This window comes from Micropterus salmoides, unplaced genomic scaffold, assembly GCF_014851395.1.
Source record: "Micropterus salmoides isolate LMB-PRFRI ecotype aquatic unplaced genomic scaffold, ASM1485139v1 Ms_hic_scaffold_16, whole genome shotgun sequence".
Lineage (NCBI taxonomy): Eukaryota > Metazoa > Chordata > Actinopteri > Centrarchiformes > Centrarchidae > Micropterus > Micropterus salmoides.
Window position 1 is genome coordinate 4205846 of NW_024040707.1, and position 60948 is coordinate 4266793.

The 60948-nt window shown below is 38.4% G+C and overlaps 2 protein-coding genes and 1 long non-coding RNA gene across 5 annotated transcripts; 1 reads left to right on the forward strand and 2 right to left on the reverse strand.

The window, feature by feature from the left end:
* The first annotated feature begins 4478 nt into the window (after nt 1-4478).
* On the forward strand, nt 4479-7311 carry LOC119905206. Its single transcript, XR_005444788.1, has 3 exons — nt 4479-4609; nt 6216-6324; nt 6508-7311. It is a non-coding gene; the product is annotated as an uncharacterized LOC119905206 (long non-coding RNA).
* A 2728-nt stretch (nt 7312-10039) lies between these two features.
* acss2 (acyl-CoA synthetase short chain family member 2) lies at nt 10040-53976 on the reverse strand. Of its 3 annotated transcripts, none has more exons than XM_038721983.1 (19): nt 53230-53976; nt 49359-49554; nt 33514-33605; nt 33302-33405; nt 33135-33207; nt 30831-30906; nt 29886-29997; nt 28238-28282; nt 24986-25123; nt 23067-23237; nt 21731-21864; nt 21388-21520; nt 19007-19063; nt 16928-17008; nt 16717-16825; nt 16187-16255; nt 14289-14465; nt 13937-14011; nt 10040-13380 (listed from the first exon to the last, which is right to left on the reverse strand). In XM_038721983.1, exons 1-19 carry the CDS (start codon nt 53354-53356, stop codon nt 13253-13255), a joined length of 2097 nt encoding a protein of 698 aa, XP_038577911.1. In that variant the 5' UTR covers nt 53357-53976; the 3' UTR covers nt 10040-13252. The 3 variants fall into 3 exon arrangements, with proteins under 3 accessions (XP_038577911.1, XP_038577910.1, XP_038577912.1); XM_038721982.1 differs by having other exon boundaries at nt 28238-28285; XM_038721984.1 differs by lacking the exon at nt 28238-28282.
* Nucleotides 53977-55263: 1287 nt separating this feature from the next.
* On the reverse strand, nt 55264-59171 carry gstt2 (glutathione S-transferase theta 2). The gene is made up of 5 exons (XM_038723659.1): nt 58950-59171; nt 58301-58388; nt 56478-56628; nt 56094-56270; nt 55264-55816 (listed from the first exon to the last, which is right to left on the reverse strand). The coding sequence occupies exons 1-5, from the start codon at nt 59071-59073 to the stop codon at nt 55670-55672; spliced, it is 687 nt and encodes a 228-aa protein (XP_038579587.1). The 5' UTR covers nt 59074-59171; the 3' UTR covers nt 55264-55669.
* Between the last annotated feature and the right edge of the window lie 1777 nt (nt 59172-60948).

Here is a 60948-nt window from a genome sequence, read left to right on the forward strand (position 1 = left end):
CCAAGCTTATTTAAAGAAGAACAAAGAAACAATCGTAGACTCAGTGGTCGGCTAAAGAAACAGCATGCTTACTTACCTTTGCAATAGGAAGATGTCAAGCAGAGTGGTACTCAGGTACACTCATCTACTGAGAAGTCTGGTCAGAAGTTGTCGTCGTGGAAGACTTCGCACAAGAACACAGGACTTTGGTGCAGAAAATGGCAGCATGTGCTCTTGAATGATGAGTCAAGATCTGATTATTATGTAAGGCTGGAGAGCAGTACAAGAATGTGTCTGCAGGCAACAGTGAAACATGGTGGAGGTTACTTGCAAGTTTAAAACTGCATTTATGCAAACAGAGTTGGGGATTTGATCAGGTCTCCTCTGAGCCAAGAAGCACAGACAGATACTTGGCATCTGATTGGCCCCAAAATTTATTCTACAGCATGAGAACAACCCCAGAACAGTCATTAAAAACTATCTTCAGACTGAAGAACAACAACGACTCCTGGAAGTGATGGTATGGCCCCCACAGAGCGCTGATCTCAACATCATCGAGTCTGTCTACGATTACAAGAAGAGAGAGAAGCAACTGAGGCTGCTTAAATCCACAGAAGGACTGTGGGGAGTTTTCCAAGATGTTTGGGCCAACATAGCTGAGTTCCTTCAAAAACTATCTGCACCCATACCTAGAAGAATTGATGCTGTTTTGAAGGCAAAGTGTGGTCACACCAAAGCAAGTTTAACATATTGATATGATATGAATGAAAACTGAACTGAGATTATCTCCTGAAATTGGTGCGATAGCATCAGATAGATAACTTCTCTAGACAAGTCTTTTGGTCTTGTATGATTAGAAATCAGTGTTAGAAAGTTAGCGTACTGGCAATGAGCTACAGCTGATTTATTGTGCCATCTCTGACTTGGCCTGTCATTTTAACCAAACAGGCTGAAGCAAAAGGCCAGTGCTAAAAATGTTTGTTACGTCTTAAAAATGATTCAATAAGAAATTTGATAGCTGAGATAAACAGGCAATTCTGCCAACCAGGAGAGCAAAAACATGTTCTTTCCTTGTTTCCTGTTTCCTTGTTGTCGCAGGTGGAAAACCCCATTTCTGTGATTTGACATTGACATATTTAACATTCCAGGCCAAAGAACACTGATTATGTAGACAGTATATATAGATGTGCAACGACTGGTCTTCCTTTTCCAAGACAAACTGCTGTTTGTTCATCCTCTCTGCATCAGAGCATCACTACAGCAAAGGTGATATTTCCTAGACGAACTACTTTCAAAGACAATTGCAGCTGAAATGTTTTAGTCAAATCAGTTAATCAACAGAAAATTAATCTGCAACTATTCTGGTAATCAATTAATCATTTGAGTCGTTTATCAATCATTCTCTTTGTTATATCATTGTAAATTTAATATCTATGTTTTGGACTGTTGTTTTTTTATTTTGTTTAAACAATTTAAAGACATCATATTGGTCTCTCAGAAATTGATAAATATTTTCTGATTATTTTCCATTAATCAGTTAATCAAAAATATATTAATTGAGAAGGAAACATTTGTTGCAGCCTTAATGGCAATGTCAAAAGTTTATATGTTAATCCTCTATATCCGTATGATATCTTCTATAGCTTAATAAAAATTCAGGTTTAATGTTGACATTTAAATGTTGACAACATTTCTATCCAAGTCCAACTCTTTCATAAATACCAGGAATGGAGTGCATCTGTAAAAAAATGTACCACACTTCTAACCAAAGTGACATAGCCTCTAATACCTGCTCACATAACAGTGTCTATTTTGCAATTACAACAAAGTCTAAAGTGCTGAAATGCGAGTTCTCTTTAACTTATTCAAAATTACATACAGTCAGTTACTGATGTTCAAGATAAATGTGTTCCTTTTCCACAGATGGCATCAGGTTTTCACTTGGCTTTTTTCATCTGTTTGACCAGCGGACTGATGATTTCAGGAACTGTGAGTAAAATGTTTTTTTCAAGTATCAACAGTGCTGTAAAACTAACTAAAACTATCTTATTTTGTACTGCATGTCATTCTATTAGCCTCTTGATCTGTTGACATTAGGAAAGAAAATAATTTATGAATGTGTTAAACATCACATTGTGGTCACAGTCAGGCATGTCAAAGTGTCAAATACTGCGCTTGTTGTTATCCGCTTCCATTACAAGTATGTTGTTATTCCACTAAACTAGAATTTCATCACTGTATTTTTCTTCTAATAGTGGGGTAGAAAAAGGTGAAGCTTCCTGTAACATTAAATCAATTAATTAATAAGTTGATCCATAATTATTTTGATTGATTAATCATTAAAGTAATTTATCAAACCAAAATACCAAACATTGTTGCTCAAATATGAATATTTGAAGAAATTCGGTTAAACTGATAAAAACATTAAGGCTAAATATCACTTTGTAATTTTCACACTATTTTCTCTCATTCATTGGGGTAAACAAATATTAGATTAGAGATAAATCAGATATAATCAAATGATTATAGTGATTCGTAAAAATAAGGGTTACTCGAAGCCCTAATGATGAACAAAACATCCCTGTTTAACACCATACCTAAAAAAAAATAAGTGCCAAAATCAGGATGTTATGTGAGTTATATGCAAATTATAATCAGAGCAACCAGGTAAATAATGCAAATGCACATGGTTATGTAATGGCAACAGACAGGTGGAGGTAGAGGGATAGAAGCCATCTACTGTACTGACAAGAAGCTTTTGAAAGCTACAGCTGAATATTAATTCAGCGGTTACTGAGCTTCACAAAGACTCAACAATGGAGCGGTCACACTAACACTAAAAAACTGTTTAGGATAATGGATGCAAAATTTAAAACATAACACTAAAAATTACAAACTGATATAATGTGTGTGTTCATGTTCACAGTGGTCCGGCAGGATTAAGCGAAACACGGGAGGTGGGTAGCTGTAATTTATTTATGCTTGGATGTTGTATCAGAATCAGAATCAGAAATACTTTATTGATCCCCGAGGGGAAATTCTTTATATGTTTTTTTGTATGTTCAATTATGTCCAATGACAGAAGTTTATACAGACAGCACAACATCGTCAGATGGTTAATGATTAATGAATGATCAATGACGTGTCTACATTGGTATTTACTGACAGACGCACTGAGCTGCAGTGGGTCACCGGGTCTGGCTTAATTAACTCTGGTATTAACAAACTGTCTATATAAACCCCTGACATAAATTATTGAAAGTAAGCATAATCAATAGCTAACTTTGGTTGATACTGGACAGTATTTATGTGAGTAAGTGCGTTAATCAAACACAGTTTTGATAATAACTAAAATTTAATTTGCAGCCTGTCCTCCTGGTTGGAGTATTTATGGCAGCCGTTGTTTCATCGTTCAGACCAGTCACAAGGACATGGCCAATGCAGAGGTACTTAGTTAATCACTCTTTAGTAGGGGTGTGATGAGATCTTTCGCGCCGCAAGATTAAATTGTGACGACATTTCTCGTCAGGTAAAAAGCTGTCCTGTGAGACAGACACAAATGTTTAACGCTGAAAAGCCACACATTCATTTTCTCAGGCAGTGAAATCCGCCCAGCTGATTAACTACCAACTGACATTTGCAACATAAAACATCTAAAAACTGACGCCAGCTTTGCTCTGTTTGGAAATGTGAGCCACGCTTTATCTGAGCTGCTGAAGTTAACGTGTGTGGATTTGTGGTGCGATTTCTGCCCGATCAAAAGTGTTTCAGTTACTTTCAGTTTCACATGCAACATGCTTTCCCAAACTGCAGAAACTGGCATAACGTTACTACCATCGGATCAAAAACGTAATGCACAGCAGAGGGCAGGTAGACTTCTCTTTAAATGATGACGTTAGTCTGGTTATATTCTGCCTTTTCTCTGGACATGTCAGAGAACACATGATATGTGCGAGAGATCTTAAATGTGCAGAAAGTTTTGAACAGAAAAGCTGCTGAAACACAGGAGCTATTAAAGTCCAGGAGTTTATAACTTCATAATTTATGGTGACTAAATCATGACTCAGCAGGGATGATATTACATGAGAAAAGTTGATCTACGGGAGAAACAGGTCTGAAAGCAGCACAGAATGACTGAGAGCTGCACTGACTTATATTCTGTTTTTTAGATAACCAAATAGATTTTGAATTGTCACCAGCCACTTGAATTTTGTGTTTTTCTTTATATAAATTTTAAAAAATCACCTTAAACTGGTGCAGGAAAATTCATCGTAATGCAGGCAATAAAGTCTTTAATGCTCAAAATGTTAATTTAATTCAGCATCAAAGATTTCAATATCTTGTCTCGTGAACCCGATCTCGAATCTCGTTTCGTGGGTTAAAGGTCTCGTCACACCCCTACTCTTTAGATCATTTCTCGCCTCTTCTTCATCTCAGTCTTATCTGCGTACATGCTTTTTAGATGTTCCATGTTGACCTCTGTCTCCCCCATCAGCTTACCTGCATCGCTCTTGGTGGAAACCTGGCCTCAATCAACAGTCTCGGGGAATCATTTTTCATTAGCAATCTGATTTTCCAAACGTCTGGCTCATTTGTAACTGCCTGGATTGGGATCTTTGATGCAATACAGGTGAGCTATACTAGTAGACTTGTGCTAGTACAGCCAATGATGAGAATGAATATGTGTGCTAACCAAATTATAGCTCCTGAGCAACCTCGTCAAGATAGATCATTTAGACAAAAATGTGCAAATGTAAAGATTACCTAACTGAAAACCACCTGAGACACCTGGCAGGCAAGTTTTTTCTTTCTCTGACATGAATGACTAAGGCCACATTCATACCAGGAAAGACTGTTGGTTTACTTGTTTTGGTCCAGATCAAGTAGATTCACAAAAAAAACTTTATACTATAAGCTCTGGTGGACGGAGCATGCTCTTATGTTGCATGCTGAGAGTAGTTCTGCTCAGAAGACAGTGATCAGATATAAAGTTTGAATTCATAGAGAGAGGCTATGTACATACAACCAGATCAACAGCTTATTACATCAGACATTTTTACTGCTAATATTATTGCATACTGCTATGCGTACTATGAGTCATGTTGAGCCTTTTCATCATCTCTAATTACATAATAAAAATCTGACTGACACACAGTGCACATAAAAATATTTGCAACAACGGAAAAACAAACTCTAGTGTGATTCAGTCTAACCAAACAAGGCAGGTGTGAATACACACTATGAATCAGCTAATATAATGTAAATAATGTTGTGATTCAATGCTCAATATTTAGACAAAAAGCACAAAACACCCATGTCTTTCAGTACTTCTCACTAACAAGCAGGTATTGACGACAGGAAAAACAAAGCACACAGGAACTTGAAGTTTACCACAGTGTATTATGAAGTCATTGCACAGTACAAAACCTACAGTTCAGCCACCAATGAATGGGTCCTCATCTCAAATCCCCACGAGAATCCACATCTCAACAAATAAACTCCTCTGCTGGATCCCAGCAAGCAAATAAAAAATACTCAGTTTGAGTTTCAAGCAAAAGTTTGCCATCAAAAATAAAACCAAGTGAAGAGGACTTACCTCTTGTAGTCTTGTGGTGCAGCTGCTGCTGCTGACAAGCCAACCGGCCGGATGGACTGGGCCTCTTCCACTGGTGAGTTTGGTTTGAAACATTGCCACAGATAACCCCTGAGCTGACTGCTGGGTGTTTGTATTTTGTGTGAGACACAGGTGCGTGCAGCGATCACCACAACACGCAAACCTACTACATGTTTTATGTTCTTCCCAGTCTGCCAAAGAGTTGGATGGCCCGACGTTTTCACCTGCTGCTGCCAACAATTTACCCTCATTTGGCAGGTGGCAGGTGCCAATTTCAGACTCTGCTTACTAGTGTTGTTTTATAATAATGGGCTATTTTTGTACTGGAGGTGATTATTAGGTGCATATGAATAATGTAAATTGGAACAGTGCTAGTTTGATATAAGGCCACTTTGTGAAAAGACAGCAAAGCCTATATCATCTCTGACCACACCCAGCATCACTGATGGGACAGGTGAGATGTTAGTTGACTGGAGGTCAGCAAAAACAGGATTTTCAGGGGGTGTTAAGTTGCTCTGTCATGTTATATTTCATGGTCAGGTCTAATCACTTACTTCCACATCAACAGAGTCTTACAAGCAAGGTTACACGTCCCTGCTATAAAGTCATCTTTCTCTTCCAGGAGGGAACGTGGATGTGGACAGATGGCTCGAAGGTTGCCTTCACATACTGGGGTTATGGGGAGCCGAACAATGCAGGAGGACAACACTGTACAGAGATCAACTTTGCAGGTACAAATAGTATTTCTTTATTTCCTGAGTATTTTTAATTGTATTTCTGTTTCTTTTCATACACTCGTCTTGATTTGTCTAAAGAATGAGCACTACATTAGAGACATTTAAAAGCACTCTGATCAGTTCAAGATATAAACTGGAGACTTTCATGCTGTTGTACTTTTTTTCTTCTTACATCAGGACGTTTTTGGAACGATGTCCCCTGTCACTTCAGTAAACCTTTTGTTTGTGCCAAGAAACTGTGATGCCTCCCTCCGTCTGCTGTCGTATTTGCGATTACGATGCCACTTCCACCATGATTGATGATGACGATATTTGATAATAGCAAACTTGCTCTAATGATTTCCTTCCAGTGAAATTCTTTCTAAATGAAATTCCTCCAAATCAGTAAATTGTAATATCATTCCCCTGTTTTCTTACTATCGAAAATTTCCTCACTAAACTATGATGACATTTTAGGGCCATTGTAGATTATTTTTGATTACAGAGCCAGATGAGGGGAGGGGATATTTTAAGAATAAATTACTTGTTTTCAGTTAAGTCAGTGCAGACATAAGAGAAGAGGTGGGCAGATATGAGTGACTGCAACAAAGCCACTTGAAAGCATGTCACATCTTAGTCATTTATAAATGCCTGCAGTTCTTCCCCTTTTCTATGCTTTTGGACTTTGAACAGAAAGTAGTATCTCTCTGTGGGTGAAAGTAACTTATATATGATGGCTGTTATTAACACGTGCATTCCTTGCTTTTACTAGAGTACAGAGCCTTTGATAACACAAACACATTCGAAAAAATCTATGTCTTTGTATTCCCATAGATTGTTAATTTTTTTTTCTCTTGAAAATTTGTTTTTTTCTTGTAACTGTACCCCTGCCCCCCATAATTAGGCTATTGTTTTACCTACAATAGCCCTAATCTGCCATCATACTAAGCTGATTGAACTGTGATTTTTTTTAAATGCTTTCCTATTATGGGAAAATATTGTTTTTAAATTTTCTGTCGAATGTTCACACAATTTAATTTTAATTAAAAATAATCTGAAAGCACAAAGTGTTCCTGTTATGAAATCTTCCTCCATTTTAGCTGTATGAGTGTGTGTGTGTGTGTTTGTGTGAGCATTATCATGAATAGTGCAGGTACATGGAGGAGGTTGCTGCACAACAGGAGGGAGTTTACTGAAAAACGATTGCATCTGTGGGAATGATGCATTTTACCTCAGCCTTCATCAGGTTGGCTTTGTGGACTCGGATCATTTATTAAACAATGTTTAGGATTTATACTATTGGTTACTGTACTGGCCTCAAACAGAACATTTTATGGAAGATAGGTTAATGTTTGGGAAATAATGTGGCTTCGTTGTTAATGCACAATTTTATTTCCCACACTTTATTCGGGGGGACCACCCCAAAAAAATCAATGAATAAGAAAAAGCACTAACCAGAAGCACATGACTCTCAAATACAGAAGTCGAGAAGAACACCTCGGGAACCCTGAAACATCGAATAGCCTACGTGAATGCTGATTGGGATGAAGCCCCACTAATTATACGATTCTAATCATCAGAAGTTTTTTCTGCAACAAATACGCACATGCATTCAAGATAATATCTTGAATCAGAGATCCCCCCACTGACAGCCCTGAAAACAACAAGAAGCTGAAGTCTGCTGGTTTCAAAGTTTCCGTGAGAACGAAGTTAACATGAGTCACTTTCCTATAAAGACTCACGGAAAGAGTCTCAGATTGCTTCCTTGTTTTCTTCTCGACTGCTTGAACAAAAGATTTCGTTGATTAAATGGCAGGTTACATTGTTTCACTTCCGCATTTTCTGATGGGTATCCTTTTACAAGCTATTACTTTGCATTCATTTAAAACTATCCGATGCCCATTACTGCTTTTTAACATGTGACAAACTGGCTTGTAGCCTGCTCACTTAGAGATGACACAGCAAAGCACAGAAAATGAATTCATCAAAGAAAACCCAAACAGGAACATGTGTGACCCTGGTGGAAATGTAGCACAGCACAGTATACCCTCAGTCTTTTTGTACTCACATAAACCATAACACAAGTAACGCTGGTAACAGTTCAGTAGGTCACTATTTTTACCGCAGTGCCAGCGCAGGTCATACTTGTGCTGAATATCTAGTTGATCAGAAACAACTGACTTCTGTGTACATTTATGAATAAATAAATTACTAAATCAAATGTGTATGAAAACTTTCAAATAACCACAAAAGACAGGCTTTGATTTGTGTCAGCATATGTCGTATAATAATATTGTCATAAGTGTAAATAAAACCATAGAATAAGGTCAAGGTTTTTTACCTTTACCATGTGTGTTCTGTCAAAACTGTGCTGTATGTAATAAAAAAACAAATCTGTTTAATGGGTAACAATTATGTTTCTGACTTTCCAGAACAGACCAAATTTAGCATTTTCCTTAAAAATCCTGAGGGGGATAGATACCATTTAGGATAGCAATAAGAAACCCTGAACATGATGAATAATGTCCAATGACCTACGGAAAGGAGCTACAGAGACTGATGTGAAAGGCAATTTACACACATTTACATTTCATTTCCAAGGTGCTATATCAATTGTCAGAGTGGCAAACACATCTAAAATTACCATTTACCAGCCAGACAAACAAATAATAAAACAAAAATGCAAGAACTGTAAAACCTAGTCATCTTTGTTGGCAGTTTTTCCCGTCCACAAAAAGAAAACTTGTGTCATCACTACAGTACATCCTAATTTTTCATAAAAACTTTTTTAAATCCCTCACTTAAAAGGAAAACTTACTATTTTCCCATGTTTCTGTGTTTAAGTGACTAAAGGGAACAACAATATTTTGTTATTGGTCCAGTATTGGGCGAGAGCTAAACCTCGGAAATAGCTTTCCGTCAAAGTACGTCCACTAAAAGTGCTTGGTTTTCCCACTGACAGGCTCAGATTTTTATTTTTAAGTGTCTGAAAACATTATGGAAAGGATCCATACGGCAGTGGTTCTTAAAGTGGGTTCCGGGGACCCCAGGGGTCCTTGAGGGGACTCCAGAGGGTCCCCAGCAAAAAGGGGAATAATTTATTTTTACTTTACATTTTATCCATAAGTAACACAATAAAAGAACGTATGACTATTTTGGTCATGGGTTGAATAAACATTCTGTAATAAAACATATAAAAGAAAAAAATCCTTTCAGATGGGGGAAAAAAATTGTATCAAATGGGAGTCCGTGGTCTAATTTCTATCAGTTTAGGGGTGACAAGAACAAGTTTGAGAACCATTGCCCTACAGAGATAAAGTGTTAAAGTGTATGATCCTTTTTGTTTAACCAGAAACAGCCGTTACTTGCTCTGGTCAAAGCCACAAGACGCCATAAACAATTACTACAGTAACCTCGCAGATCATTGCTCTTTATTCAAACTCAGCAGAAACAAAATGTAACTCACCAAAACCATCTTGGTTGGTCTTTCTACTGTTCCAGTTTGCACACCTAAATGAATGCAGCTTTGATGAACATTATTTACATGTGTGCTTTTCCTTCTATTATAAGTTAAAAAGTCTAAACATAAGCATAATAAACACAGGGTGTGCACTGCTGTTAAAGCTCTTCTCTGAGATGCACCTGTATATCCGAAAGAAATATTAAATCATCCATAAACAATCAGGAAACTATCCAAAAAATATTAGTAATAAGAAGAATGATACTGAAATGTCTTAAAAGCAGCTTTAATTGCATGAACAATTTCCAGCAAAGCGAGTTCTGCAGTTAATCATTTCATGAGTTGTGCTAATGACAAATTCCCATTTTAATTGTGACATTAAATGCCATATATTCAGACTATCTTTTTGTCACAGTATCTCTAACTTTATTTAGGTTCTTTTTTTTTTTTTAAGTGTACAAACTTTAATTTTGTGGGATACTTTTTCAGTTATAAAAAGTTTGGTAGCTCTTCATTCTCAAAGTTAGATTGCGACATTAACACCACCTCTCTCACTAACCTACATGTTCTAATCTAAAAAGCATCATTAAAAACATTTTCATTTTACCTTCTTTCATTCCTGAGTGTGTCGACGGCTTTTAAACTCTTATTCTATCGCTGCAGCTCAGCACAACATGGAGTGACTTTGTAAAAACAATGAGAAATAAAAATTAACGTCTTTTATTAGAAAAATAACCCAAGCACTGTTAATTAGCTCCCATGAACTACTTTCCTCCTCCTCCCTGCTTTGGCTGCAGAAACAGTCTGTTCATCGTCGGACAAAAGAGCAAAAAAAATACTCACTATAATCTAAAGACATAATAATTATTGCTCTTAGCCTTACTTTTAGTAACTAGGAAATGATTTCTAGTGTTTCTACAGTTTCTTATTCTAGCTATGTGATTATACTGAATACATTTTCATAAAAATCTTTGAATTATACACTCACTGGCAGTGAAAACATTTGACACACCAAAAGACAACGTGAGGTGTTCGGAGTGGATTTTGATCGCCATGAACCTTCAGGGAAAAAGCATATTTCTCGGTTTTAAAAGGAAAAGCCATTGACAGAGGGCGAGAGGCAGTAGTCATGTACATTTACTGTCATTGAATATACGTCGATACAAACAGGGAAATCAAAACAACACAAAACTGGAGATGGACAGAGAAGAAAAAAACCCCAGCAAAATTCTCTTTCCTTCACCAGTTATTATACAGACAAAAACCCTTCTGAATCAAATATGCAGCTGCATTTTTCTTTTAGAACATTAGATACAAATATTAGCTTTATAGACCCAGCTCCGCTGTTACTTATGTTGGCACATAGAGACACAAACAACACATTAAAAAAAAGATAAACAATGAAAAGCTGATGAGATCTGTACGAGGTCCTGCTTCACGTCGCTCGAATGAATCAAATCATTCTCAAAAAAAAAAAAATCGCACAAGTTGGAAACTAAAGAGTAGAATCTCCTCAAGCTCCAAATGAGCTCCTGGTTCGGTTGTTTAGTTGTTTTTGACAAAATTTTATGCTGTGAATGCTGCTTCAACCTTGACTTCAGTCTCTTAGCACAGAAAGATAAAATAAAAAAAGTTGTAGACCGTTTTTTACCCACATTCTTCTTCAATATCTAAAGGATAAAGGAAGTCTGGTGATATTCTAGATGTTCTTATTGTCAAGAAATCCCATAAAGAGACCAAAACATCTCCTAACAAGTACTGTGTATCACAGCCTGATGAATCTCACAGACACCGTCCTGCTGCCCAAAATACTCACTAGAGCGCCACATGTGGATTCATCCGCTGCTGAAAATAGTCCCCAACAAATGCAACATTATCTCCTGTGAGAGTTACATTGTCCTAAAAACAACAGTGTCAAAATTAATCTGTATATTTGTGAGGTGTTTTTTAAGATTTAAGTCTTCAGTAGGAACCAATGGGCTGAGAGACGGACTGACATGTTGGTTTTGGTCTTTTCTCGTCTTTTTGTGGATTATGTTGACAGCAAATAATTAAAATAATAGAATAACAACAGCCTTATGCTTTCTGAATGACTTACATACTGATGTTCTTTTGCCAACGGGAACTGAAGCCGTGAATAAAGTCAAGAAGTTCTTAACAGAGCCTTTGCTTTGATTTAATGGACTTTGCTGTGTATTAATATTTTTATAGCAGCCACACTTTCCTGGTTATTAGTCGAGAAAAAGTTTGTAGCTGTCACACAAAAAAAATGTTTATTATTTTCCCAAATTCAAATCATACTCTAACATAATTACAGCCATTTGGGATTGACTTTGGTACCTTATTTTAATCACAGACACTGTAAACTCTGATTTAGTAATCAAATGTGGAGTCTAGACACAACACAGTACTTAAACACGAGAAGACTAAATGAGTTATTAATACGCTTTTTTTCCCCCTTCAACCGACCGTTTGTTGTCCTGAGCTACACGGCGCTGAACACTTTCCCAGTCTCCACCAGACTGATAGGAGAGCCTGATCACTTCCCTGCGACTTAAAAGAGAATAGAAGAAATAAAATCATAGAAGCGTGCAGACACACAAACAGAAATACCCACCAAAAGTCCGTAAAAATGAAAAAATGACACAAGTCTAAATGTTTAAAAATAAAAAGCATAACAGAAATTAGAACTAGTAGAAATACTGAGCTTTTTCAGATTTAGCTAATTATCAGTGTACATAACAGTACTATGGCAGCGAGCGAGGGGAGGAGACAACTTGTTACATTAACGACAGGGTAGTTACAGGTAGCACGTCACATTAGCCTTATTCCAGAGTGGAAACTCGTCTTTTAACCACAGGAAATCTATTGTAGTGACACGGGACTCACTGTGGTGCAACAGTACTGTACAAGTACTGAATGTGTACACCATTACCGAGCAGTTTAGTAGCAGATATTGCAGTGTGTTATTGGCTAAAACCAGGATAGGATAGGATAAAACCAAATGACGTGTAAACCTGTTCTACCTCTTCGACACAGCTCCACTGCAGTACGGTCTTGTACTGAAACAACCTCTGGCTTCTCGCTGTCTCACACACCACTGCCTTGTTTTTAACAGCAGCAACTCTGTCAGCTTCTGGAAAACATTTAAACTAACAGACTGACATACTTAATAATTATTAATTCCTAGACTGTGTTTGTTGTTGTTGTAAAATCAGTAATTAACACAGTTACAGAAGTGGGAAATATCGCCCAGTAACCAGCCAGCCGTTATGTCTCTACCTGCTGCTGTTCTTACATATAAGGACAGTGGCGTCATTTTAAATTCAGGCTCCGCTGCACCATGGTGATACTCATCAGGAGCTAAAGGTTGTTTGTTGTAAAGACCACGGAATTTCTCCTCCTCCTCTTCCCTGGTTGGGTTTGTGGCCGCTAGCGTGCGGCTGCAGTTGGCGCCTCCCCCCGGGAGGATCCTGGAGGCCGTCACACGGCGGTGCAGCATCTGTTCTGGAAGAGCTGCTCGACGACCGAGGAGTCGGCCAGCGTGGAGATGTCGCCTAGGTCTCGTTCGTCGCAGGCGATTTTTCGGAGCACCCGTCGCATGATTTTACCTGCAGAGGGTGGAAGGCATAAGTGATGATGGTGCGTTTGTGTTTGTTTAAAAATCAAGGGAGAAACTGAAAGCTAATTTTTAAGTTCACAAAAATAAAGGATGTACACTTTTAAGTAGCAAACACCGTGTTTAAGCTTGAACTCGCACCCCTTCAAAGATTCAAGCCCAAGGAAGACAAAGAAAAGTCGGCTGGATGATGGGATCGATCACACAACTCTCCCAAACAGGAGTCTTGCACACTACTAGTATCAGCTGAGCTAAACGTGCACATGAGTTTGCATGGGTTGACTATGTTCTGGTTCCCTTCACCTCCTTTGTGTTTAGGTGTAGGGAGACATTTTAGAGAAAGATATCTCATATAAAACCAAAACCCTTGGGGCAAGTTAAAGAAGAGGTTTATTTGTAATTTGGATGAAGCGATGGTTTAAACAAATCTATCTAAATACGTTAGTGCTGTACATCAGTCAGGTTTGGCTCTTTGAAAAGTGTCAGTGAGTACAGCTAAAATGAAAACCTGCATCTATTTAAATGTTCTGTAAACTTGGCAAATTTACCAGATCGGGTCTTGGGGAGTCCTGGAGCATCTTGGATGTAGTCTGGTGTTGCAATGGCACCGATCTTCTCCCGTACTGTGAACACCAACAATAAATGAGTGACAATTATAGATAGTCATGATAGAAATAAAACATATCAAACACAGGTACAGAAACACTTACAGAAACTGTTCAATGAATTTATATTTGTGCAGTACTATCAAATTTAGGATTGTTTGTTTAAGTCTACTCTTTTTTCAATACCCCCCAACATTTTGGGGTTTCAGTGGAGACCTTTTGTGTCCTATGATGATCTAAATGCTGTTTCAGAACGCTGGAAAAAAACACCTCTCCAAAAGCTGCGTTTCCCAACCTTGTTTTCTGAGTTGTGCCTCCAGCGTGCGGTTGAACGTCACTCCATCATTGAGAGTTACGAAGCAGTAGAGGCTCTCTCCTTTGACAGGATGAGGTCTGCCCACCACAGCAGCCTCGGCAACGGCCTCGTGCTCGACCAGAGCCGACTCCACCTCCGCCGTACTCAATAAGTGACCTGCGGGGAAAAGAGAGAATGAATGTATGAATGGTTTATTCCAGTTTACTAAATAGAAAGAATGACAATTTGTGTGAAAATGCAATTTACAAAAATCTTTTATATGCTTCCACTAATCCATTCACACGAAATAGGCTGAAGCCCACGTTTATATTTGCCTATCCTATACACTAAAATGCAGAATACCAGCAATACGAAAAAAACAAAAGGAGAAAAAAAAAATTAAATTGAATAAATTTCTAAATCTAATCTAAATTGTAATCCTTAATTGTTTTTCCTTTTTAAGGCTTTCTTGAATCTCCACAGAGCGCTACGCCATTTCAACTCATCATTAAGTCTATTCCATAATTTAACTCCCAAAACTGAAACACATCTGTATTTTTTATATTAGTTCTCACTTTACATGTTTCAAATATACACAATCCTCTAAAGTTATGCTTTCCTTTTCTTAATTTAAAAAGCTTTTGAATCCAAACAGGAAGGCTTCTATTAGTATTTCCAATGTTTTTGAATACAAACTTCAATGTGCATGAGTCTATAAATAATTGTTTAGTAGATTCACAGACACTCGCCTTAGTTATTATTCTAATAGCTTTTTTGTAGTGCAATTACAGGGTCTATATATATTTGTTTTATATGCATTTCCCCACACCTCAACACAATATGATGATTATATAAGTGAACAGTACAATATATGCTAAATATTTTTCATTTAACAGATCCCTTGTTTTGTAAATAGCAACAAATACTCTTTCAATTTCCACTCCATTTAAATTCAGTTTTATTTCAGTTGGGCCTAACCCAACACCATAAATTTTGTTTTATTTTCATCAAGTGACAACTTTTTCATATAAAATCATCTCCCTTTTAATAATTCTTTCATGTCATCTCTTGAACAAAATTCGTGTCCTCTGCAAACATAACACATTTCATCTATCATCACAAATATCATTTATATAGAGTATATATGGAGTAGAGAATTATTTTATCAGCAACAGAAGAGGAGAGAGATTATTATTATAGCTCGTCATGAAGCTGAGACAATGTTCTTTTACTCTTCTGTTCATGTTTTCTAGGAAGCTATGCGATACATTCCTGGTTGACAAGTTTCTGTGCTTGTGGAAAGTGGATATTGCATACTCTTTAAATTCATCATGAAGGAACACAAGGTGGCACATTCACGGGGATCTCAGCGACACACAGAGTTGTAATACCAGAACATAGGTCACTTGAGATTATTATTAAAAAGATAACTTTTGTTCTATGTATTGTTATTGGTCAATTATGTGTTTTCTGTGTGTGTTTACATGCGTTGGTTTAACGAACGGTCCACTGTTTTCAGTGGAAGGTGGCTAAAGCTCGAGAAGTTGTTGGATGTAGCTAGATTACATCTGCAAGTACAAGTGCAATTAGTGACATCGTAACATAATGATTTACAAATACAAGATTGAAAAAATTCAAGTAAATGAAGTCAGGATAAACATAATATGACTAACTAGCTTTATCATTAGTTATAATTATTCTTCAAGGTTCTTTCAATATGCATCTAATTTTAACTTTCGAAAAGTTTTTATGAAGCCTGGTGTATAGACTGCTTTTTTTTTTTTTAAATAGTATTTAAAAAAAATGAGTTGAGGGCTTAGTGACATACATGCAAAGGTTTGATCTTAACTTAAGTTGTAATAAGTAAGTAATCAGATAAGCTCATCGGTCAGTCTTACCTGAAACATTCAGCATGTCGTCTATCCTTCCTGTTATCCAATAGTAGCCATCCTTATCTCTACGGCAACCTGTAAATCAAAAAATAAATGAAGTTAAAAATAAAACTTTAATAAACAAAATGTGTACACAAATAAGTGAGAACATAGTGCTTTCGGCAGTAGTTTAGCAGAAGTGCATAGAGAAGGTCGCCTCTTAATCTGCGGCTGTGCCCAAAGCTTCTTTCTCACTTTAAAATTGCACTTCAAGGTTTCTTTAACATCCCTAAACCATCAGGGCCTCTCAGCCTCCAGCGGTTTGTTACAAAGAGCTGATGACAGATAAAACAATGAAAGGTAATTTAGTAAAAAGATAACAGTTTGTAGATTATTTCTTCTACTGCTGTAACAGGTCTAAAGAGGTAGGAGACAGATAAATACGATTTAAAACAATAAATACAACAAAACAGGAAAGACAACACTACAATTAAAATCTTGTTCTCATATCTCACCGAGGCCACCAGTGTTTTATCAAAACAGATCTCGTCTCTCACCGTCTCCTGTGACGTAATATCCGGGGAACTTCTTGAAGTAGGTGGTTTCGAACCTCTGATGGTTTCCGTACACCGTCCTCATCACACCAGGCCACGGCTGTTTGAACACCTGAAGGCAGAAGCAGAACGCCATCAACACACGTGACCAGCCAAAGGGTGAAACAACATAATGATTCTGATCATTTCAAGACGTGGTAATAATAATCCTAACCAGGTATCCTTCACTTGGCCCCTCCAGCTCCTCTCCGGACTCATTCAAGATGGCCGGCACCACTCCGAAGAACGGGAACGTCTGGAGGACAGAAGAGGGCACACGGCAGATGTTATTCATTGAATGCACTTTATTTATCTGTCATGACATTAAAACTAGATTTTCAATAGAGGTTTGTGTGAAATGACAGTAACAGAAGCGTGATTTTACCAAGATCAGTGTGACAATGTTTCACCTCAACAAGGAAGACAAACTAGTAAGAAAATCTCTGGTCAGTATCTTCCTTGCTTCAAACTATGCACATTTGTATATAAATAATTAATAATAAAGAACTCATCTGGCTCTTTGGGTGGAGCATAAACTTATTAATTAAATTCTCTCAGGCTGCAAATAATGAATCATTTTTTTTAAAAAAAAGATGATCAAAATCGATTAATCTTGCAGTTCTACATAGCAGGCAGGTTTTATACATATGGAATACCAGCCAACATATTAACAAAGAAAACTGTCATAGTTAATTCATGATGTCCAACAAATCTTGATTATCTTGAGATATATATCTCAATATTATATCTGCCTCAGCTTGTCCTTATTCTTTATTTAAATGTATTTATTCACCGCCATTGCTTTGTTGATTTTGTGTTTCTTTCTTTTTTGTATTTAAATCTAAATATTCTTTAATTAATGTCTGTTCTTATGGGGTTTTTTTATTTATTTTTTAAATAAACTCTCCGAATATTTACTTTCAACACAAAAACAGTTACTGTCATCAAAAGCAAAAATAGGACATCTATGTACATTACTTTTACTGATTGCGTTGTAAAAACGTATTTGTTTTTGATATCATCCTAAACTTTGGTATACTTGCGGACAAGAAGTGTGGGAATTACAAAATGTAAAACTGGAAGAGTTACATAAATTATATTTTAGTAGGTTCGCTGTAAACAAACAAACAAACAACTTTTTTAAAATGTGTAGTAACTGTCCTATATTTTCATGGAGATGATTACAATTCATATTTTATGTTAATACACTTAATGTTACAGGTGTTTTCTTTAATTTCAGCCATTAACTACAGTTCCTTGAATATTTACTTGAAAATGTATTAAATATTAAATAGAGATGTGTAAAATCAGGCAGAAAAAGGGCCAACATTGCAACTGTAGAAAGAGGCTAAATATGATATGATAATTTGATGTTGATGGGTTTTTTTTTGTTGTTGTTGTTTTTACACAGTTTGCAATTAACTGGTACCAAACACACTTTAACTGCCCTTTTTTTTTTTTTTACCACTGCCATTAACTAGTAGATTGATAACTTACACTGCACTGTAACTTTTACTGTCCTGTTTTCTTTTTCTTTGTTTTTAGCTTTTTTCCATTGCTTTTAATTAAATATTTACACGGTGAGAAATGAGTAGGTAACTGAGTGAAAAGATAATGAGAGTGACAGACATGTCCTGGTTTCTCTGTAGTGTCCGAGGGTTTTTGGAGTTTCAGTGGACCCAAAGATTGCTATGGACCAGAGTACAGACTAGCTAGAGAGTAGATTAAGTGTACTGTACTCTGTTTATTCTCTTTTCAAAATAATTGTAACTCAATTATTTGCTCAACCTCTCAGCCTGTTTTTATTTTCCATTTAACTCTTTTAACCCTGATTGTACACTGCACAGTAACTTTTATTATATTTTAAAGTATTTTTTCAATTTCCCTATGCTGCTTTTAAACTCTTTTTTTTTTAATATATATATTTGCCTGTTGCTTTTATGTTTTATGTAAAACACTTTGAATTACCTTGTTGTTGAAATGTGCTATACATATAAACTTGCCTTGCCCTCACTTTAAGGTGTGCCCCAACTCTTGCCGCCTTTAAAAGCTTGTTATTCTTTAAAGCAGCATTAGCGCCAATTGTTCACACTATATATTATTAATTTCTTTTAAAGGTTTGTTTTAATTTCTTGTAAAGTCAACATGTCTGTTAAGCACTTTGAAACTGCCTTGTGTCTGAAGTATGCTATATAAATAAATTTGCCTTGCCTGACGATGTAGCACTAATATAGAGTGTGTTTTATTTACTCACAGCGGATCCAGGTTTCATGGGCGTGGCTGCAGGTAGAGCAGTCAACACATGTCCACCCTGAAAGGTCAGAAAACATCCAGTTATTAGTCTTGAAGAACTAAAACTGAACAATATGGTGTGAGTACACTGTCTGTCCAGCATGGGGCGGCACAGTCAACTATCAGGTGCCCCTAGGGACATTATTCAGAATTACCATGCATATACATGTACTTTTCCTCTCACATACACATATGAAACCAAACTCATTCACACACACACAAACACAACTGAAAAACACACACACACACACACACGAAATTCTATGGTTTGTCCCAGCTGATCCCAGCTTGTACTTCAGGTAAGTTAACATTAAAGCTACACACCAAAACTTTAAATAATACTACCACAACATACTGAAATGCTTTTATACAACATACATTTTACTTGAGTGTGTGAGAGCGTTTCATTTGTGTGTGTGTGAGAGCGTTTCAGTTGTGTGTGTGTGTGAGAGCGTTTCAGTTGTGTGTGTGTGTGTGAGAGCGTTTCAGTTGTGTGTGTGTGAGAGCGTTTCAGTTGTGTGTGTGTGAGAGCGTTTCAGTTGTGTGTGTGTGAGAGCGTTTCAGTTGTGTGTGTGTGAGAGCGTTTCAGTTGTGTGTGTGTGTGTGTGTGAGAGCGTTTCAGTTGTGTGTGTGTGTGTGTGAGAGCGTTTCAGTTGTGTGTGTGTGTGTGTGAGAGCGTTTCAGTTGTGTGTGTGTGTGTGTGAGAGCGTTTCAGTTGTGTGAGAGCGTTTCATTTGTGTGAGAGCGTTTCATTTGTGTGTGTGTGAGAGCGTTTCATTTGTGTGTGTGAGAGCGTTTCAGTTGTGTGTGTGTGTGAGAGCGTTTCAGTTGTGTGTGTGTGTGTGTGAGAGCGTTTCAGTTGTGTGTGTGTGAGAGCGTTTCAGTTGTGTGTGTGTGAGAGCGTTTCAGTTGTGTGTGTGAGAGCGTTTCAGTTGTGTGTGTGTGAGAGCGTTTCAGTTGTGTGTGTGTGTGTGTGAGAGCGTTTCAGTTGTGTGTGTGTGTGTGTGAGAGCGTTTCAGTTGTGTGTGTGTGTGTGTGTGAGAGCGTTTCAGTTGTGTGTGTGTGTGTGTGTGAGAGCGTTTCAGTTGTGTGAGAGCGTTTCATTTGTGTGAGAGCGTTTCATTTGTGTGTGTGTGAGAGCGTTTCATTGTGTGTGTGTGTGTGTGAGAGCGTTTCATTTGTGTGTGTGTGTGTGTGTGAGAGCGTTTCATTTGTGTGTGTGAGAGCGCGTTTCAGTTGTGTGTGTGTGTGAGAGCGTTTCAGTTGTGTGTGTGTGTGTGAGAGCGTTTCAGTTGTGTGTGTGTGTGAGAGCGTTTCAGTTGTGTGTGTGTGAGCGTTTCACATGTATGTGTGTGTGTGTTTCAGTTGTGTGTGTGAGAACATTTCACATGTGTGTGTGTGTGTTTCAGTTGTGTGTGAGAGCGTTTCAGTTGTGTGTGTGTGTGAGAGCGTTTCATTTGTGTGTGTGTGAGAGCATTTCAGTTGTGTGTGTGTGAGAGCATTTCAGTTGTGTGTGTGTGAGAGCATTTCAGTTGTGTGTGTGTGAGAGCATTTCAGTTGTGTGTGTGTGTGTGTGAGAGCATTTCAGTTGTGTGTGTGTGAGAGCGTTTCAGTTGTGTGTGTGTGTGAGAGCGTTTCAGTTGTGTGTGTGTGAGAGCATTTCAGTTGTGTGTGTGAGCGTTTCACATGTATGTGTGTGTGTGTTTCAGATGTGTGTGTGAGAACATTTCACATGTATGTGTGTGTGTTTCAGTTGTGTGTGTGAGCGTTTCACATGTATGTGTGTGTGTGTTTCAGTTGTGTGTGTGAGAACATTTCACATGTATGTGTGTGTGTGTTTCAGTTGTGTGTGTGAGAACATTTCACATGTATGTGTGTGTGTTTCAGTTGTGTGTATGTGAGCGTAATATTGTCAGTTGTGTGTGTAAAAGTATTTTACTTGTATGTGTGTGAGCTTTTCAGTATAGTATGTGAATGAGTTTGGTTTCATATGTGTATGTGAGAAGAAAAGTAAATGTATATGCATGGTAATTCTGAATAATGTCCCTAGGGGCACCCCATAGTCAACAGTTTGCAATCACAGCTTCAGAGTGAGGAAATTAAAAACAAGTAATGGTCAACAAATACAAAATGATATAAATACGTTTTAATTTGCCCAAAACAAGTAGAAAATATTTACGTGTTTCCATGAGGAAATTAGTTACAAATTAAAAAATTATGTTTTTTAAGACCCCCGCGACCATGTACGTAGGATAAGTGGTTGACGATGGATGGATGGATGTCTTAAGACAACTGGAAGCCCCTCAGTGGATTTTTGAGTGTGTAATAATAACTATAACATACAGTTTCTGTCTGCCAGAAGGTGTCAACAACAGGGCATCTCTTCTCTCCCACCACAGTGTAGTACCACTGCCAGGCCTCAGGGTTGATGGGCTCTCCCACCGTCCCCAAAATCTTCAGAGACTCTCGCTTATACCTGCAGAGGCAGAGACAGAGAGAGAGAGAGACAGAGACAGAGACAGAGAGAGGGGACAAGATTAAGTGATTTACCACAGAAACCATTAAACGGTCTGTTTGTACCAGTGAGATGTAGAACAGCAGTTTCCTGTTGGTTTTTTTAGGTCTAACTACGAGTGTTTAATATAAATGTGGATTTTCAGAAAAATGATGGTAGGAGACGACTTACTTCTGCACCGGCTCACTGCCGTACTTCATCAGCAATCTGATGGCGGTCGGAGCCGTGTAGAACTTGGTCACAAGATATTTATCCACTATCTCCCACATCCGGCTAACATCTGGGTAAGTGGGCAGGCCCTCAAACTGAAACACACACAAACGGTGAATATAAAAAACTAAATCAACGTCACATTTCAGGCTTGGTTACGGTGTGGGGAACTGGGATTGTGTCTTCAGCGTTCAGCCTGTTTAACAATTATAATAACATTTAGGAATTTACTAAGGCTGCAACTGACAATCATTTGGTTTATCAAATGTGAGGAAAAATGATGAAGAAAAGTCCATCACAACTTCCTTAAAGCCCAACGTGACATTTATTAGTGTATAGTCCAACCAAACAGTCCAACCATTTTCAACTTACAATGATATAAAACTGCAGAAGCAGATCTGCCATTTTTTCTTTTTAAAAAGTGAAAAAAAGGATCATCCAACATTCACATAGCTGCTGAATCATTTTTCGACTTAACAATAAATTGACCATTTGGTGATTAGGATGATCAGAAATCTGTTTAATTTTACCTGATTTTTAGATATAAATACATAAAATACAGTGTTTATGCTGCAAATTGTGTTTATGTTCCAATTCTGACCTGAATTTGAGCATGAAAATGCTCCCTACATACTGTATATTGTCCATATTTATGTTTTTATGGTATAATTAAAACTATTCCAACTTACTACATGTTGCTGATGAGTTAAATTCATAAATCACTGGAGTATTAGTTTAAATATGACTTGTATAGATACTTCTGCTCTTAACAGTAACTAATGTTGTGTTTTCTCTCACGTCTTTTAGTTAAATTAGATCTCTTGCGTGACTAAATATGGGTTTGTCTCGCAGCTGTTGGCCGATGCAAGTTCATCACAACTGACTCAAGCTAATAATGACGCAACTCTGGCGTTATGAAGAAACCACGGTGTTATCTCATGTTTAGGTAACTCCCTGTAATGGTGACTCACAATGAGCGCAAGTCTACTGAAGCTGTAAAAAATGTTTATGATGTGAGAATAAGCCCAAAGGGCAGCAGCTCATCTGCTGTTTCAACAGTGTTTCAAAGCAAAGTTAACTCACCTTCACATCTCACCGTTGCTAATGGCTACTACAGACCAAAACATTTAAAAAAGAAAAGTATTTCTTTGTTTATCTATTCACTTTTTAAGTAAAGAAAGCACATTTAACTATTGGTCAACATCTTCAGTTGCAAATCATTATGCATAAGTCACCACAGGCCGGCAATCAGCCAAGCTGGTTGTAAAAACAGGAAGTTGAGTAAGCCTGCACTCACTAGCACACTGGTGGCCCCATTGGCCAGCGGGCCGTAGGTGATGTAGGAGTGTCCGGTGATCCAACCAATGTCTGCCGTGCACCAGTAGACATCATTGGGTTGGTAGTCAAACACCAGTTTGAAGGTGGCGGCAGTGTAGAGCATGTAGCCGCCGACGGTGTGAAGAACTCCCTGCAGACGAGAGGAGGGTTAACAGAGGTGGAGAAGGAAAAAAAAAAAAAAACAGTTTCATCAGTGAGCAAAGGTGTGATTTACAGAGCAGAAGACAAAGAGCTTATTTTAAAGTTCAAACGGACAGGAGTTAAAAAGACAGACATCCTAACTTTACAGGTGGAGGTAAAAATACATGGACTATGGTGTAAATAGTTTTAACAATGTAATTGGGGCCAAACTGTGCTAAGATTCATCTTTGCTTATATTCTAAGAAATGACCTTATTACACGGACATGACTATTATTATAAAGTCGCAGTTACTAACATTTTCTGCCAGTTTACTTCAAAATTTAACTTTCTTTTGATGTGCACCAGGAAGACAAGTAAATCGAAGTGCAACAGAAAGCCTCTGGCTGAAAAGCATCTGAAAAGAACATTATGGCAAAGTCGACTTCCACGTCTCAGATGTTGGAGTTTGCAAAAGATCCCACAAATTCACTACAAATTTCAAAATGAGCAGCCCTAAACATATGGATGTACAAGTCTGAATAGTTGTTACACTGAACCACATCTGCAGACTTTTCCATTCTGTAGTAAATATTCTACAATGTACAACAAACACCGATACTGTCCTTGAAAATCATCATAAATGATAAAACAGAAGAGCGGAACAAGAAATGCAGTTGTTGTTGTTGTTTAATCTCTAAAACAAAATGTTTGGTAACACAGGCCCAGTGTTACCAATGTTTTACCTTTAGTTGAGGCACTAGTCTGAAATCTTTGACCCTTATCACCAAACATTAAGCCAACTGCAAGAAACGTGGGCATTTTATTCAATTCTGGCGTTTGTCTTGATGAAGTAAAAAAGTTGAGTCCAGTTTCTTACAACAAAACAAACTACACAAAAATCGCAGGTTGTCGGTGATTTAATTTTTTCCAGTCTAGATTTCTGTAATGCCCTCTTACTCCGGCTTCCATCTATCTCTTTTGGTTGGTTCAAAATGCTGATGCTAGGATTATTACCGGTTCAAGAAAACCGGATCATATTACTTCACTTCTGGCCTCCCTGTGTGTGCTACCTGTTCATTTCTACACTGATTTTAAAAGGTTACTGTTGACATTCAAGGCTTTACACGACCTAATTATATAAAAAAATATATATATACAAACCCGTTGATGGTGGCTTTCTGGTCTTTCCCAGATCTCAACTTATCTGCTGACATCAGGTTTGCTAAATCTCTTGCTGCTTTTAAATCTCTTCTTTTTATCTGTGTGACTTTATTGTTATTTAATTTATTTATATTTTCTTTTCTTTTTTTTAAACACTGTTAAAAAAATTATATTTATTTATAAAAGTTTATTATATGGAATCAGTGCATCCCTTATTAAAAACCTCAGATTAGGGCTGCATTTAAGAATTATTCTTATTATGAATAATTTGATAACGTGGTTTTACTGTTTTACATAAATTGTTAAAAAAAAAAACGTACTAATTTAGGCAATACAATGCCAGACAATATCAAAAAACATAAGTCGCTGTTTCCCAGAGCCTAAAATGACATGACCAACAGCCTAAAACTCAAATAGACTTAATTTTTCTTTTATATTTAATGATATAAAGAAAGCAGTAAGTCTTCATATTTAAGAAGCTAGAACCAGAAAAGTTTTGGTTGATTCGTATGGCTTAATGGCTTGTTTGTATTCATGTGTACAGAACATCACAGCTATACTGTTTAATTCTGTGAAAAGGTGTGTGTTTCCTCTACCTTTGGTTTGCCGGTTGAGCCACTGGTGTAGAGGATGAAGAGAGGATCTTCTGAATCGCACCACTCTGGTTCACACTCATCTGAAGCTCCACGTACGAGTGTGTGCCAACACAAGTCCACCTCTGGGTTCCACGGGACCTGGTATCGAAAAACACACACATACAAACGTGCGTAGACACAAACAGAAAGAACAAATGAGCACACACATTCCCCCAAGTTGTCAATAAAATCCCCGTCAATCAAGCCACTCAACATTCAAAACAACAATCGTCTCTATAATCTAAAACACGAAGCAAATGTGAAAGAGAGTTAGTTTGACAAACCAGCTGGGAGAGAGTTCAAAGAAGAGAAAGACATCTGTAGATCTGAGTCACGGTGAATAAAGCAATAAAAGAGTTGTTAGAAAAGTTACAAAAAACGCAAGTTCTGTTGTAACGTATTCCCTGTGTGTCAATCAGAGCTGGGTCATGTACTGTTTGATATAAAATTAAATTAAAACAAAAATATTAAGTGAAATATATATATATATATATATAGTAGTTTAAGGAACAATAGGGGAAAGGGAATCTTCGTTTATAAAAAGCATGAAAGCCTTTGGACTAACAGAAAGAAAAAAGGGAGAAAAGATAGAGAAAGATATGTAGGAAGATAAGACAAGCAGAGAAATATATAAAATAAAATAATAAGTCATGTCCCCACAAAATCCACAACTACTTCGGTATTTTTCAGCCTGGACCTTATTTTCCCATGTAATTGTGTCTGTGACTAATTGGGAAAACATTTTTTGAAACTTGTATTGAGCGAGCAATACAGCAATGTAATCCTTTTGTTGTGCAGTAAGATGCCTTTTCTCTTTATCAAGAAAGAGTCGCTATATCGCGCTCGTCAAAGCCACCAGACTCCATTGCCAAAAACAGTGATTTTACCTCGCAGAGCACAGGAGTTGCTTTTCCTACCGCTGCCTCGGTCGGTTAGTTTGTTGGTGTTATTGTGTGACTTTGGTGTGTTTTGGCAATTGACACAGTGTTATTTTTGTCAAGGGAGTCTGGCAGCTTTGATGAGAGTGATTTAGTGACTGTGTGTGGTTCAACAAAAAAGGATTTTACTCTTTAAAAAAGCTCCGTCTCTGCAGAGGTCCCAGAAAAATCAAGTGAGCTCCTTTCATTAACAAACAGTAAACCGACCCAGATCTGATGTCCACTCTACATTGTTCACAGAGCGATCCATCCCATAATGCTGTTTTCATGGTGACATTTGTACAGAGCTGATCCACATCATGTTAAAGGTGATATCATGTTGGCAGGGCCATGTGTTTTTAATTATGACCCAAGTGTTTACTGCGTGTTTTTTTTTTATTATTATTATTATACAGGTTTGCTTGCAGATGCACCATCTTTAAATCTTTATGTGCACAAGCAGAGAAAACAATATTAACGTCGACAGATGTGAGGCAACGTGGCTGTCGAAAAGAGAAAACACAGGGCTCTGCCTCTTTATTTATATACAACTAAGTTTCTGAGAAAGAATCAGGGGTCTGTTTGTTTCTGCATCTGGGTAAAATACAAGGAGGAAAGCTTTGTAAATAAATAGTTTGTGCATTTAGACATAAATCTGATTCTATACCACATGACATGAGGTGAGGGCTGAGCGGTAAGACTGGAATCAATATAAGGAAATTAAAAGAATATTTTGTGATATGTATCATAATATGGCAAATATATGAACAAAATACAATAAAATATACAATTATACTGAATGTTTATAACCAATAATACTAAAGTGTTGCTCATGGATTTTAATTAGTTCATTGGAGTGTGTTGTGTGGATTATGCTCATTATGACCTCTTGCAAGTAGGCAAAATATTAGTGCTGTTTTTCAATATTTCTGAGCAATTCACTCTTTAAAGCGACTATAATCTATATTTTTATATTAACGTATCACTTAATGTGACAATGTGTTTAGTAGTGATGAACAAACAGAGCTAAACGAGAGTGAATGCTGATTTCTTAATTCAAGGCCGCTTACTAGCTTTTCTCTGGGCTCACAAATCGTAAGCTATTAAGTGGACCTTGAGTATTGACTTTTTTTCAATATCACGAGCCCTTCACAGCTAACTGGTGTGATTGATTTACACATAAAAGAAGAAGATGCTCACAATAGAACAGAAAATGGGAAAATTGTAAACGTTAACCCTTAAGAACCTTTTTCATAACGGCGAAGGCCTTTTTCTAGCTGAATTAACACCACTGATTCAAAGCCTTCCGGCTTAGAAATGTGGCCTTCAGAGAAGTTTTAAAATTGTAGAAGGCAAAGTATCTGTATTCAAACCAAAAATCCAATCCTGAACAACAGACCGCTGATTCTTCCTGGCATGTGGCGGGTGAGTAAAGGAGAGAAGTGTTATACAGAAGTTCAGAAAAACACAATACCTTTCAGTCACAGACAGCAGGTCAGTTTGGGCTGTGTACAAAATCTAAAAAAGGTGCTCAACTCCAACAAGAGAATAGTCGGAGGCGAAAGTGTACAACCGCAATTTAAAGAGCGTGTTCACAACATATACAAAAAAAAAAGAAGAAGAACAGTGTTAATCCAAATGCCACGCTTTCAGAGATTTTATTCCAATGAATAAACAGCACAGCAAGCATTTGATAACACAAGCAACCCTTTCCCATCTTTTATGGTGTAATATCGTCTCTGTAAACTTCACGTATAATTCTTTTTATTTCCATTCATGTCCCATTTCTGGTCTTAATTTAGATTCTGCTGCAAATCAGTCAATCTGAAATGTAATTTTTAAAGCTGACAAGTAATTAACTGCAACAAAAAAAATCGAGTTTTACGTCTTGATTTAACTTATTGTGTCCGTTTCACATTTTAAGCAGATATCAGAGATAAAATGTTCTTCTCAGAATTTAAGTTCAATCTTTACTAAATCAGGGGAAATCATTTTGTCATGTTCACAAATGTAAGCTGAACTGTCAAACATCACAGGAATAAACAAACTGCGTTGCTGGGTAAAAACAATAAACAAGCAGTTTCTTAAATTTTATCAGGATGTTTTAAAAGACTTGACATGCCAAGTCATGAAAGACAACTAAACTGCCTCTAAAATTTTATTGAAAAACCTTTTACTTTGTTTTTTGTTTTTACCCTACAGCAGACATCTGCTTGTGGGTGAAATTCTCCTTTCAAAAGCAAAAGTAAAAACAGTGTTATGGGGGTTTAGTGGAGAGATGAGGGAATGAAAATACCTGCGGAACAGGACGTGTTTTCTTTACTCTCCCTGTCTGTTTCTCCTGCTGGATGGGAGGGAAGAAAGGAAGAGGAGGTGGAGGAAGGAGAAGTCAATGAGGGAGAGTGGTTATTTTAAAAACTCACATTAAAAGAACACAAGATACAGAAACCTGAGTCCGCAATGTCACCTCAAGTTAACACATTGGGAGACGTTTTAGGAGCTTTTCAAGACTACAGAACAACAGAAAAAGAAGTGCCTTAGAACATAAAGACAGTCCTTGATGCCCAAATAACCCAAATTCAGCGGCATCTCCAACTTTATGAACATGTAGATTAGAAATACAAAACATTAAATTATATTTAACAGATAAGGCTTCATTCTATATTTGTGTTCTCTGCAATGAATCCCATGAAAAGACCCAAACCAGCAGCATGTTGCAACACAGTCTGACCTCTGGGCTGAGGCTCTCCGCTCCGAGCCCATTGGCCCATAATGAAGATGCAAATCTTTTTAAAAACACCTCACAAATACATAGTTATATTTCTTAAAAAGAGGCTCAGTAATTTCCTAAGAAACAGCTGCTCACTGTAGTTTTTAAATCGAACTAACAGGAGGAAACAGTGCATTTGTTGGGGACTATTTTTAGTGGCGGACGAATCCACATTTTTGGATCAGCGGGACGGTGCGTGTGGGACTGAGTTAGAATAAACTACAGTATGTGTGTTTGTGGTGATGAAGGAACATGTGACCCAGTGCAGCAGTGAGGCTCACTGATGGCTTTTTAATAGTTTTTGGACAACAATGGAGCTCTGTGGCTCAGAGGAAGGAGCGACATCAGGCCGTGATACGCACAAACTGGAATTATGCTTCTGAGGAGAGCCAACTTAACATTATTGCAAACCTATGCAGAGAAGGGTGTTATGGGTAACCATAGATCACAAAGCAGGTGACACCTACCAAATCCTCAACAGTGACTAGATCCAACATCTAGCTGAGAGGTTTTTCTTTCAGAGTTTGGATGTAACAAGTGATCTCCTAGCAGAGCAGTGAAAACTAAATCTCCTCCTCCTCCTCCTCATCAAGGCACTTAAAATCATTGCCCATCTCGTCAAAGTCCCATCCATTAAATGTTGTTGTTTTGTTTTTTCTGTTTGAGGGTGAAACAGATTAAATTTCCTGCTTTCTTATATGAGTTCTTTGAATAAAAGAAACGCACACACCAAACATGTCTGAACGTCACCCAGGTACATTTTATTATGCACGGCCCAGAGAAGGATAATTTCCGTTTTAGATCAGTTAAATTGTTGGTTTTTTGTCTTATCATGGGATGCGCGTTGACAATAAAAATACAGAATGTCGCCACCCTTCTCCTTTAAAAGACACACAGGAATCGGATGAGAATTAGTATTATTCACATGTTAGTAAGCCTGACCCCTCTGTGATTTGTGTGAGTAAAGTGGGAGAAGCAAAGCAGTGATGTTTTCTTGTGGAGAATGTGAACTTAAATTAACTTAACATATAAAAGAATACAACATGCTGGGACAGCATGATATGATGATTCAGTATAACCGCAGAAGATCAGACTAATGTTTCAAACACAGGCTGCAGTGACTCTTTGGCCTGGTCTGGAACGGGCAAGTTTGGGGCTCTAGTTTATGGTTTACCTGCAGATCAGGGCAGGATCGTTTGGCGGGAGGAGACTGAGAGCCCAGGGGAGTGTCTTCTGCTTCTTTAGACAAGTGCTTCAGCATTATACACCTGTGTACTGGGAAACCCCTGCACAGAGAGAGAAGAGACATCCAGACGGGGTATTTATTACCGTCTTACACCCAGTGAGCATATCGTTTCTCTCAATCCTCAGTGTGCATTAAGTAATTTTTCATCTATTCAACTATTTAATTTCAAAGAGTATTGCAGAAGTGTGGCGATGCACTGGAATACTGCCGTGTCTGAAGGATAAAATATTAACCAAATGGTTTTGCTCGCATGTTGCTACTGGATCATCCATCTATTCAGTAGCGAAACAGCAAGATTGTGCAAATGCATGGTGTGAAGAGAGCGTATCTACAGTAAATCCAACATTGTTTCATTGTCAACTCAGTTCAGAGTGGCTGCTTTGTCCATCAACATCAAGACAATCAAGGTTGTGTGTGTCTGTGTGTTGGAAAAGAAATTGTAATGAAACATGTCTGACTGTTGGTTTCACGTGAAACTGCGTATTCCTGGACAAGAGAGATGTCAAATGTTTTTACTGGTTAATGTCATATTTAAAACTTAGTTAATTACATGTTTTTGCTGCATTTGGAGGAAGAATTTTCAGATGATCCCAATCCTGATCACAGGGTGCCTACACATTTTCAATTTCAAGATTACATATGGTCGTTCAGTCCACACTCCTACACAGAAAGATGGACAACGTTCCACTGTTAACAGACAACTTGATTACTATAAGCAGATTATTTAAACAGGAAAGATTCTGTCCCAAGCTTTTCAGTCCATATATACATGAATTATGTAAGCGGCTGATCACTGTATAAGTGTTTGTGTATGTAAATACAACATTCAGGTATAGCATTCCTGTGTGTGTTAGTGTGTGTGTGTGTGCTTACTTGTTCCTGCATTTCTGCAGTGCTTCGTCAGCTATGAGCTTCAGGTTGATCAGCTTATCTCCTCGATAGAACCCATCTGAAGGAACGAGAGATGAAAACAGATGAGCAAAGAGTGACAGAATGAGAGAAAAGAAAGAGGAGAAAAATGTACTTGTTGGGTTTGTTTGCGTTTCTGCTAAAATTCATAGCATCCTGGATATCGTCCGTTTCAACCAAAATTATTTTGATTTTGCTGTACCTGATTAAACTGGAGGAACTCGAACAGAGGAAGATGGCTCAACATGATGAGAATTAGTATTGGTGGCTTGTAGGAAATCGCTAAGAAATGTTGAAGAAAGAAAAACCTCAGCTCAGAATGCTTTTTTGCACAGCATGAAGATGGATTTTGTCCCCCTGCCTCTTACAGTCTAGTTGAGCTATAAAGATATCGCTTCACTGCTGTTTGAAATGTGTTTATTGTGTTAAAATACCCATCTATTCTTTAACCCTCTATCTGTACTTTAGGGCTGCAACTATTTTTATTGTTGATTATGTTCTCAATTAAACGATTAGTTGTTTAAAGTAATCTTGGGCTTTCCCAAAGCCCAAGATTACGTCCTCAAATGTTTTGTTTTGTCCACAGCCCAAAGATATTCAGGTTACTGTCATAGAGAAGCAAAGAAAAAAGAAAACTTTCACATTTAAGAAGCTGGAATCAGAGAATTTTGACTCAGTCCTCAAAACCAATTATCAAAATCAAATAATAATGGACTCTTTGTTGTAGCTCTTCTGTCCTTGCTGTTGCTTCCAGCCATGTTGTATCCCTCTTTTTCTGCTGCATGTGTTCTGTCAGCATTAAGCTACATTTAAAAAATTATATTTCCTAAAGAGCAGTCAATCCCAAACTCTCTCTTTAATTGGCTGGACAACACAAGTCTCGTTGTTTCACAGGTCAAAGCTCGAACTGGGATTAGTTTGAAAAGAAGTAAATGTTTCTTTGGCCGAGGCACAAGAAACTGAGAACTGAGAAAACAAGGTACAAAATGTGTTTTTGCACAGTGTTCCTTTACCAGCATGTTTGACCTTCACTCCGCAGAGTCTGACAAAAGAAGGCTGTTTTTCGCTTTCATCTGCTGAAGGAGGAAAGTTTCTCTCTGCTCACCTTGAATCTGAGTTTAACACGCGCGTACAAACAAAACTTCCAGCACATATGCTTTTCAGGGAAGTAGGTGACATTTTGTGCTCAGCAGTAAAAAATAGTATAAGTAAAAAATATTTACACATTCATATAAAGCTTCTGGACTTTTTAATTCAATTTTCAATTCAATTGTAGGACTTTTTAATTCAATTTTCAATGAGGGAGAAGAATAGAAAGAATTTTTAACAGGGTAACTTTAACCTTTTTGTGCAAATTCTACCTCAGACACAAATTATTATTCAAAACAGATAATTATAATGCATCTTAAAACATTTCTAGAGGAAATATTTAGAGGATACCAACAACTAGTAGTATACTACGTCTTTCTTCAGCTCACTCCGAGTCATTTTGTGGAAGAACGTCAGTTAAATTTCTACAAAATGGAGGTTATTCATTGTTAATAAGTGAAGCCCTTCTAAGACAGGTCCTCAACCCCTGCAGTTTCATAAGAAGCTGAGATAGTTTACAAAATGTTTTTTTTGTGGCAGTAAAACTAAACGAGACCCGGTGGAGAATTTAGCTCAGTTTCACCATTCATACTCTCATTATTCTCTTTACAAGCTAATAAAACGTTATGAGTAAACTGACGGTGATCAGCTTACAGGACTTTATGAATGAGAGAAATGTGTGTGTGTGTGTGTGTGCGTGTTGGCTCCAATTACAGGCCATTAACCCAGTGGATTAACAGATTTATATCCCCAGACTCTAATCCAGATAAAAAGACGTTGATTACTGGTCACAGCTCAGCACCTCGTCTTCAGCCACTTATTTCAACCGTTCTGCGGGACTAGCGGAGAGGCCAGAGGGACTGTAACAAGTTCTGCTTTCAGAAAGACACTGAACCTCTTCCTGCTCAATCACTGGTGTCTCAAATTCCCCAATATAATGCGACGGGGAAATGTGCTTCCTTGTCTGTGTGAACACACCTTTAAGGGAACTGAGAGAAGCAGATCTGGAGCTGATAGCAATTCATTATCTTCAGATAAAAAAGGGACACGTCAGCAGGAAATGTTCTTTGCGTCAGGCAGGCATAAAGCCCAGTGATCCTCACACAACCACCTGTTATTTAGCACTGCATTTATGTGAAAACCTCCTATGAAGACTTGTTTTCTTAATCTTAAACGCACCTGCTGTGACGAGCAGTGTACACTGTGAGTCCAGGATCCTCTCACACAGAGACTCAGCAGAAAAACCTGCAAACTGTAAACGTACAGTATTAAATATCTCAACACTTCCATAATTCAGAATGTATGTGTGCACCCTTCCTTTATAAAGAAATGTATTTCAAACTCACCACTATGGAGTGAACTGCACCGATGCGGGCGCAGGCCAACATGGCTACCACCAGCTCCACCACCATGGGCATGTAAATGGACACACGGTCGCCCTTTTTCACACCTGCACCACACAAGGGTAGACACAAAACAACAAAGCAGGGAAAAGGCCAGATGTAAGATGGTTGTTTTGCTGAAGACCTCAGTGGTGGATCAGGTAGTTTTAACGTACCCTGAGACTTCAGGACGTTGGCAAACTGACAGACCCTGTGCAGCAGCTCTCTGTAGGTCACCGTCAACTCATCACCAGGCTCGTTGCCTTCCCTAAAATAAAGAGCAAAACATATAGAACAAAATGTATAAAAACACATAATCATATTTTGAGAAGTACTCGTGGTTTCTTAACATTTGTGAAATAAAGAAACAACAAGTAAGTAACTCTTTGCACCGCCGCATCTGGTTTGTGCTAATTTTAAAATAAAGTCCAACTCAAAAAAATGCACCACTAAAGCACAATATCAACCTTTAGGCTGGTCTCTGCTAAATTATCTATCTAGAGGATTGAGCTGCAGCTAACATCAATATTCTTTATTGATTCAAATCTGCAGATTATTTTCTGCATTAATCTTTTGGTCAGTAAATGATCAGAAAAGAATAACCCACAACTTCCATCCAGTCCAAACTCTTGTTCCAGTCATCTTCTAATGGGTTGAACTTAAGCCCAGCTGTGAACGTTGACTCATCTCAACTCTCACAGCTGAGTATCATCATCGCGTCAAAGGAAGTGCACGCTGGCAAAAGGTCACTAACACACACTCGCTCTTTGAATTCGGAGGAGTAAGACTTTGATTAATCACACTGCCTCGAGACCAGAGAGAGAAATGAATGAGTTGTGACAGCTCTGCCTCTCCAGATTATCAAATTACAGCCGTGCTCTTAAGTGCAGCTCGTCTCTCAGCGTCACAGTCGACGAAGTGACAAACAGTTAGAGAGGAGAGGAGAGAGGCAGGCTGAACCAGGAAGGAGAGTCCAAAGCTGTGTCCCAATTCTGTCCTCTACAATATTAAATAAGAATATGTAAAAAATCTAAACTGTTCCACACTGAGATTAAATGTATACAATTATATAAATGCATAATTCAGATGTTTAATAAGCCCAAGACTTTTTAAATTCATATTTTGTTGTTATCTACTATGAGAGGAGTACATATCTCTCTATATCCCCTCACTGTACAGTTCGTTAACACTGTTTACACTTTAAATTCTGATTTGAGGTGTAAGAGTTATACATTTTAATGTATACATGTTTAATGACACCACCAGTATATTGTAGGGTAAAGGTTGCAACTAACGATTATTCTCATTAGAAATTCATCTGTAACAATTAATCTATCAATCAATTAAGAAACAGAACGGAAAAGGAACTTTTAGGAAATTGTGACTTGAGCATTTTTCTCTTATTTTTGATACTTCAGTTCAAACAATTATTCTGTTAATCGAGAAAACAATCTATGATTAAAATAATCGTTAGTGAAATGAAGCTGTGAGTTGCTCCTCTATTTTACTCCTGCAATGCAATCGTGTAAATCTGTAAAAATAACAATTAAGAAGTATTTTTTGACACATTTTTCATCTGAATGATTAGAAATATGTACTTTGTGCTTACTTAATGTACCATGGAACTGGGACACAGCCCAAGAACCAAAGTTTAAGTGCACCCGAGGGAGGGTTGATGCGTTCATACAGGAGACAGATGATTGAAAGCGAGTAAGAGTCAATAAGAGAGAGAGAGAGTATGAGATTGTATTAAGAAAGTGCCCTTAGAGTGGGGAAAGCCACAATGGGGATACATTAACAAAAGGAGAAGAGAACATGTGCAAGTATTGGAGAGCAAGAGGGGAAAGGAGAGCAAGAAGTTGAGCTTCAAATGCACCATGAGGCGAAAAAACTAACTAGATCTAACAGCACTACAATAAGTCCAACGTCAACTGCTTAGCCTGTGTACAGGGTCACGGGGGGGGGGGGGGCTGGAGCCAATCCCAGCTTACATTGGGCGAAACGCGGGGACAGGTCGCCAGTTCATCGCAGGGCCACACATAGACAAACAACCACTCACACTCACATCCACACCTAAGGACAATTTTGGAGACACCAATTAACATAACCTGCATGTCTTTGGATGTTGGGAGGAAGCCGGAGCACCCGGAGAGGAGAGAACATGCAAACGCCACACAGAAAGGTCGGGGTTTGAGCCCACGACCTTCCTGCTGTGAGACGACAGTGCTAACCACTGCACCACCGAACTGAAGATTTGACAACCTTCACATGAATGTGTGATGTTTTTTGATAATTTTGATAGGATGTCTGTGAAGGTTCTCAGTGACCCAGGTCATAGTTATCCAAGGAAGGTTAAAGTCAGGGGGAAATTGGTTGAAGATACTCGAAGATGTGACAGTTTATATTCAAGCTTCAGTCATATCAATATTAAGACAAACATTTGAACATTCGAGCAAACTCTGTTTATCACATTTTCTTTTTTAAAAGTGTAGGCCAATTGTTTTTTTTGTGTAGCCATGTAAATTAGAATTTGCTATGATTGATATAGGCTATTTCTCAGGAGGGTCATTTTTATTAACAGGGTGCCATTTGGACTTCAAACTTGGGATAAATAAATAGATAAAGTTGATTTACCTATACTTCAAAGTTCTGTTATATAAAAGATATATCTTAATTTATGACAAACATATTGGTCGAGCTACTTGATTGTATTAAATCCACATATATTAACAACATGTGACCCACAGGACATGTCCACCCTGTTAAGGATTTAAACATAACTGTTTAAAAGTGTTTTCAGTGCTAGATTGCTACTAAAATGACATTTTTATAGAAATCGTGTCTCTCACTCTTATCAGTTATTTGTTTTAATTTTTAAACAGGCCTATATATAGGCCTATATAGAGGTATGCGCACGACGTCACAGAACGCAGTTACGCTCACTCACTCGCAGCAGTGTCAGCTAAAACACAAACAACACATCTAAAATGGGAAAGAGCTGGACCGCCGGTTCTTTGTTAAACAGTAAGGATCATTGTCGAGTCCGACTGCCTTTAATTAGAGCAAATAATCACTTGTTTTACTGCCAGTTTGCTAAACGCAGCCATGGTAATAGATATTTTCCGGAAGGGGAAGTGACATCAATGCATACCCTCTATTCATAGTTTTCACGTTATTTTCCACTGCCTGCCAACCAATAATCAACTGATACGCTGTTACTTTAGCCAAAATGCTGGATGGTTGTTGTGCTTTCAGATGCACTAATCGAGGAGGAGAAAAGCCTGAGCTGTGTTAGGTGAGGGATTCCCTAGAAGGTAAACATAAACATTACCGTTGTGCGGCGGCAGGGACGTGGCGGTTCTTAACGGTAGAAATGCAGCAGCGGACGCTGTAACGTTATATGGATCAGATATGGTCACTTGCAGTTTGTGTTCATTTCTTTCTTTTTCTTAAGTTGAAAGGTGATCCAAATAAAATTTGACTGCTTTTGTGACGTCTCTATGTTGGTCTGTTGTTTTGCCCTCCAGGTCACCGCGCATGTAACGTGACTGAAAACTATGAATTGAGAAAAAACAAGGGCACATTAGAAAAAGGGGGCGTATTTTTTCCACTTTTCTTTCCCTCAAGAAAAATTATGATAAGAATTACACAACGTCTCTTGCCTGTATAGTCAACCCCTTCCATATCTTTATGTAAATATAAATATACACTTAATATTTGGTAATTTCAATAAACTATGAAGGAAAAATACCAACATAACAGGATGGACAGAGGTCTAACAGGGTGGACAAAACACAAGTATATACTCAGTATCTCACAAAAGTGAGTACACCCGTCACATTTCTGTAAATATTTCATTTTATCTTTTCATGTGTCAAAACTGAAGAAATGACCCTTTGCTACAATGTAAAGAAGTGAGCGTACAGCTTGTATAACAGTGTAAATTTGCTGTCCCCTCAAAATAACACATCACACAGCCGTTAATGTCTAAACCGTTAGGGTTGTACTTACTTTTTTGCTAAGTGAAAATGTCCAAATTGGGCCCAATTAGCCATTTTCCGTTCCCGGCGTCCTGTGACTCGTAAATGTTACAAGATCTCAGGTGTGAATGTGGAGCAGGGATGTTAAATTGGGTGCTCTCACACATTTCCTGATACTGATCACACAATGTGACAGCGAATTAAAATTAAACATAACATTGTAGTTTCTATAATTATTACCACAATCATTTATCAGTAATACATTTAAAATGGGGGAAATGTGAAAAATTGCGTGGTAGGTCTATTTAAAGGTGTGCGCCTCTTAATTTTCTGCCTGTACCTGTAAGATTTTCACTTAGGGGCCACAGTGCTCCTAGTAAAAACAGTTAGTCTGGAGCCATGCACTAAAGACATCAAACGTTTGTCTTTTAATAAGTGTTTAGTCTAATATCCTTTACTGCTTATCCATTTTTAGCTGATAACTGCAGTGCAAGAAACAGCATTACAGTAACACACAGTTAAAGCCCTGCCTTGCCCAAAATTAAGCGTTACAAAATCACAGATTGCAAAATATCTGTCTTTCAGCAGCAGTCAGTGCAGATTTCTTAGAGCTCACGCTTGAGCTGAAGTGGTAAAATGATCCATAAACGGCAGCCAACACTCAGTGTGTGCGTGTTCCAGTAGGAATTTCTCAATAGTGCACCCAGTATCTGCATGTCTAAGTGCGTTGTTGGTAGGAGGGGAGCTTGCATAACTGAAAGGTCTCTGTGACCCACTTGCCGCTGACAGCTGACAGGAGCTGCACACAGAATCACTATAGTGACGCTCTGACCTTGACAATCATCGGCAACACGATATATCTCTCAATTGGGTCCACATATATCCAGTCTGTACACCCTGGACAGGTCGCCAGTCAATCACAGGGCCTTTTTTCCCCCCATAATTTAAATAGTCAAAATGTGCTTTTTACTCAGTGTTTCCCACAGGACATGGAGAGACTATGGTGGGTGGGTCTGAGGCCCAAGCACACATGTAATATGTTTTATACTTTCTGTGAATATAATACAATTAATCTTATTTCCATACTGTATAGACACCTTATTTTGACAACCGGATGTTGTCACATGTGTATCCTCCTCGTGCTAAATTCATCAAGTCCGACCCATTTTGATAATGTTGTATGTGGTTCTCGTACGGCGTAACATGAAGACTTCACAGCCTCTCTTCAGGCAGGACTCTCATACTGCAACACTTGTCTTTGTAAAGACAGAAAATGACAGGATAAAGTCGCTAACCTGCCTGTGAGCTCGCACTGGGCCGTTTCAGTTACCTAAAGTGCTATTTTTGCTATTTTCAGATGATTACTTTCGGTGGCTGAACATTCGGTGCATCCCTAGTTGTACTATATCTACACATTTCTGTTCATACACTGAGCTCACCCATCTCTACAACAACAATATTTTACACATAATTAAATAAATGGAGACTTCAACCTAGTTTTTTGACGGCAAACAAGTGAATTCCCTAAAATGTCCTCAACATCACACTTATGTTTATACCTTTAACATGAGAGCAGGAGGGAAAATGTGCTGTAACAAAATAATATATAATCATATTGTGATTATTTTGACAGATACTGTTATTTGAGTCACTTTTTCTTGGTGACTTTACAGATACAACAATAAAAAGACAAAAACAAAATACAACAATGCCATTTGTTTTTATGTTGAGGTGTACTTTGATAGTGTAAGGTGTTGAAATGTAATTTATGTCTCTTCAGTTTAGGGGTGTGCACCAAACAAGCAAGTTCCCTCACGTCTGGAGAACATGAGTTGTAGGCCGAGGCGTCTCTGTAACACCACATGGCTTCAGTTATAAATAGTATGTTGTGACTAGGGATGCACCGTTCCAATACCGATATCGGATATTAGGGCTGCAACTAACGACTATTTTGATAGTTGATTAATCTATCGTCTGTTGAAGCGAATAATCGACTACTCGGATTATGAATCGCAAAATTACCCAATGCGTCTTATTTAGCTATCAGCTTTTAAATTAAACTTGAGGTTGTTTTAGGCACGTGCTAATTAAAAGTCCCAACAATAAAATAAATACTGCTTTCAAAAATACATCTTTTAATGAACATCTCTGCTGCAGCAAAAGAAAGTTCCACTGAAATCAAGTCCTGATCTGAGCAGCTGATCTGCTGTTTAGTGAAGGAGCAGTTTACGCGCCAGTACTGCAACACACCGGGTCAAACTGACACTGTATACAAAGACAGGAATAACATCATGCATTACATTTGCCGAATTTACAGGGGGGGGTCAAGAATAACGATTTTGTAGCAGACAGCATTTATATATTTACCCCTAACTCAACAACACACAAAACTCTGATTTTAAAGGGAGTTTGGGGCGGGTTATCCGCCGCCTCACTAGCTTACTGAGACGAGTCTTCATCATCCACAGAGCAATAACGTTATGTGCCTCCTCTTCAGATGTTGCGGTGTTTTCAGGAAAGTTCAGCTTTGCAGATGCTGCAGCTACCAACCTTTTTGGCTGAGTTAAGAGTGAAATGCTCCCACACTTTGGAGGTTTTATATTGTGAAGGTGTTACTGCAGCGCTGATGTTGTGTTGTTTTAGACACTTAACTGTTCACATCACTTTACTCCGTCAAGGTGACGGTGTCGTTACGGTTTGATGACGTCATGAACGAATCGATTATTAAATTCATTGGCAACGATCGATTAGTTGTTGCACCCCTATCGGCTATCAGGCCGACACTGACTCAAATAGTTGGATCAGGTATTGGTGACAAGGGGGCCGATCTATTCATTTCAATTACGTGCACACAAAGCGATGCATCAGCAGTGCACTGGTGGACCCTAACCTTTTCGCTAGGAGAGCTAACACAGCATTTTGTTTTATAAAGTTTGGATGCAATGCTTAAGTCGAGCCTGATGTTGCCTTATACTTAAAATAATGATTCCCAGTATCTTCCTCACAGTGAGAGCTACAGCTTATTAATTTTACACTGGTATCAGATCAGTACTCAGCATAACCCAATACCTGAAGCCCAGGTATTGGTATCGATCGAAAAAAATACGGATCGGTGCATCCCTGGTTGTGACACACACTTTTCATTCTGCCTATAAACTTTTGACAGGGGTGAATGTTTGACACTGTCGAGCTGAGCTTGGCGAGCGGAGTTTAAGGTGTCCTAAATTGGTCGCCACGAAGAGAATAAACTCCACCCTCAGGATAAAGACCACTAGTGCTAAAGACCAAAGAAAAATAAAGTTGTTTGAGCCTTAATGCATTTGTCTTATACTGGTGTGTTATGAAGATTAGAGCTTTTAATAGAGCCTATAAATTACATATTTTAGTCTAGTTTGAAATTTAATCACAGCAGATAGACTTGTTTATTTGTCCTCAAGCAGAAAATTATTTTCCACAGTCCTTTACATAGCATAGCCTAGCATAACATAACACACACACACACACACACACACACGGACACTGTATTTCACAGTAACTTAAGAGGTTACTTATTTAAAGCTCGTATGGCAGCAGAAACAAAGCTCTTGCTGAAAAGAGCAGTATGTCCAGACATCAAAATAGCAGGAATGTAATTTCATGTCCACAGCGCTTCAAAGCACTCGTCTCTGCTGGACTGAGTACAACAAATCAATGAGTGGTTGTGAGAAGCAATGTGTATCTGCTGGGACTTCATGTATCCTGTTGTGATCAGACGAATAAACCTCCCTCCCTCTGCATCCCCTCGTTATTATTCATTCAGCATTGCAGACTGAGGCAAGACAGAAAAACAGTATGAACATACTGTACGCTGCTAAATAACAAGACGAGAAGCACATAAAGTCTGAAATTACTATAATATGAACAAACAAGGTCCCTTCTCAAAGCAGCAGCCCACGTTTATTGTGAAAACATAACTTGGCTGATGGAAAAAGGTAAACAAAGAAGTGACGTCTGAATAGTAAATTTAATGTTACCCAGGAAACCATATAGGATATTGCAGCGGACATTATATTATTTGTAGTAGAGGATCGAACTAAAAACAACTCGTGTCTAATAACTGGATTAAGACATTTTAATGCTTTGAGATTTTCAGATGCAGATGCCACCACAAATCTCAAACAATTTTTCTGCCATCTTTGAATGATAGTTGCCGCCTCATGCGTGTCTGTAGCACGGCTCGAGACTAACGGCGTCCTGTTGTCCTCGGAACGATAGTGTGGAAAATGTGTCTGGGACAAAGAGAAATATTCTCTGGGACGAAAGGGATTGTGTTTGTGTTTATTTATTATTATCACTTTGCGCTGGGTCGGTTCAGTTTGTCATTTGCTGACTACAACGGAGCGCGTCTTCTTATTCTGTTACCATAGTTACTATCATTGGCTGGCTGCTCACCTGTTCTCGCGGTACAGGTCCATCTATCCTCTCACGAACGGCCTGCTGACCTCTCAATCGCCACACATCAATCTTGGACAAATCCATATTCCGATCACGTCGACTGGCTGCGAGAATCATCTCCATCCAGCTAATGCAACTCGGCATGCGGCGTGATAATTAAGTAACCCCACACCCCTCGCACGCTGAGACGCAGCCAGCAGACCCGCTGGTAGAGTTTTGCATTATCAACATCTAAAACCTGAGGCACAATCTGGCTCTGTTTAGGACTGTCGGAGTATCGGAGCTGCAGAAGTTAACATAAGGATTTGTGCTGAGATTTCGGTTTGTACCGCCGATGAAGTGCAGTGCACTCTCATTCAGTACAGTCTGAAGGGGAGCACTGCAGAATATAGGTCAGGTAGACTTTTAAAAAAATATTATGAATTCTCATTAAATAATGATGAGAATAATGTTAATTTTTCTGGACATGTCAGAGCACAGATCTGTGGGAGAGATTCTGAATGTGCACAAAGTTTTGAACATGAGCAGAAAACCTGCCGAAACACAGGAGCTATTAAAGTCCAGGACTTTATAACTGAATTAAAATTAAATCATTTCTCATCGAGGTAAAAAGGTGCCCCAACAGACAACTTTTCAGTTTTGTTTTAAATCTTTTTGTTTGAATCGAGCAAATTAAATATTTATTATTTTATCAATTTATCATCATTTATTATGTCACTAACAACTATAGAGGATAATAAAGTAAAGAACCAACATATTTATTTTGGGACACTTTACATTAACTTCAGGACAGTTCAAATTGTTTTTCAGGATGGTTTCAGAACGGAGGTGAAAAAAGTTAACCGTTAAATTCACCTGTTACACCGAAGGGAAACAAATGATGTCTACAAGTGATTCCAATATATATTTTTCCTAGATCCCCCCCTCGTTAGTTGCAGCCCTGCTCCTGTACACAAACCTCTTCATAAATAAGTTTGACCTATAAAAAGGCACAATTATTGTTATATTACTGATTATTTCACATGGTGGTGCAAAATGTTTGCACGGTGGTAACAAAGTTTTCAGTGAAGGTCATCTGACTTGTTTCTGTGCCCAGCTTTCCTATCTGGAAGTGTTGAGAGCGATAACACACACACACACACACACACACACACACACATAACAGTAAAACCTATTTTTAACACTGTGGTTTTAAATGTCAGGGACCAGTCTCACTGTCAGACAAACACACTTTCTTTTATGTGAGGACGTCACTAAAAATAAAGTAGCGAGTTTCGAACAAAATAAAGAAAATAAAAAAAGATCAATATTTAGTGAAAAAGAAACAACTGTAAGACATATTTTTAAATATGTTGATAAGATTCAGGTTACATGAACGCACACACATAAATACCTACAAGAATGTCCTGATCAACTGAATCAATAATTTGCAAATGTTTGTTCATACTGGTTATTGTGTGGGTAAATCACAAATCCCTTGTTCCGATAAATTACCAACAAATAACAAGTCTATCCCTAATTTTAAGCCTCTTTGACATGTAGCCTACATTACTTTGGACTTAAATAAGAACTGAAACTGATCAACAACGATTCTTATAATCTATTAAATTGTTTAAATACTTTTTCAAGCAAAACAAAATGTCAATACTTGCAGGTTCATGGTTCATATTCCCTGCTTTTCTTTGTCACATATGATAGTAAATTTAATATTTTTGGGGGTTTGCACTGTTGGACACAAAAAGCAATTTGAAGACACCAGCTTGGGCTCTGAGAACTTTATAGTAGGGCTGAAACGATTCATCAAGAAACTCAACTAACTTAATTACTAAAAAGCATTGATGCAAAGTTTTTATTATATACACAGTGTTTCCCACACAAAGACTTGGTATGGGGGGCCCACCCAAGTATTATCAATAATGAAAATAATCATTAAATTGCAGCCCAAATAAACTTTTCTGCAAATAAAAGTTATATCCACCGTATCCCTAACCCACAGCGAGGGACACACTTTCTGTGTCTCTGCCACATTCAATCACACGTTTTCCACTTCCCCCTCATCGCCCTGGATAACCCTGCTTTAAAAAAGCCCCTGCGTAACCTAACTGCATTCATCCATTCATGTCAGCGACCGGAGGCAATTGACACAATGAGCGAGAAAGGAGCAAAAAGAGGCAGAAAGGCTTTGAGAGAAGGAACTCGGGAGCGAGCGAGGTGAAGTAAAGATGAAACAAAGTGATGCTGCAGATACAGAGGAGAGACAAACGTGAACGAGTGCAGCGTTTTGTAATGAAAGAAAGTCAGCCGAGAGAAAGAGATGGAGCAGTGAAATGAAAGCTCATGAGCAGATTATGTGTCCTTAAAAGAGGATGGAGGTTGCTTTATGTCATCTTGAAAACTTAACAGGGTTCAAACACTTTATCCATTTCAAAATTCCAGATTTACATATAATATTATTTATTAAATATATTACAGGAAGTACAGAGAGCCCAAGTCCGCTCACACACAAGGTTTGTCAATTTAAAAGATAATTTTGTTCATGACGAAAGTTGCAGTTTGTCGTGAAACAGTGAAGTTACATGTTGTTTTGTGTGAAACCGTTTAATGAACTACATCTCGTCTCGCACAGTATACGTCACCAACATGTTAGCACGGTAATGCTGCTAATGTTTATTGCTTGGTTGCTGCTAATGAGATAACTTAGCGTGTTTAATCCAATGACTCTCGGTCACCGTCTCACATCATCCTCTCATGCAAGTTCTTTGACGTTAACTTCAGTCATTTAGAGAAAAAGTTACGACGTAACATACACAACTTTTGGGTTTTGTGGTCTTTGTAATTATGTATTTTCACAGTCTTATACTTCAACAGTTTTACATCAAACTGCAACTTTCTTGACTGTCAAATGTATATTTTAAATTGACCATCATGTGGAATTCAGAGCACAATTCAAACGGGATCAAAAGATTTGTTGTCTCTTGCCATTGACTTCCGTACATATTTTTTCCGAAGTAAGGTCCCATGGTGGTCCACCGAAAGGGGAGGGACTTAGGCTCTCTATGGCAACGCCACTCAGACAAACTACATTGTGCCCATTTACACATCTGCTCGGGGTCTCTATTTATCGATAAATATTTTTGCTTTTATTTCACATTTGCTTTGGCAATATGGTAACAACGTACATGTACACACACACACACACACACACACACACACACACACACACGTTAGCTTAACTGACAGCTTTCTGCTGTCAGGGATTTTACAGCTGATGGTCAGGCTGTGGTAAGTAATAAGTAATGCTATATTTCATTGTACAAGTTCTCCCAGAGAATAAATATTCTTGTTAATATTCTTATAATAAGATTATTTTAACGGCTCTGAGTTCTCCATAGTTGATCCGAGGACCCGCAAAAACTATGTCCTTAAACACTTCGACATACAACCAATCACAATCTGCCACGTCATCATACAAAACGTACAGCCAATCACGTTATGTGACGTTACCAGCAGGTGCAGGACCCCGAGCACACCTGGTACATACACCATGCATGTGTTTTCAACAAAATATTGGCTGCACCAGCTGCTTGCTCCAAACACAAAAACACTCTTGTATTATCAATTTAATGTGATCAATTTAAGAACCGGAATTTTCCAGAAATAGTCTGGAAACAATTATTTTTCCTTATTCCCAGCCGTTGCGACACCGGCATACACAGTGATAGTAATAAAGTGAACCCACTCTAGCGCTGAGTTGCACCCAGCTTATGACAGAGTTTTGCAATATAAACATCTAAAAACTGAAGCACAAACTTTCTCTGTTTGACACTGTGTGCTGCAATTTTTCAGAGGTGCTGAAGTTAACGTGAGATTTCTGCCTGATCACAAGTGTTGTCAGTTAGTAGCAATAACATAATGCACAACAGAATGTAGGGGCAGGTAGATTTAAAAATAATTAGGAATTCTCATTTAATTATGACATTAGGTTTGTAATATTCAGACTTTGTTCTGTCAGAGAACACAGATGTGGGATTGATTCTGAATGTGCAGAAAGCTTTGAAGATGAGCCGAAAAGCTGCTGAAACACAGGAGCTATTCAAGTCCAGGAGTTTGTAACTGAATTAAAATTAAATATTTTACCATTGAGGGGAAAAGGTGTCACATACACACAAGATGATACTTCCCCAAACAAAGACACAAAGAGGAGGGAAGACTGATTCATGCCTGCATGTGTGTTGACTCACCTGGGATGATATTACATGAGAAAAGCGGATCTTCAGGAGAAAAAACAAGGAGAAAACACATATCTGAAAGCAACACCAAGCCTTACCGCGTTATATTCAGTTATATTTTTAGATTTTGAATTGTCACCTAGTTTCCCTTTACATAAATAAAAAACATCTCCATCATAAATTCATGCAGAAAAGGCAAGAATTGGTGCAGAAAAAAATCACCAGAATGCAGGAAATTAAGCGTTTAATGTTCATGATTTTTATATAATTCAGCATTGAAGAGATCTTAAAAATAGTGTCTCAATCTTGTGAGTCGCGTCACACCCCTATTAATAATACAAAATATAACAAATAAATTATGATGTAATTTTACGTAGTTGTGAAGTTATGGTAAGATCAGATACTGCCATTCATTTATTAATTCCAGCTTCTCAAATGCAAAGGCTTGCAGCTTTTTTCAGTCTTTCTCGATGCATGAAATATCAGGAAACGGTGCTTTAAAAGTTACACGTGTAAGTTATATTATACTATCACAGATCTGACTAATCGCTGCAGTTACTGATTTAAATTTTGTGTGCTCTCGGTGTGAATGAATGTGTTGGCTTTGTGCCTGCATTCCTCAGTACAAGAGAAAGTGTGTTTGAAGGGGTCGCTGATGTATTTAAAGCCTGCTCTGTCTCCGGCTGGTGTGTGTGTGTGTGTGTGTGTGTGTTGGGGGGGGGTCACCTCTCTGTGAACACAATAACAGCATTGAACACCAACAGATCGAATGAATGGAGCAGCAGTCATCCTCCCCTTCCTTTGTCTTTCTCTCATACTTCCCTTCATTATTATTCCTTCTTTTCTTTCCTCCAGCTTTTGTCTCCATCTCTCACACTTTTACTTCTGCTGTTCCCTGTTTTCCACATTACTATTAAGTAACTTAAACCTTATTTATGAAACACTTTTCTAAACGTGGGTCACAAAGTGCTTCACGATAAGTTACAAATGATAGAATATTAATTAGGGGTGTGCATCTTCACTGGTCTCACAATTCGATTCAATTACAATTATCAGGTCAACGATTCGATTCCTCGATGCATCACTTCAAGTGTGGGAATTTCAAGGCACCTCATTCCGATTATGAGGCTACGATGCAACTGTAAAACGAACATGATAAAGATGTATTTTTCTCACTGTGTGACTACTCAGTACTTTTAAAGCAAAGTATTTAACAACAATCCGAAGAAGTAAATGAAATGCAGATATTTAATGTTACTTGATATAAATGTAGCTAACATTGCATAGCGTTATTACTGACCTCTCCTGTTGCTATTTTTATTTCTGATGCGGCTGTTATTAGTATATATTCAGATGGGGGTTGAGCTACACACTTTACAACGCTCCAGCCAAACCACGTTCACTCCACCTTAATATATCCGGGTAAAGTGATCCGGGGGGGAAATCAATCGATCCGGATTGAGCAGACCTTTCATTTGATACCCTGGATGCCTATGTAGCTACTACGGGTCGGCCACCAGGCCGTGAAAAGACCATGTATTCCAAAGCGGCGAGAGAAGGCAGGCACAGCTGGTACTGCGAAATAATCAAGATGGTGCCCGGTGAAAACGGCAAAAACAGCAAAAGTATGTCAGCGGTTGTAAAGATCGCGTACCGGGGTCATCGGTGCTCAGGAGGTAAGAATCCTCAATACGACTCTATACGGAAACGCCAAAGATGGTGATTACCCTCCCGCTAGAAAGCCAATTGTCTGCCTTTAATAGCCAAGGCGGGAAACAAATTTCAGCCAGTCTTGTGGTTTCACTGACGAAGGGTCTACTACACATGCGTCACTACTACTTTGCATGAGTTGTAGAAGTATAACCTTTTGGGAAAAATGCTTTTTAAACCTTATTTTGGGGCAAAGTCATCAAACTTCATCCGATTTTACTGCTGATTCTATATATGTAGTTTTTATGTCCTGGTGACCAGTGAGAGTGCAGTTACGGCTCTCTCCACATTCGTCCAGACAGTGGCCTGAAACAAGTTCAATCTCAAAACGTTTTTCACCAGTTTGCAACGTTTCTGAACTGAACAACATGTTTCCTTGAAACGTTACGCAACAGGCTTCGAGGTATGTTTTCTTCCGTTTGGTGGGCGTGTCACAGGTGTAACCCAATCAGCTGCGACAAGTTGGTAAACACAGCCGAGATGAAAAAAAAGCAGGAAAATGCAGTGCACACACACACACACACACACACACAACAGGGTGTTCAAGGCACCACCGTTTCCATTGAAAAAAAAAAGTTTTGCTACACTGAACTCGCCCCTGGTCTTCTTAGTTCAAAATAACTGCCCGGAGGCGTTACCAAGATGGCTGCCAAGTGGCAGGGCTTGCCTATAAGGACGTTGTTAATACATAGACTAAATACATGACATAAAGACAAGTTGTTAATAAAAAGTTCTCAGGACAAATCAGAACAACTGTGAGCATCAATAAGAATAAAAACAATCAGAGATGAATGACCTGATGTTGTTTCCATAACCTGGGAGCCAGGACAGCACAAGCTCAATCACCATGACTAAACAAACGCACAACATAAATACCCTACAGTGACTAAACAAACGCACAACATAAATACCCTACAGTGACTAAACAAACGCACAACATAAATACCCTACAGTGACTAAACGTACACCTAAAGGGCATGAAAGTGTTAACGTGTTCTGCTCTTTTTCCTAAGTTAAAACAAGCAAAACAAAAGATCCACAAAAGCACAGGAAATGGTACGTTATGGATTTTGTTTTAGTGAAACAGAAACAAAACAGCAGTGAACTGTGTACGTCCAAATGGAGAAAACAAGGTCTCATCTACAGCAAGTTAAACTTCATCCACTGATGTACACGGCACCAATTTCACAAAAATAAAATCAGCTTTGTGAAGGAAATTAATTCGTTCTACGCACGTTTTTTAAACCTCAAGGATAAAACTGATGCGTTTCAGTGAGTAACACTGAATCTAAACTCTACAGAGCATCTTTAACTGTATAATCTCTTTGCTCTTTTGTAGCGTTTGACTGTTTGTGCTGCCCCTTCTTGGCCACATCGCTCTTAAAATATTTTCTTGGTTGAATAAAAAGAATAGAAAAGAAGAAATAGAAATTGTCAATGGTCAAATTAACAAGGAGAACTTCATTTGGTGCATCAGTGTTGACACCTGAAGGTACTCGCATCCTATTAAGTTCAATTTAAAGCGCGAGCCATCATTGTTATTGCAGACCGTTTGCAACCAAATGAAAGAAGTTAGAGCTCAGTGAAACACAATACAATGCACCTAAGATGATCACTCATAAAAAGACAAACAATGCATCTCACACACACAAAAAGTGTCATACTAACCAGTAGAAGGCCACTTTATCGCCAAGTTTCCTCTCGTGGACGTTGCAGTCGAGGACGTTGTAGCAGATGTTGGTGGAAGCTCCCTCCATGCACTTGATGAATATTTCTCCTTTAGTCACATCGAAGTTGTAGTCGAAGAACTGACCCGTGTGTTTGGTCTTCCAAAAGAAATCTTTTGCGAAGTCACCCCAGAACTCTGCAGGGCAGGGAGGAAAGGTAGAGGGGACACACATCTCCTGATGAAATAATGAATATCTTCAGGAATCACATTTTGAAGACGCAGGGGCCCCATCTGAGATGCGTCTTTTAGGTCCTACAGGGCTTATAGGGGATATTATCTAGTGTCGCAAATCACCAGCTTGCATGGTGCAAGACGCATTTGTTGAAACGAGCCCCCGAGCCAGCACGACTGCTGCAGTCTCACAGCGACAGTAACAGTGACAATATGTGTTTTTTTCCCTTAAAGATGAATCTTTTTGCAGTGATTAATGAATAGTTAAACCTTTAAAATGTCCAAAACTACAACAAATGTCCAACAAAAAAATCACCGGACAAAACAAAAATGTTCCCTTCATATTTGAGGAGACTTATTTCAAGATTATATTTCATTAATTATCAAAATTGTTATAAATTGATTTTCTGCTGGATCAACTTTTTGATTAACTGACTTTTTCAGCATTCACACAAGGGCTCCAACTAACAATTACTTTCATTATTGTACCAATTATCTTCTCAGTTAATCGATGACTTAATTCTATAAAGTGAAAGACAGATCCTCAAATGTCTTGTTTTGGCCGAGTAACAATCCAAAACCAGAAGATATTTTTAAAAAAACAAAGAAAACCAGCAAGTCCTCACACATTGGAGAAGTTGCAACCAGAGAATCACTTTGCTCAAAAACAAGTCCAGGAGAGGGGACCAAGCTCTGAATTACCAGCAGAGCTTTTAAACTTCAGAACAACTCAATAAAAGATACAACCAAAAAACAATTCTTATGTATTTTTCAACCTGGAACCTATTTCATGGTTTGTGTGTCTAAGTGACTAATTGGGTCAAAAGATCTTGAAATTACTCCAGTATTGAGCAAGCACGCCGCAATCGGCAGCAGCAAGACAGGGCTGTAACGTAATCCTTGTGTTCAATTGTGCCCCGTCAAAGCACATCAACTAAAGTGCTTGTTTTTGCTCCTGACAGGCTCAGATTGTTGTTATAAGTTTTTACAATACAATAGTGCAATATTACAGAAAGGATTACCAGAGAGAGAGTAAGATCCTTTTAGTTTAACCAGAGACAGTCACTATATCGCTCTTGTCAAAGCCACCCTTGACAAAAATAGTAATTTTACCTCTCTGGTATACTTCTGCCTCGATCGGTTATTGTGATACTTTGGGGGTTTTAATCCTTTAAAAACACCAAAACCACACTATTTCACAAACAAACGAACTGACCGAGGCAGCAGTAGACCAGCAACTCCTGTGTTCTGTGAGGTAAAATTACTGTTGTTATTAAGAATGGAGCCTGGTGGCTTTGACAAGAGCTACATAGTGACTGGTTTAAAAATACACAAGTTATCTTTTAAATTTAAGCGTCGACATTGTGATTTCACAATGGTTTAGAGACATTTATACATTTCTGATCTTCAGCTACGTTATGAACCAACCAGACCTCTCAGGTCGTCTGTGACAGGTCTGCTGAAACTCTCAGTTCTTTAAAATCAATGCTGAATACTTTTTTAATTTGCTGCTGCCTTTTATTAAATCAAATTTGATTTAAAAAAAATAATCTTACACTGCACAGTAACTTTAACTGTCCTGTTGTATCATTTTCTATTTACTTATTTTTTGTATTTGTCTTTTAATATTGCCTTGCTGTGTGCTATACACATAAACTTGCCTTGCCCTTGATATTTATCATTACCCCTTGCTGTAAATAATCAATATCATGATGTAACAATATGACCAAACTCCAGCCCTGAGCCCAGCTTCCACCTGCGGGAGAAACTCGTTTGACCGCTGCACTTATTACTCTCTGAAGTGCTTTACATAGCCTGCACACTTCACAAGGAAATGACCCGAGGAAACTGTTTGATTAACAATAGCTGTGCAGATAAACCAGCTCCCTCCTCCCGCTCCGTAAGTTTCACAGAGGCACGACCCACCCAAACGCCACAGCAGAGAGGCGCTTCCTTATTACCAGAAAACCCAAAATAACCTCCTCAGTGCAGACCATCTGAAGGTAACAGTGAGTCGAATGTTATACTTTATAAAACTAAATACTGCTTTATTTTGACAAACCACGCAGGTAGGTTGCAGGGCTGCTACCATTTCTGCAACTATTATTTTTGTTATTGATTAATGTGCCGATTATAGTCCTGAATTAGGGCCGCAACTACTGATTACGTTCATCGATTAATCGATCAGTTGTTTGGGCTATAAAATGGTTTAAAAAAATTTAAAAAGTCAATCAGTGTTTCCCAAAGCCCAAGATGACGTCCTTAAATGTCTTGTTTGGTCCACAACCCAAAGATATGCAGTTTACTGTCAAAGAGGAGGAAAGAAACCAGAAAATATTCACTTTTAAGAAGTTGGAATCAGGGAACTGGGACATTTTTCATAAAAATCTACAGATTAATTGATTATCAAAATAGTTTCTAAGTAGTTAATAGTTGACAACTAATCAATTCGATTAATTGGCTATGGTTGCAGCTCAAACCTGAATAATCATTTGGACTGTAAAAAGGTCCCAAACCCAAAGACACTCAGTTTAATGTAAACTAAAAGCAGGAAATCACCCCTTCGAGAAGCTGCAACAAATATTGTTGCTTAAATTTACATAAACATTTAATTTAAGGTTGCAACTGATGATTATTTTCATGATCAAAAATCTGCCAGTCATCTCCATGATAAATAATTTAACTATTTTGGCTACATCATCAGAAACACGTGATGTTGTAGGTCTGTTATACCTTCGTACAGCATAAAAAGATGAATTAATAATTGCTTTATGTTATTTATTTGCCATCATGTGTGGTGAAGAAAAAGCATCAAATCCTCACAGCTGAGAAGCTGAAACCATCGAGTGTTCAGCATTAACTGAAACTATTAATCGATTATCAAAATAGTTGTCAGTTTGTTCACTTCACAGATCGATTAATCAACTAATTGTTTAAGCTCTAGCAGGTTGTAGTACAGACAGGGCAAGAAGCTGTTTGTAAAAATAAGGGTGGAGCAACAATATATTGACAAACTGCGTCCTGTTCACAAATGTTATATTAGTAGCTTGGGATGAAATGATGAAAATTAGTCAATTTATTGATTTATCTCATCTTCTTCAGGAGGAGCTTAACATTTAGTGATTTTCTTTACCTGTTTTATATAATTGATAATCTTTGGATTTGGGACTTTTGGTCCAACATAAAACATTAACATTAAAAACATCAGCCACTGGGAAATTGTGATAGCAGTTTTCACCATTTCACCCTATTTTAAAGACTAAAGAATAGATTGGTTCATAGTAATACTAAGATTAAATCGATCCATTAATAACATTTTTTTTAATACAGGTAAAAATGTGTTTAATAACAGAGAAGAGTTGAGCACAGAAGAAAAGTAAAGTGCAGAATGTTCTTTCTTAAGAAATTGAGTTAAAGATGATTAAAATTTTACTCAAGGCTTAATATTTGTGACTGAAACGTTAACCATGTAATGACTTTGCAGACACCCTTCAAAAATAACCTTTAGCCTTTATGCTGTGGTTGTTGCAGCTCTGTAAACTTATATTTCGTCTTATCTGATGTCTTTAAATTGCATTTAGCAGCTTTCCTCAGTGAAGACCTCCAGCGTATAATAGAGATGCTATAAAGAGGACTTACCATCAGGACTCTCTATAGATTTCAAGTAGAGCTCTTTATATTTATCAAAGCTGGGGATGTGAGCCTCCTTCTTCAGGTCCTCAGACCCGTGGAAGACGTCTTCCTTCGGCGCTTTGTCGGGAATCATCTCTGAAACTGACCGGCTCCGTTAGATAGCGATCGAAATATCGACTCCACGCCGAGATGCTTTCAGATAATCAATATCAGCACAGCGGGACGAAGGCGACGAGACCCCCTTCAGCTGCAGGAGCAAGCTGCACAATGAAACTCCAGGGCTGCCTAGGTGCTAGCAGGCTAGCAGTAAAGTTCATTCAGACTTCCTTGTTTTGCAGGATGTTTGTTGTTGCTTTTTTGTCGAAACTGTGCGTGCAAACGCCGCGTTTGGACCCGATACGTGCAGCTGCTGTTGTAAAATAAAATCCAGGGCTGTGTTGGTGCCGCTCCGGCCGGATCTCGTCGCTCCTGAAGGTAAAAAGTCCTGCACGGACGGACACGGGTGAGTGGGTGTTCTGCTAAGCTAACAGCCTAAGCTAGCTCACTCCTGCAGAAGAAGAAAAGGAGGCAGATGCACCTGCGCGCTAAAAGGAGGCCTTTCCGTTTCCGCTCTACGGACTTAATGTCTTTGTAAATGTTAAATTAAAGGCTCCTTTCAGTCAGCAGAGTGTGTTTCATGCTGTCCTGGAGGGCGAAGGTGAACTGTTTTCGTCCCAGCGGTGACAGTTACTGCTTCTTCTCCACCTCTTCCTGTGAGCGAGCGGAGTGTGGGGCGCTGAACTCTGGTTGGCCACGAACAGCAGCCAATCACAGCACACGGCGACTTCACGTACTCCTCGAAAAGCTCAGAATTCGCATTACTAGCTGCGGTAAAGTGACTCCTCGTTGCGTTCAAGTGGTCGTGGTGGTCGTAAAACGATATTTAATTTAAAAAAATGTGTTTTCTGATGACTGAAGTTATGTTTTGCGGAATAAAAACTTCGTTTCAATCTGTATCACACTTCCAAAAAATATCTAGGATCTCCATGCAGGTCAAAAAGTTTAAATCTCTCAACATGATTTTGCTTGAAAGATTTAATTTAACATTTATAATATCCCGTCTGTTTCTTGGACAAATCCAGTAAAAGTATGTTGAATCTTTGAAAATGTACCAACATTTTAATGGACAGATAAAACTTTATTGTCATATCCCTGGTTATTTGCATATGCAGAAGGAATTAAGTTATTTCTAATCAGAAAAATAAATGTTTATAATTATAGCTACTTAAAAATCTCTACATTTATGTGTTTCAAGTTGTAACACACTTCAAAATCTGGGATCTTGGATTTCCATGGAGAGCAAAAAGTTTAACAGTCTTGTTAACAACGTGATTCTACTTGAAAAATATTATTTAACATAATGTGAAGTTCATAATTCACCGTCTGTTTAATTGGTACAAATCCAGTAAAAATATGTGATTTTTTAGAAATGTACTGACATTTTAAGGTACTTAAAGGTACGATGCATAACTTTATTTTGCTTTAATATTTGACTTTACTATGTTCATTTTATTATAGTATTATTATTATTATCATCATTCGATCTCGTCTCATGGGCATGTTACTTAAAGGATCATTTTAGCATTTTTAAACCTGGGGCATATATTTATGCTAAAAATAAATATAAACAGAAATAACGGTTGTGAAAAATAAATGCTTATAATTATACCTTTAAATCTCTTATTTCTAAATTCATTTTCTTATTCCTTTTTTTTACAGGATGCAAAAGCCCTGGAAAACAAATATAGTAAATAGATCTGGAGTTAACAATCAGGGGCCTGTGCTGGGAAGCAGGGTACGCGAGGTAACTTCAGGATTCAGGCTGGGTTTTCAGTCTTACGAGGGTAGTTCACTTATGTTTGAGATAAGAGATCAACACTATAAAAGCACCACCTGCTGACCAATCAGTTCTCTTGAAAAATGACATCCCCAGACTGCGGCCTACAGGAGGCGTTGACCATCAGACAGACGAGTAAATAAATAAGCCAAAAGAGTCGCATGTGAAAATAAAATCTAAAATCTTTATTTTTCTTCTTAAATTACAAAGATGAATTTTACTGTTAAAGTGCTTTATAATCTCATTAAACTAACATGTTGACTGATCTGACAACAGCTGATAACATGATCAGAGAAACAGACCATCTGTCAGATAAAGGCAAAAAATGGTTGTTCAATCAGATTATTGATTTGAAGTTTAATAAAGCTTCACAGGAGGTCAGAGACTAAAACAACCAAACACACCCGTCCTCTTCATCCTCGTCTTCCTTTCAGCAGCGCTGAAGGAAAAAGGTTTCAAACCGTGTTACATCGTCTCAGGACACTGCTTGATGATTGGCTCCTTCTTGCGTCAGGCTGCAGGTGTTTCTTGGCCCCCGGCTCTCTGTGAGACATCACCCCAGTAGTGATGTCACAGCTTGGCCTTGCGGCGGTCTCTGACGGCGTACAAGACGGCGTGAGCTTGGTCGAACGACTCGCCGACGGCCGACTGAACTCTGCTCCTCCAACGCTGCAGCTGAGGACGCTGCTGCAGGACGTCCCTGCCCCCCCCCAGAGGCTGCAGAGAGACACAATGAGCATGCTCAGAACCAATGGCCAATCACCAAACCCCTCCCCCCACTATGTGGAGAATCAAACACTGACAAACCGCTTTTCAAACTGAAAAAAGGAGCGCACCATTTTTCTACAGAACCATTTCCGTTTAAATAAACGCCCTGAACGCAGCCCTGTGATTGGTCAGCACAGTGTGTCAGTGTTTGTGGCTACAGTAAATAAAGGGGGCGGGGCTTAGAAAACATTCAGCTGATCAATATGTAAACCAGAGAGCCTCGGACCTGCATGAGCTCGCAGACGGCGAGCAGATCGGCCACAGTGATGTCATCGCCGCAGAGGAAAGGCTGTCTGCGAAGAAACATGGACTCCAGTTTATCCAGGGTGTCATCGAGCTGAGAGAGCGCACGATTCAAGCGTGCCTCGTCCACCTGAGAGCCACTCTGAGCCGAGAGGAGCACCTGAGACAGAGACGGGTGGAGACAGACAGACAGACAGCGAGAGAGAGGGGTGTGTGGTTAGAATAATTTCTATCACTTTCCGACTGAAATCAATCACTGATCAACCTGTTTGTTGATGATGTATTTACTGTGTGTGCTCTTGTACTAGTATCTTTGTGGGGACCAGTTTTAGACCTTCATGTGAGGGATTTTAGTTTGTAAAGCTACCTCCAGCATAAAGACTTTAGCGGCGTGTAGTCGTGTGTTGGTGTGATGCCAGGCGGTGTATTCGTCCACTTTGGCTCGTCTCTCTGGTTGATGTGGATACCAGTGCTCCGGCATGTCGTACTTGATGGCCAGGTACTTCAGGATGGCATCACTGCAACACACACACACACACACACACACACACACACACACACACGTGTCATTTCCTTATTAGTGATATCAGCATGTTCGCGGTCTGATTATTACTGATAGAAAAGATAGAAAAGATGAAGTAAACTAACAAAATCATTTTCCTCTCAGACATCCTGCATGTTCAGTTTGTGTGTGTGTGTGTGTTGTGCATTTTGGTGAGTTTTCATTTAATGGAGTGAGCGTGACGTTTATTTTCTGTAAAAACAAATGCAATACCTTGGAGGTTGACTGATTATTAAACTTTTTTGACATTTATTATGTTTAAGTTCAGTGTGTAAGATTTAGTGGCATCTAGTGGTGAGGGTTGTGGATTGCAACCATCTGTCCAGTCTACCAAATATTTCGTAGCTGCAGTACAGGAGGTACATCTATTAAGAAATTAGATTTACTTAATTATTCAGTAAATGTTATTGTGACTTGGCCACTGACAGATAACATAGAAAATGTAAGCCAAGAGTGTGAAACACTGTCACTGTTTCTACACCACAGTCCATTATAAACCACACATTAGATAAAGTTTATACAAACACTGACGAGGGAAACCCATTAATTCTCTCTGTGATTATGGACCATCGCCAAAACTGCCCGCCAACAATAATATCTGGCCCGCTGCCAGATTACAGTGCTAGCGGCAAAAAATATAAATAAATAAATACTTTAATAGTGGTGCAGAAATAGATCTGTCATGACAGCAACAGTTAATCACATAATCACTTCCTCTTTAGTGGTTTTGTCTACAAAATAAAAGTGTGAGAAGCTTGTTTACTGTAATGTAGTATTTGGAGTTGAATTGAGCTTTTACTTTGAAAAATTCTGAACGACATTAAAAGACTCTGGCCTGCTTGACACACCTCTGTAAGAGCCGTCAGAAAACGTGATTCCCCTAAATATCCTCTGCCTGGAGATACTAAGGAAATGCAAAAGCGTCTGTAGGTTGATGGATGTGGATCAAACACCGAAACAAAAAAACAGTGCAGCACATGCCGTGATGTGAGAAACAGTCGCTGCAGAATCCATTTGTTGAAGAGAGAAAAAAATGAAGTTGTCCCAAGGTGGAATCTAACACTCAACCCTTTTGTTTGCAAGCCCTGTGCCTTATAGACTGAGCTACCTGAACAACATGTCAATAAAGGTCAGTATTATGGTTTATATTCTCATCCACCATCTAATGGCTGAAAATATCTCTCCGATGCAAAACTTATTTGCAGACCCCTGTAGTATATTACTACTACTTCTTCTTCTAACGTACATATTCAACATAGTGATGAGTGTCTACACTGCCTGAATTCTACCAGAAGTAGAACAAGAAGAACGTTGTGACAAAACGTACTCTGTAGCGCTGTTTGTCCATTTTCAGCTACTGTAGAAAAATGAAGATGCAACATGGCAACGTCCATAGAAGGGGGTGCCTGCGGTTATGTAGATATATATGTCTCATCCCTAAAGTAATAAAAACATGATGGTTTATTATGTAGGGTCTTTACACACCACTGAAAACATAGTTATGGATCTTATATTGCATTTCTGTCAGTAGATCCTCAGCGATATTACACACTCAGTTAGGTGGAAATTAGATCTGACTATATATGTTTAACTTACAGATGTGTGAACTTGCGCGTGTGCATGTGTACCTCTCTGTAAGGACGAAGCCGTTGTCTACCATGACAGGAACTTTCTGCATGGGGTTCAACTTTGTGAAGTCTGGAGTTCTGTTTTCTCCTGCACACGAGAGAAGTGTAAAGAAAAGCTCCAACCAAACTCCATTCAGAAATCCCGCAGTTTAAATTTTCCTGCATGTTGCTGAGCATACAGACGGGACTAACAAAGACTTTTCAAGACATACAGAAACAAGAGAACGAACTTTTTAGCTCGGCTTTATCAGTGCATCACAGTAAAACGGCAGTGCCATGCATTTCCAGCCTAAATGTTTTACTTCACCATCTTTAACATCGTGGCAGATGACGGTTAACGTTGCTGTTAAAAGAGAGTGAATCTCACCTGAGTTTCACTTGAACAAAACGCTTTTAAGAGAAGAACTCAGTGACTTGTGCCATTACTGACTAGACTTGAAGGAAACCTCAAAAGAAAAACAATCTCTGTCAGACAAGCAGGCCTACTGGAGTTTAGTGTGGGGTCAAAGTTCTCCAGGGTAGAGGTCACGACCACAAGTAACGTTACTGTAAGTAGAAACACTTTGTACTGACTGACCACAGTACGGACAGGTAAGTCAGTTTTCTAGTTTCCTGATCTGGTAATTATCCCGGTATTCAGTTAGTTCACCTTTCCTCAGAGCCACGGTGCGGACTGTGTGCGGGGTTTTGGTGCAGTTGAGCAGGATGTGCACCGCCCGGCAGGGCTGCGACAGAAGGTCCAAATACACCTCCACCAACCGGCGTGGCGCCATGGAGCCTCGTTTTAACGGTTAAAAGCAGTGAAATAAACAACAGGAGATGCAACAAACAGATGCCCTTCTCCTCCTTCTCCTCCTTCTTTTTGTTTTATGGCACATTGCGACCACACACATTACCGCCACCTACTGTACCGGAGTATGAAGCATGAGCGATGTTCGTTGGGGCAATAACCCAACCAAAATAACATAGATAAATAAACAAAAAAAACACTAAATAAAAGAAAAGAAAACACTTTGGCTTTTGCCCATAAAAAACAATGTTTTATTTAACCTTGTGTGATCAAACGTCAGCCTGGTTAAAACGCGACTCTTCTGTTCCTTAATAGGTTAGATATTTGCAAACTGTAGACTAATGTTTCCGTCCACTTTTATCCACGTCCCGCCTGTCCTGCCATTTCTTCATCATTTCTTTTTTGATTATCGCCTCGGTTTCTCCTTTTCCAAACGGTACATTTTAGGCCAAAGATCAAGAGTTTTTTCTGGTGAAGAAGCCGCAGAAAACAAAAACAAAACCCTCTGAGGAGAAGGAGACATGTTGCAGTTTATATAGCTCTCGGTATTTGTAGCCTACTAGGCCTATTTCTAACTGCAAGTCGACATTTTTATTATAAGGCTAATATTTTCTATCACATTTTATTTATCTGTTTTAGAGGGTGACACGGGATTGGATTTTCACTCCTGTCCCGCTCCCGATAAAATAAAATAAAATAGCGTTTATTATTTATGACTGCATATTTATATGTAAAACAATATATAAAATATTATCTATGATTCCGGCCGCTCTGTGATGAACAGTGAAACTGACTCCCATAAAACCTGAGAAGTGTGCCTGTGTGTAGGTTATACACTTTACTGCTATTTATATTTTTGTCCTGTATATTTATTTCTGCATCTTGCAACTGCCTCCTACTGCGACGTGTGCAATATCAATGACATCTGTATATAAAAGGTGTTTAGTGTACACAGGCCTAACTGTTGGCCTATATTGATATTTTTTTAATTTAATGTGTATTTTCTTATCTGTTGTGTTGTGTATACATATGGTGCATGTTTAACATTTGTGTTTATGTTGTACATGTGGCTGTTTCATTAATTTATTAGTTAGGGAAAATGGTATATTAATTAATGAAGAAATTAATAAAGAAAAACGTCATAGGTGCACTTTAAGGTGGTCTTACATGTAAAAGCGTTAATGGGATGGAACCAGTTACACTTCACTTCAGGAACTCTGCATCACCTGCTGCTGGATTATTGGAGGTTCCCTTCGTCAGTCAGGCCCAAAGCTGGAACCACATATATATATTTAAACAGACTTTTTGAAAAGGTCAGTTTACATTGAAAAGGCTGAATGTTGGTCGAAGCGCAGCATCAAATTAAACGCCAATGAAAAGGGTTAACAAGAGCTTCCTCTAGACGGGACTGTTGTGTCAAAGACATTTGGACAAAACTGCTTTTCAGTAAAGGCAGCTGGGAAGTGGAGTTTTTTTTTTTTTTTTTTACCACTGAGTGTCAGAGAATGCAGTACGTTCAAAAATTTTAAAGGTAGTGTGAAAATATAGTTATAGGACAATCAGGTATGTAGTCATTGAGCTATGAGACACTGAATGTGGTCAGTATGTTTTTTACTGGTAAAAATCTTGTAATGACAGTTTGTTTATTTTTGTATTTGGATTGTTGATGTTGTGTTTATTATGGGGGTTTTGGGAGGTTTTGGGAGGTTTGGTATTTTAGTCTGTTTTTTAGTTTGTCAGATTTGATTTATTTGAATTGGTTGGCATTTATCTATATATTTATGAAATGTAAGGTTCGGGATTTGTTTTTTTTTTACTGTAATATTTGCACGCTATTGGCACCTGCCCTGGACTGCAG

What these genes read in the sequence shown, in the direction of transcription:
- acss2 (XM_038721982.1), bottom strand. Translation starts at nt 53,356, where the DNA reads ATGATTCCCGACAAAGCGCCGAAGGAAGACGTCTTCCACGGGTCTGAG. An exon ending in CAACGTCCTGAAGTCTCAGG is followed by an intron (nt 33,406 to 33,513) that starts GTACGTTAAAAC and finishes TGTGTGGTGCAG; the next exon opens with GTGTGAAAAAGGGCGACCGT. An exon ending in GGCACAACTCAGAAAACAAG is followed by an intron (nt 14,012 to 14,288) that starts GTTGGGAAACGC and finishes TGGTGTTCACAG; the next exon opens with TACGGGAGAAGATCGGTGCC.
- gstt2 (XM_038723659.1), bottom strand. Translation starts at nt 59,073, where the DNA reads ATGGCGCCACGCCGGTTGGTGGAGGTGTATTTGGACCTTCTGTCGCAG. An exon ending in CACCGTGGCTCTGAGGAAAG is followed by an intron (nt 58,389 to 58,949) that starts GTGAACTAACTG and finishes TCTCGTGTGCAG; the next exon opens with GAGAAAACAGAACTCCAGAC. An exon ending in CTAAAGTCTTTATGCTGGAG is followed by an intron (nt 56,271 to 56,477) that starts GTAGCTTTACAA and finishes TCTCTGTCTCAG; the next exon opens with GTGCTCCTCTCGGCTCAGAG.